The 72,089-nt window shown below is 40.8% G+C and overlaps 1 protein-coding gene across 1 annotated transcript; it reads right to left on the bottom strand.

Moving 5' to 3' along the window:
* Positions 1-30,292: 30,292 nt before the first annotated feature.
* On the bottom strand, positions 30,293-57,716 carry LOC147463856 (APO protein 2, chloroplastic-like). Its single transcript, XM_086491647.1, has 2 exons — positions 57,089-57,716; positions 30,293-31,489 (listed from the first exon to the last, which is right to left on the bottom strand). Exons 1-2 carry the CDS (start codon positions 57,520-57,522, stop codon positions 30,496-30,498), a joined length of 1,428 nt encoding a protein of 475 aa, XP_086347773.1. The 5' UTR covers positions 57,523-57,716; the 3' UTR covers positions 30,293-30,495.
* Positions 57,717-72,089: the final 14,373 nt, after the last annotated feature.

The raw sequence follows: 72,089 nt of genomic DNA, 5'->3' as shown, positions 1-72,089 counted from the left end.
AAGAACAACAACAACAACATCCTCTGTCAATGGAGGACTTTTTGGAAATGGAGACACGTATGTTTTGAGTTTCTTGTGCATGTTAGTGTTTCTTGTTACTGATTTGATACTCTTAATGTTAGATTTTGCTTTATATAGTATTGATTGAGTTTGTATTTTTTATCTCAAGCATTCAAGGTTTGAATGTAAATAGTAAATTACTTGAGTTTTTGAATGGTGGATCTTAGACTAAAACTATAACATTTAATACTCACAAAGACTTAATTACTTAAGAGCTTGAACTCAATAAGTTTTGGACCTTTTATCAATACCCCCTTGATATGATACATTAGATCGTAGCATGGTTAAATGGTGATGCTTCATAAATTGAACCTAGCTTAGACAGGTGTTGGAGCCTAAATTTAAACTAACCTTGCTAGAAGGGAGCTTATGTTTGGACTTTGAGAACTAGCATAAGTAATCAATTAGAGCATAGATTAGACATGTGGTGGTGGCCTTAGAGACCAAAATCTTAATGAGCTTGGAAAGGTATTTAAGTACTGCAATTTACTTAGTTTTAGTACTCATTAAAGGCATAGCTTGACAAAAGGTGGACCTTACATGGATCCTAATTTCAAGAGGTGTGGTAGACCTTCAAACCAAGCTCATATAGCTTGGACATGTGGTGGACCTTGCATGAAGACTAGTTTAGACAAGTGTGGTACACCTTGTAACCAACACCCATTTGTTATATTAGCTTGGACAAGTGGTGGACCTTGCTTTTATGTTTCAATGGAGCATATTTTGGACAGGTGGTAGACCTTGTTTCTCTCCATGCTTCAATGGAGAGAAACATTAGCTTGGACAAGTGGTGGACCTTGCTTTTATGTTTTAAAGGAGCATATTTCGGACAAGTGGTAGACATTGTTTCTCTCCATGGTTCAATGGAACCCACCTTAGACAAGTGAAGTACCTTGAAACCAAACCCCCATAATACAACCTACTAAATAGGTTGGAAAATTGGTGGTATATGAAACCATCCATGATAGAGCATAGTATAGGTGAAAACGTAGTGGTCCTTATATCAATTACCCATGCATAGCTTGGACAAGTGGTGGACCTTGATTCTCTCTATGTTTCAATGGATCCTATCTTGGACTATAGATATATCTTACTTATTTCCATGCTTCAATGGATTGTAGCTTGGATAAGGAGTGGACCTTCAAACAAAACTCCACAGCATAGCATATATTAACAATTCATGGGTTTTATAGAGATTGTCTTGCCTATTTTGGAGAGTTGGTACACCTTTATTCTCCATTCTTCAATGGATCTGAGGTTGGACAAGCGGAGCTGGAGAAGTGGTCAACCTTAAAATGAAACCTCCCATGCTACAACCCATCATAGATCGTATATGTAGTGGACCTTGAAACTCTTTTATGTCCCTAGCTTAGAGAAGCATTGCACTCTTGATTATCTCCATACATGAAGGCAAGGTTGGACAAGTGGTGGACCTTCAAACCAGAATCTCTATGCAATAATAGGCAAGTGGTGGAGCTTGTTTTCTCCATGTTCCAATGGAGCCTAGCTTAGACAAACAATGGAGCTTGCTTCTCTCCATGTTTCAATGGATCCTAGCTTAGAAAAGTGGTGGAGCTTTGCTTCTCTCCATGTTCCAATGGACCATAGCTTAGACAAGTGGTAGACCTTGAAAAAACCCCCCGTATACAACATATTATGGGGTTTTCATGTTTCAATGGCACCTAGCTTGGAAAAATGGTAGAGCTTGCTTCTCTTTATGTTTCAATGGATCCAATCTTAGCCAAGTGGTGGACCTTGAAACAAGAATCCCCCCCCCCCCATGTACAACGTATTATGGGTTTTGAAAGCACTGGGAGAAAATAATAGCTTTGATAAGTGGTGGACCTTGCTTCTCTCCATGCTTCAATGGAGCCGAGGTTGGACACATGTTGGAGAGAAGATGGTTGCCCATGAAATAAGACCATGCATGCTATAATCAATCATATGTTGTACACATGGTGGACCTTGCAATTGTTTTATATGCCTAACTTGGACAAGTGGAGGACCCTTGATTACCTCCAGATATCAACAACAAGCCAAGTTTGGACAAGTGTAGTACCACCAAACCAGAATCTATATGCTACAATAGAGTATAGGTAGGACACGCAGTGAACCTTGATATCAAACCATCCATGCTACTAGAGATGATAGGTTTCACATGTGGTGGAACCTTGTATCAATGTTCTATGTGTAGTTTTTGACTAGTGATAGACCTTGAAACTAATCCCTCTAGGCTACAAGAAAAAAGAGATGGATGAGGAGGCTAGACTACTTTTGTTGCATCAATGCATCCCATGTTACCACATATACTATAGGGTTCTTGGATAAGTGTTGGATCTTGTGTCAATGCTCCATGTCTAGCTTGGACAAGTGGTGGACCTTGGTTCTCTCTATGCTTCAAATGGGCAATAGATTGGAGACACAGTGGCCTTTTTTTTCCAATGATTTTATTTTTTGGAAACCTTGGAGGCACCATGTAAGAGGCACTCTAAGTCTTCCATACAATGGACCTATTGGACTATAAAATAATGATATCTTTCTTTGATATTGTCATTATTTTATGCATAATATTTTCTTCTTTTTGCAGACACAAAGGAGTTAAGTGATATAAAAACTAGATGTATTTCACACTATGATTGGCATGAAGATCCTTTTGGGACACCAACTTTTCCTATTCCCAAAGATGTAATTTTCCATATTAACGGTGTGGATTTTGAAGTGCGACTTTCATGTATTGAAGGAGCTGGTTATGGGCTATTTGTGCATACTACCCTGGAAAGTGGTTTGACTATTCTAAACTATGGAGGGCATAAGTATAGATTTCAAGACTGGAAAAAGATATGCAAAATTTTTCCAAGAGCTTATAAATATTCTCTTCTAGAGGATCCAAACATAGAAGAAGAGGAAGATCAATCATACATTATTGGTTGTGTAGAAGAAGGAAACGTGTCGGGCTATATAAATAGTTCTCACAGTACAAATGTCTGTCCCAACGTACGCTATACATTTGATCCAAATTTTCCACCTTGGCATAAATGCACCTCTTCACACATCAAGTCAGAAGAATATGGCCATGTATGCATTGAGACTATTTGTCAAGTTGAAGCAGGAGAAGAGTTGTTTGCTGACTATAACTTTACTTGACATTGTAAAGTATTGTACATGGATGGAAATCTCAAGTACATGCATCATTTTCATTTTTCATGGATGAAATCTCAAGTGAATATAACATTTGATTATTGTTTAGTTTATGCTCAACGAGAATCTAGAGTGCTCTTATGCTTTGTGTGTTGTCTAACATATTTGACTACCTTGGCCATAGAATCTTGATTCTACTCTAGATTTGTGATAAATCTTACCAAAATTTAATCAATGTCTAGGTTGGACAAGTGGTGGGGCTTCAAACATTACTGTCTTAAACAAGTGGAGTTATCTTACTTGAATAAGTGGTGGCCTTTGAATCCAAATCTAAGCCAAATCTCTAATTATTTTCTTGTAGTCTAGGTTGGACATTTGGTGGACCTTGTATCCATGTTTCCTCAACAAGGGTGGCTTTTAGTTTTCACTTTAAGTACTCATCTTTAATAAAGTGTAGGATGGAAAATGTTGAGTTAGTAGATTGTATTTTAGACAAGTGGTGTTTGGTGTACGAATGCTGAAAATGGTTGCAAGGATTCTAACAACGACTTTACCTTAAATAAATTTCTTACTAGGAGTTCTACATATAAATATGGTGAATAAAATTCTAGTGGTTTTGAGATACCATTTGTGTGTGTGTTTTCTTAGATTCACAAACTGGGATGGATAATGCTCCTATGGTTCAGTCAACAACTATAGAATCCATAGATTCTATGGTTTCTAAAGTGCCCAAGATGGATGATATTTCTATACTAGAGTCTAGTGTTGTGCAACTTGAGCAAGCTTCCAATAATGAGAACCAAGAAATCGATGCTTCAAAAATGCAACATACATCAAAAGAGACTGAAAAGTCCACTCACGAGCTATTGCCAATTGGTACTACGTCATGTAGCGTAGATGTTGAGAAATCCATGCTTACAATTATATTGGATTTAAATGGTCTATTGTTGAAACGTTCCCCTCAACCATCCTCACACCACAACTCAGTGCAAATGGATTCAAAAAGATATATTATACTCAGGCCAGGTTGCATCCAATTCTTGAAGACTATTTTACAGAGGTTTAATGTTGCAATTTGGTCGACAGCTACTAGGAATAATGTGTATCAAATCCTTGCAGCACTAAACAACTTAGCTGAGGATACATTGCCTTTCTTTGCAATTTGGTCGCAAGATGTTTGCTACACCGCTCAAACTCAAAAATTGTTTAGACCCGACAATCCAAACGTTGAGGCAATGTTCAAGCCTCTAGCCAAAATTGCCATGGGGTTTGAATGTGATCCACAAAGAACAGTGCTTATTGATGACTCTCCTTACAAGGGATGTATTTCACCAGCAAACAATTGCATTTTTCCACCACAATTTGATGCTGAGAAGATGGTTGACAATATGCTCTTGGAGGAGCTACTGCCATACTTGATTCAGCTTGATGAGAGAAGGGATGTGCGTGATTTAATTGCTTCTAATCGTTATGGACAACCTATAGTGACAAATGATAGTGAATACAAACAAATCATGGAGTATTGGAAGCAGAAAAATGATGTTTGGTCAGCTAAGGTGTTCTTTACAAGAAGAATACCACCTGCAAAAGGTGACAGGGATGAAACTATCATTGAAAATGCAAGTGACACAAGCCACCGCAATGAAATGAGAAGAGCCCAAATACAAGAGATCTTAGCAAAGGAGCGTACACCCATTGAAAGCATGAAGGCGTCACAATTGACCACTTTAGCTAGGCAATTGGGTTGTAACACAAAAGGAGTTTTGAAGGCAACCACAGCAAAGGCTTATATAAATAAGGTGAAAGCTGAGAACAATCTTCTAAGGCTGGATAGAAAGCAACCCTAAGGTACTAGTGACATGTCATATATTCTTGATACACATGCTTGAACACTCATGTGCATGGTATCTAACAAATCTTTCTTTTTATTCCTTCCTGCAGGATCTTACAAAGGATACTACTAGATGGAGCTCAATCAATAGAGATTTTGATATTTTTGCTCAAAATAATGAAGCAGTCACCTACATTTTTTGTTTATCAATTTCTTGAGAGACTTTCTTTTAGTTTGTAATCATCAAATGAAATGAAAAGTATCCTTCTTATAAGATTGTTGATCTTTTTCTCGTTCAAAACTTTCAATTGTGATTTATAGTTTTGTTAGCATGAGATTGTGCTTTTTTAGTTTGAAAAAAACTGTCAAAGATCCAAGTCTTTTTGGCTTTACTTAAGTTATTAATTGTGAAAGATCCAAGTCTTTTTGCTTTACTTAAGTTATTGATTGTCTATGTAATAGTCCTTAAAACAATATCGGATGGCTTTCTTGCTCCCATGTCTCACATTGGTCTTTAGGTAAGACAAGTGGTGACCTTGAAAGTATGGTCTCATATCTCGATCAAGTGAAGAGACATGAAGCTTAAATATCACTACTATGTATCTAGTGTTAAACTCCATCAAGACAAAGATACTAGAGTGCCAAATTGCAGTCTAGTTTAAGTGAAAATCCATTTGAGCTAAGGTAAAACTTATAGTGCCTCATTTTTCTAGGATTCTACCCCATCAAGGAAGTTAGAATCTAGCACAAACCAATTAAGACTCTTTTGGAGCCTAGATAGGACAATTCGTGGAACTTAAGAGACTTATTATTGAGTTAGAGTCTAGTTTAGATAAGCAAAAGATCTTCAAACCAGCACTTGACTTTCTTACTATTCAATATTCAAAGTCCCTTGAGGCTAACAAATTACATACCTACTTGTAACCTAACTAATGAGTAATTATATAGATCTAAGCAAGTATATATAATGAGTCTTCAAACTAATAAACCAAGGGAAGAGAGTAGCAAGGTCCACTACTTGTCCAAGCTCAGCTCTAGACAACATAGAAAGATGCTAGTTCTACTAATTGTCTAATTATAGGCATGGAGAAATGATAGAAGGTTGAACACTTGTCCAACCTATCATCTCTAGTAAGATGGGAGGTTTGGCCTTAAGATTCACCATGTAACCAACCTATACATCATTGTATTATGAAGAGTAGAAAAGCAAAGCTCCACCACTTGTCCAAGCTAGTTCTAAAATCCACATGGAGATAAGCAAGCTCCACCATTTGTCAAATCTCTCTTCCATTAAAACATGAAAAAACTCAGCTATGTTGTACAGGGGGACTTTTTTCCAAGGTCCACCACTTGTCCAAGCTAGGATCCATTAAAACATGGAAATAAACAAAGCTCCACCACTCGTCCAACCTTTAGAGTTGCAAAGTGTATGGGTTGTCTAAACTAGGTATGGGAAAATAATTGAAGGTCCACCACTTGAAACATGGAGCGAAGCAAGCTCCACCATGTCTCCAATATGCTAGACTCCATTGAAACACCCTAAACCCATGATATTTTGTACATAGGGGATGTACATTCAAGATCCACCACTTGTCCAACCTAGTATCCCTAGTAGCTTGATAGCTTTGGTCTCAAGATTCACCACTTGTCCACTCTATGTCATTGTATTAAAAAGGATTGGGTGTTAAGGTCCACCACTTGTCCAACCTATAAGGTTATATTTTAAATGGTTTTTTTTCTCACAACTTGAACTACCCATGATATGTTTTACATGGGAGTTTTGTTTCAATGTCCACCACTTGTCCAAGCTAACTCTATTGAAACATAGAGAGAACCAAAGATCCACCACTTGTCCAAGCTAAGCTATATTGAAACATGGAGAGAAGGATGCTCCACCATTTCTCCAAGATAGGCTTCATTGAAACATGGAGAGAAGAAAGCTCCACCATGTCTCCAAGCTAGGATCCATTTAAATGCCCTAAACCCATTTTATTTTGTACATGGGGGGTTTTATTTCAAGGCCCACCACTTGTCTAACCTATTATCCCTAGTAGCACGAGTGGTTTGGTCTCAAGATACACCACTTGTACACTCTATGTCATTATATTAGGAAGAACTATGTATTAAGGTCCACCACTTGTCCAACCTATAAGGTTATATCTTAAATGGTATCCTTTCTCACCACTTGAAATGCCCATGATATGTTTTACATGGGGGTTTCATTCCAAGGTCCACCACTTGTCCAAGCTAACTCTATTCAAACATAGAGAGAAGCAAAGGTTCACCACTTGTCAAAGCTAGGCTCCATTGAAGCATGGAGAGAAGTAACCTCCATCATTTTTCCAAGATAGGTGCCATTCAAACATGGAAAGAATCAAGATCTACCATGTCTCCAAGATTCTAGGCTCCATTGAAACACCCTAAAACCATGATATTTTGTACATGGGGTGTTTACATTCAAGGTCTACCACTTCTCTAACGTATTATACCTAGTAGCATGAGTGGTTTGGTCTTAAGATTCACCACTTATCCACTCTATGTCATTATATTAAGAATAACTGGGTGTTAAGGTCCACCACTTGTCCAACCTATAAGGGTATATCTTAAATGGTATCCTTCACCACTTGTCAAGGTCCATCACCACTTTTCCAACCTGTAAGGTTATATCTTGAATGATATTTTTCCTTATCACTTGTAATGTCCATGCTATGTTTTACAAAGGGGTTTTGTTCCAAGACCCACCACTTGTCCAAGCTAACTCTATTGAAACATAGAGAGAAGCAAAGGTCCACCACTTGTCCAAGGTAGGCTCCATTGAAACATGGAGAGAAGGATGATCCACCATTTCTCCAAGATAGGTTCCATTGAAACATTGAGAGAAGCAATCTCCACCATGTCTCCAAGCTAGGCTCCATTGAAATACCCTAAACCCATAATTTTGTACATGAGGGGTTTACATTCAAGGTCCACCACTTGTCCAACCTATTATCCCTAGTAGCACGAGTGGTTTGGTCTCAAGATTCACCACTTGTACACTCTATGTCATTATATTAAGAAGAACTATGTGTTAAGGTCCACCACTTGTCCAACCTATAAGGTTATATTTTAAATGGTATCCTTTCTCACCACTTGAAATGCCCATGATATGTTTTACATGGGGGTTTCATTCCAAGGTCCACCACTTGTCCAAGCTAACTCTATTAAAACATATAGAGAAAGAAAGGTCCACCACTTGTCCAAGCTAGGCTCATTGAAACATGGAGAGAAGGAACCTCCACTGTTTCTCCTAGATAGGCTCCATTGAAACATGGAGAGAAATAAGCTCCACCATGTCTCCAAGTTGCTAGGCTCCATTGAAATACCCAATACCCATAATATTTTGTACATGGGGGGTTTACATTCAAGGTTCACCACTTGTCCAACCTATTATCCCTAGTAGGTTTGGTCTCATGATTCACCACTTGTCCACTCTATGTCATTATATTAAGAGGAATTGGGTGTTAAGGTCCACCACTTGTCCAACCTATAATGTTATAGCTTGAATGGTATTTTTTCTCACCACTTGTAATGCCCATGACATGATTTACATGGGGGTTTTGTTCCAAGGTCCACCACTTGTCCAAGCTAAATCTATTGAAACATAGAGAGAAACAAAGGTCCACCACTTTTCCAAGCTAGGCTGCATTGAAACATGGACCTTAATACCAAATTATTTCTAGTAGCATGAGTGATATTTTGTACATGGGGGGTTTACATTCAAGGTCCACCACTTGTCGAACCTATTTCCCTAGTAGGTTTGGTCCCAAGTTCACCACTTATCCACTCTATGTCATTATATTAAGAATAATTGGGTGTTAAGGTCCACCACTTGTCCAACCTATAAGGTTATATATTAAATGGTATTTTTTCTCACCACTTGTAATGCCCATGATATGTTTTACATGGGGGTTTTGTTCCAAGGTCCACCACTTTTCCAAGATAACTCTATTCAAACATAGAGAGAAATAAAGGTCCACCACTTGTCCAAGCTAGGCTCCATTGAAACATGGAGAGAATGATGCTCCACCATTTATCCAAGATAGGCTGCATTGAAACATGGAGAGAAGCAAGCTTTACCATGTTTCCAAGCTAGGCTCCATTGAAACACTCTAGGGGGTTTTATTTCAAGGCCCACCACTTGTTTAACCTATTATCCCTAGTAGCATGAGTGGTTTGGTTTCAAGATTCACCACTTGTACACTCTATGTCATTATATTGTGTTAAGGTCCACCACTTGTCCAACCTATAAGGTTATATCTTAAATGGTATCCTTTCTCGCCACTTGAAATGCCCATGATATGTTTTACATGGGAGTTTCATTCCAAGATCCACCACTTGTCCAAGCTAACCATATTTAAACATAGAGAGAAACAAAGGTCCACGACTTGTCCAAGCTAGGCTCCATTGAAACATGGAGAGAAGGAACCTCCACCATTTCTCCTAGATAGGCTCCATTAAAACATGGACATAAGTAAGTTCCACCATGTCTCCTAGATGCTAGGCTCCATTGAAATACGCAAAACCCATGATATTTTGTACATGGGTGATTTACATTCAAGGTCAACCATTTGTCCACCCTATTATCCCTAGTAGGTTTGGTCTCACAATTCACCACTTTTCCACTCTATGTCATTATAATAAGAGGAATTGGGTGCTAAGGTCCACCACTTGTCCAGCCTATAAGGTTATACCTTGAATGGTATTTTTTCTCACCACTTGTAATGCCCATGACATGCTTTACATGGGGGTTTTGTTCCAAGGTTCACCACTTGTCCAAGCTAATTCTATTGAAACATAGAGAGAAACAAAGGTCCACCACTTTTCCAAGCTAGGCTCCATTGAAACATGGACCTTAATACCAAATTATTCCTAGTAGCATGAGTGATATTTTGTACATGGGGGGTTTGCATTCAAGGTTCACCACTTGTCCAACCTACTTTTCCTAGTAGGTTTGGTCGCAAGATTCACCACTTGTCCACTCTATGTCATTATATTAATAATAATTGGGTGTTAAGGTCCACCACTTGTCCAACCTATAAGGTTATATATTGAATGGTATTTTTTCTCACCACTTGTAATGTCCATGATATGTTTTACATGGGGATTTTGTTCCAAGGTCCACCACTTGTCCAAGCTGGCTCCATTGAAACATGGAGAGAATGATGCTCCACCATTTATCCAAGATAGACTCCATTGAAACATGGAGAGAAGTAAGCTCCACCATGTCTCGAAGATGCTAGAGTCGATTGAAATACCCAAAACCCCTGATACTTTGTACGTGGGGGGTTTACATTCAAGGTCCACCACTTGTCCAACCTATTATCCCTAGTAGCATGAGTGGTTTGGTCTCAGGATTCACCACTTGTCCACTCTATATCATTATATTAAGAAAAATTGGGTTTCCATATCTAAATGGATCTTTGCTTGGATAAGTGGTAGACCTTGAGACCTAAATACCCATTCTACACTAGAGCATTGGTTAAGCCTTATGCACTTCAAGCATACCTTTAACAACAAGTAGTAGTTAATAGTTGACTTAAGTCTAGTTGACCTCCATGGTATTGAGACTAAGAGAGAGTGTAGCATAAAAAAGAGTCAGGATTTTAATTTGACTTTCTTTCTATTAATGAGTAGATCATAGATGGATTTTGGTATCTAATAAAACCTTAGGGTAGACAATGTAAAACTCATGTCTATTGTTGTGTTTGCATTAAGTGTTCTTGTTCTTTCATTTCAGAACCATTACAGAAAAATGGATTGGCTATATGCTGGCATAAATTGAAGAAAACTATTGAATTACCCATCCAACCTCCTCCAAGACCTTGTCCAAGGAATGAATCACCTCCTTATCACCTACCACTTGCTTTCAAGGACATCAAAAGAGTACTTATCTTGGATCTAGAGGGGTTACTTCTCAAGACAATTGAAATGAAACATGGAGATTCTATGCCATCTTGGGCTCAACACATGCGACTTGTGGAGGATAAAGATGAAGTTTATCATGTGGTGCGACCAGACGCACAAAGTTTTTTGGATTTTTGTGCTGAATACTTTGAGCTATGGATATGGAGTTGCTATAACTTAACAAGGGTGCAACGCATCACACAAAAATGTTTTCCTGAGCAGTATACCAAGTTCAAGGTGTTTATGAGTAACAAAAATTGCCAAAATCCAAATATATGTTAGGATTTACAAGGGTTTATCACAAAAATTTGAGTGATATTTGGAAGATATTTGAGGATTTGGATGCAAACAATACCTTAATTTTTGATGACACTCCATATAGGGTGATGTGGAACATGCCAGGGACATATCTTATATTTCCAAAGATGTGGAGGCAAACTTCCGAGCAACTTCAAAACTTCTTGCAGAGAACCATAATTCCATGGTTGGTAGGATGGTTGTATGCAAGAGATAAGAGAGTCTATACATACAACACAATTGTAAATCAGTATAGTGATTCTGAGACAAATTATGTCCTTGGTGTGTACTTGTCAACACGAAAGAATTGAATAAATATGGCCATAAGATGCTTTTTTTATTCTAGTGTGTATCTTTCAACATTTGTATAATTTGATATAGTCTTTTTTATAAAAAAACAAAGGTGTGTCAATTTTATGAACACTTGAATGGAGTGCACCCTACTCTAAGGGGACTTCAATGTACTATTGGAGTGCATCCTATTGTAAGGGGACTCTGATGTATTGCTAGAGTGCACCCAAATTTTTGGAGACTCATTTTTTATTTGATTGGGGCCTATGTTGGGTCATATAGTAAAAGAAATTCATTTTTTGTCAATTCATATCGAGGTTGCATTTATTTGTAACTATGAGAGAATTGATGTTTGATGTCAAAATAAAACTTGTAAGTATGGATCAGAGAATTCATGGACTTTAAATATGTGAGAGGGATCTTTTTCTTGGGCACAAATGTTTGCTTCAAGAATTTTGTCATTACATACTTTATGTGAAAGAGTTTTAGAACCTAAAAGACTTTGAAAACAAAACTATGGAATCTAAGTGCATGTATTCTTGAATGGCTTGAAAGTTGATGTATACATGCATGTCGCCTTGATGAAGATTTAGATCTGACAAGATGCAAAGCTAGAATTCTTGGACGTTACCTTTGTCAATTTGGTAATAACATATTTAACTTTCTTTTATTATGGGTGGAAAATATATTATTATGTGCATTTGGAACCTAATTGCTTGACCTTCAAACCAAGATTCCTATGTTATTTTTTCATATACTTTTTTGTAATGAATTAAGATTGTGGATACAAGGTCCACCACTTGTTCAAGCTAGATCTAAGAAAGTATATATACTGAGTCTTCAAACTAGTAAACCAAGGGAAGAGAGAAGCAGGGTCCATCACTTGTCCAAGCTTATCTCTAGACAACATAGAGAGATGTTAGGTCTACTAATTGTCAATATAGTCATGGAGAAATGATAGAAGGTTGATCCACTTGTCCAACCTATCATCTCTAGTAAAATGGGAGGTTTGGCCTTAAGATTCACCATGTAACCAACATATACTTCATTGTATTATGAAGAGTAGAAAAGCAAAGCTCCACCACTTGTCTAAGGTAGTTCCAAAATCAACATGGAGAGAAGCAAGCTTCACCATTTGTCCAAGATAGGTTCCATTAAAACATGGAAAACCTCATATATGTTGTACATGGAAGCTTTTTTCCAAGGTCCACCACTTGTCCAAGCTAGGATCCATTAAAACATGGATAGAAACAAGGCTCCACAACTCGTCCAACCTTTATAGCTGCAAAGTGTACCGGTAGTCTAAACTAGGCATGGGAAAATAATAGAAGGTCCACCACTTATCCAATATATTATCTCTAATAGCATGGGAGGTTTGGTCTCAAGATTTAGGAATTGGCTAACCTGTATTTCATTGTATTATGATGAATTTGGTTTTAAAGTCAACTACTTATCCAAGCTATAAGTTTATATCTTGAATGGTATTCCTTCCCATCACTTAGAAAACCAATGATATGTTGTACATGGGGGGGTTTGTTACAAGGTCCACCACTTGTCCAAGCTATTTCATTGAAACATGGATGAAGACAAGCTCCACCATTTGTTAAATCTAGACTCCATTGAAATCTAGAAAATCCATTCTATGTTGTACATGGGGTTTTTGTTTTAAGGTCCAACACTTGTCCAAGCTAAGATCCATTGAAACATGGAGTAGAGAAACACTCCACCACTTGTCCAAGCTAGGAAACATTGATAGTAGTTGGTTTAGTTTGAAGATCCACCACGTGTCTAAGCTAACTCTATTGAAACATAGAGAGAAGCAAAGGTCCACCAACTGTTCAAGCTAGGCTCCATTGAAACATGGACAGAAGCAAGCTCCACCATTTCTCCAAGATAGCTCCATTGAAACATGGAGAGAATCAAAGGTCCACCATTTCTCCAAGCCAAGCTCCATTTGTCCAACCTATAAGGTTATATCTTAAATGGTAATCTTTCTAATCACTTGGAATACCCATGATATGTTTTACATGGGGGTTTTGTTCCAAGATCACCACTTGTCCAAGCTAACTCTATTGAAACATAGAGAGAAGCAAAGGTCCACCACTTGTCCAAGCTAGTCTCCATTGAAACAAGGAGAGAAGCAAGCTCCATCATTTCTCCAAGATAGGCTAGCATGGATAAGTGCACCTTGAAACCAACCTTCCTATGAGGCAATAGAGCATATGCTACATATTTTATGTATGCCCCATGCCTCAAATTAAGAAGTTATAGATTAGAAGTGGACCTTGCTTGAATGTCACATGCAATAAATTAAGGAAAAATAGCCAAGTGGATTGTATTCCTCAATGGATCCTTGCTTTCACAAGTTGTGAACCTTGAGTCACTTTTACATTAACTTGGACAAGTGGTGGACCTAGAAACCAAGCTCTCCATGTTGAGATAAGTTGTAGGTAGGACAGTAGAACATAGACAACGATAATGGATGCAATATACTCGTCTCCTAATAATCCAATTGATTGAAACCATGTATTTTAGTTGTTTTCATTGTGTATTGTATGTGCATAAAGTGGAATGAGACCTTAAGAAAACTCAAATTTTGACAAAATCTCTATATTTTGTACATGATATATTGAAAGTTGTCCAACCTGGGAATTGGGATTTTCCCACTTTACCTAATATGGTCTTTTGATCAACTCTCTCTTACAATGGCAAAGAAGTTCCCATGCAATCACCCCTAATACAACACATACATAGCCTAATCCAATGAGATTTCCACTCAAGAGGTTGAGCTTGGCTTCTCATGCTTATAGCATAGTGCTCATTCTTCTCCCCCCTTTTTTGTGCTAGCTACACCCTCCTTTATTTATAGCAATTTTGAAGCTAGGGTTACTCCTCTAACCATGGTTGCGTTAGATTTTCAGCAATTTTATCTAATTTCTTTTGGCTTGGAATTATCAAAGTTGGAGGGGAAATAGAGAGGAGAGAAATGGAGGTGAATAGGACTTTTCATAGTGGGTTATGTTAGTAGAGTAGTATTAATTTACAAATGGAATTGGATTATTTTACAATGGATACCAGTAGGATACAAATAAGTGAAGAAAAACTCTTAAGAGTTAAGAAAAGGTAGATTTCTTAAGGAAGTTTTGATGCTCCAAGTGTCTTGAGTAGGTCCAATTTTGACGCTGTTGACGGTCCAGTAGCTTTGACGGTACATTTTTATCTCCACTCTTGACCTTCCTTGAGAGACAAGGTAATTGAGCTGAGTGATCACCACCATGATGCTGTCGATTAAGAAGAAGAGGCTGAAATTTTGTGGTTTTTTTTGATAGATATGGGTAATTGGAGGAGGAAAAATGAGACTAGGTGGTCAATTTTGAATGGAATTGTGTGTGGGAGGTATGAGTTCACCATGGTTTCTCTTATTCTTCAAGGTTGAGAAGAATGTGAGTAGGGTGCAGAGAGGAGTGGGAGAGAGGTGGGATGATGAGTGGAGAAGTGTGTGTGAAAAGGAAAATGATAAAGTTGGAAGAGAGAGTGTGCTGCATAGCATGGGAAAACCTGGGGTCCACTAAAAAAATCATAGCTCACAGCTCTTAGCTGAAAAAAAATATGAAAAAATTTTGAGCAAAATTTCAGCCCACGAGCTATAACTTTTGTTTGTATCACTTTTCAAATTCAGGAGGGAAGTGAACTTTAAAAATTCAGCAAACCGACCGTTTTTTTTCCATTGGCACAAGGTCCTTGTGGGGTCCTTCTTGGATGATTCCTTTGAATACCTCCAAGAGTGAGCCCTCCATAGTGCATGTAATGCATGCCACCTACCCTTGACCTTATTTGGTAGTCAAAATTGAAGATATTGTTGAGATCATAATATAATTTGAATAAGTACAACTAAAAAATCAAATATTGAGGGTTCCTAAAAATATGTACATGTCAATATCAATAATTATAAGTGGAAAAAATATAAAGGGGTCAAAAGAATCTCTCTCATTATGAGCTACCATAAAAAGATAAATAAATTTTGGTGTTCTAATTTTTAGAAAAAAAACAAAATAAATTAAGGAAGGGAAAAATCACAATAGTGAAAAAATATACACATAAATAAAACTAGTTTTTTTTGGATTTTTGTTGGAAGGAGTTACACCAAATAATAAGAGAAGCTTACATGAAAATATTTCTATATGGAATAAAGAGAATGAAAAATGGTAAGAAAATTGTGGTAATGGTGAGGCAATGTACAGAGCATAAATAACACACACCTAGGTAGAAATATTAAATAAATACCAAAATAATTATGAAAAAATATTTTTATTTAGGCTCTATATACAAAGAAATATTTACATACGCATGGCCATAATATACCTATATTTTTTATATTTATATGTTTTTTGGCTCAACTAGCCTAATGACTAGCTAATTAGGGTTTTTTATTTCAGTAAAGAGATATGGGAAAGTCCCCTAACTCACACGCACCTATATACAGTGAAAGGGTAAGGGTAACCACAGTGTTTGAGTGAATTGATAGGGGAGATAACTCACTATGCAATAACAGAGAGCCAAAAAAACGGCTATCACTGCTTTGTCGGACCTCGCTTGTAGGCTCCATCAAAGAGTAGAGAGAGTATCTCCTTCTACCCTCGGTGGTACTGGAGGTAATCGGATTCTCCTTCCTTAGATTGCTTCTCCTTCCTTCAAAGACTTGGAGGTCATGAGTCCCCCCAAACTTTCCCTTGTCGTGCTTTCTACCTGTACCGTGTAGTCAAACTCTTGCAGAAGAACTAAGCCATTTAGAAATTCTAGCCGACACATCCATGTGTTGTACAACATAGGGAAATATTTCATCTGTGGTTAGAATCACAAATTGCTTAGGCAGAAAATATGACCTAAACTTTGTAGTTGCAAATCAAAGAGCTAGACTAAGTGTTTCCACATGAGTGAACCTTTCTCTCCTTGCTGTCATCATTCGACTAGAGAAGTAGATTGGCCTCATGAAAGATGTCGCCGTATCCTTTTGGATAGCACAGCCCCCAACGAGTCATCACCAACACTTGAGGTGAATCATAGAATTTTTCATCCCACTTAGGTGGTAAGATAGTTGGCAGAGTGGCTAAGGCCTCCTTTACCTTGTTGTAGTGATGAACTTACAGTTTCAAGAGAGATGTGTTATAAAAATAAAAATAAAAGACAATGAGGAGATTTTTAGAAAAAGTGATCCCTTTTTGTTGCTAAAGAGTGCCACCAAGGTCATGATTAATTTTCCTTATGAACTTATCTATATTTTGGTTATTTTTTGTTACTAATTATATGAGAACATCCTTACATTTTGTTCTTGTTGCACTATTTTCCCACATTATGAGTACCTTCACATAGCTTGGGCAACAAATTCTATAAATTAATCTAATTTGGGAAACATTATCCTAAGTGAATAAAGATTTCTAGGTCTAGACCATCCTTAAAATGTGCGTGTTGAGTTATTTTCCCACCCTAGATGAGTACTTAATCATAAAATAAGTATTCATCTAACTTTGGCAGCATTATCCTAAGGGAATAAATATTTCTAGGTATAGACCACCTTTACATTTTGTTGTTGTTGATCTATTTTCCCACATTAGTCAATCCTAAATTAATCCATCCTGGGGAAAAATCTTCATGCCACTAAAGGCTATCCATGTGGAGCTTCCTTGTTCTCCTATTATGTGTCATCTTTATCTAGCCTATTTGAACTTAAATGATACATCCAAAATGTGGCACATAGTAGTCTGCGAGAAAACTAAGAATGTTCCCTCCTCCTTACAAATCTCCCGATCATTTGATGAGCATCAATAACCAATATTTTCAACGAGATCTAAGTGAGATCTATCCTACAAAAATATTAGATTGAGTTTAAAATATTTATCAAAAGAACTAAGTATCCAAACATGGTTAGATATCTAGTTCCTCCCTATATAGGTAAATGCTAGATGAGATACTTGTTGACAAGAAAGATTCAATCTCATGCTAGCTTGCTATATGAGAATCGGATTAACACCTTTTTGGCATTTGAGGAATCTTTGAACTGGTCAAGAACGGTTTCAAAAGGAACAAAGTCATTAACACGCTTAAACTTGAAAAATTTATCATAATGAGATTGAATTTGATCCCTATATTCTCATCAACTTGATGAGGTAGCAGGCTCATACTCAGTGGGCCTATTGCCCCAATGAGTATGGTGTTTGGGTAAGGGTGGGGACACATGCAAACACACCCACACACACTCACTCATATTTAGAAACCTACTTGCATAGAAAGCACCCTCCTCCATATGGTTAATGTAAGGATACTAGCACTTTTTACTTGTTTGGCTAGGCTCAAAAATTTATGCAAAGGAAAATCCCTACTCCCTAACATGAATAATTCAAAAAGCTAATTTGGATGTATGTCTCATTACTCATATGAGCACATCACCATTTTTTAAACTGATAAGGCAAGTAGACTTTTCATAAATGGAGGGAGAACTTAATCCATTGAAACTAATAGTGTCCCATTAGGAAATTTTGGAGGTCATTTGGAGGGGCTTCTAAGAAAATGGAATTTTTTGGCATTCTCTCTCTAGAAAATAGGTGTGGTTAAAGAAAAGTTTTCATCAAACAACCGTTCAAAAAGTGTACTTCCAAATGGATTCTTTTGACAGAGCCATAACGATCATGATGATTGAGGGAATGTCTCTTTTTAGTTACATTTAATGCACCTTGTCATCTTGAAGCATTGAGCTGCAATGGCTTTCTTGTCTTCCTTGCACTAACACTAGTTTGGTACCAAAACAGGACACTTTAAGTGTCCTTTTTTAACAAATTTGAATTAAATGCTTCTTGCAATAGACGGTTTATTTAAGAAAACCCTCTTGATATGCTAAAATATGTTAGCTAGAGGGCCTTTTAAAAATATAACATTGCATTTTAGAGTCTATCATGATCAAGAACTATACTCATCAAGTTGACCCTCGTAAAACAGCGATTGACGCTTTGAAGAAATTGCCTTTATAAGCTCAAGAAAAAAATGGAGCGACCTTGTAGAAAATTTTAGGTGACTTCCACAATTTTTCTATAGATAATTGAAAGTTTCATGTGCAAAAAATTTGACTTTGGAGTATATAAAATAATGGAAAGTTCCATGTGTTTGATATGGTTATTTCAAGCATATCGTCGTATACATAGAAAAATATTTTTCTAATGTATTTGTGAGTCTTAGAAAATGATACATTGCTTGCCCTTTCCATTGAGCACTCAAGGTGGCAAGTAGAAGGGTTTTGGTATGCAACAACTATTGGATCATTTCAAATATTCAAAACTCCATAAGAGAAAACTTTCATATTTTCATTCTTGAGACATAAGCATTCAAAACCTCAAATAATATCAAACTTTCCATGTAGATCAATTAAATGTATCAAAGTACGTGGTACATACACAATTGGGGTGCCTAAAACCTTGGTTTCAATGTTATTATGGAGAATTCAAGATTTTCAAGAGTTTTTGCACGATAAAAAAATCAAGATAGAGTTCAAGCAACGAGATTTAATTGAGTTAGGGAGCCCAAAAAATACGTAGTGTCTTGGTTTAAACATCTAAAGTCATTTTTAGTCGTCAAATTGCACTAGAATAGTACCAATTTCATGAGGGGACCTTTGGAAGACCAAAATTATGCTCTTATTCAGCACGTGCTCAAGTATGAAATTATGTCTATAGCTTGCATGTGACTTGAAAACTTATCTTTGAAGTACATTCCATTGTTTTGTAACACTAAATGCTAACACTTGGCTTTTATAAACATCAAAGAGGCCATCTCTACAAAAAAAATATAATAATTTTATGATTTTTTGGTAAAACAGCTTGAAATTTTACTAAAATTTATGTCTTAGAACTTACCAGAATTCTCTCCATACAGATTTTATCTTGATATGGAGAAAAATCCGGTGTTTTCTTTTCCTCATAACCAATCTATTGTAGAATCAAGGTGTAAAAAACTTCTTTCTAGCTTGACAAATAAATTGCCAAAACTTGGTAGAAAAACAGGACACTTTAGTGTCTCAGGACACTAAAGTGTCCAATTACACAACTAGTGCCCTATCCTCCACATACTCAAACCTCCCCAGCAAACATTCTAAATATCATATACACATTGACTTGGATCCATAATATGTGCCTCTATGTAAGCGGAGTAAAACCAATACCCAAGTCACAGAAGCAGGAAAAGAGAGAGCAGAGGGAGCACAACATGTAGACATTTGGACGAATGGTTCCCTCTATCCTCTTAATCCTAAGACTAATGCCTCTCTCGCATTTACAAATCCTACTGGTCTATTGACCTTTGTTGGTGATGGAGAGAATGGGTTGCTTGGATATTGCAAAGCCTTAACTAGCCAAGCTGAAAATTGCATATGCATGCTTCATGCTCAAGCGAAAGAAAAATCTACGACTCCATGATTTGCATTGTAATGACCAGAAAACCATATTGCAGCACACATATGAATTACAGGTCCTACGAGAAAAGGTGCAGAGGTCACGGTTACACAAGAAAGATACAAGCTTGGGTGCTTGTGTGCGAAAGAAGAAATCTTGAAACCTTGAAGATTGGATCTGGTGGTTTGAAAAGAAAATACAAGCATTGAGGTGAGGAGCTCAATCTTTCTATGTATTGGTTTCTTTGTATGACTGATGTACGCTTTTTTTGTAGACATACTTATGTATGCTAATCAATGTATTGGTCTTTCATTATTTATGCTTTCTTTCTAGACATAGTAATCAATGTATTGCTTTGAGTTATGTATTGCTATCTTTGTAGGCAAGCTATCTATCCAGACAAAGAAAACGTTGATCCTACAACCAATTTAGAGAAGTATGTGAAGCCTTTAATAAGCAGCAGCCTTGCAAAAGATATAATCCATGACAAGAAGCTTAAGGTTTTGCAAAGGGATGTTGTAGACCGATTTATTTCTCAGAATGCAGTGCCTGCAACAGAGATACAAGGCACACTTGACTCGCTTGGTGTGAGCAAGAGAGGCTATTCAGCTATTCAAAGTCTGTGTCCTCCATATTTGTGAAGAAGGGAATAAAATCCAAGCTGCTACCGACATGATCAAGTGTTTGGACAGAGAGACTTCAGCTCAACAACGCACAAAATGACTTTTTTCGTTGTCTCTTTCACATTCAAAATACTTACAAAGGCCAAGGAACAGCTACAACTTATGATGAGCACAGCAATATCTTCATGGACCTTACTATGTTGCAGACCAAAATGGTAGAGTTCTACAATGTCACATTTGAAGAGACTGGCGATGTGCTACATTTTGTCTTGAAGCTAGATGAGTGTGAGATTCTAAAAGAGAAGAAGCTAGAGCGAATTACAATAACATTGATGAATAGAACAGTTTCAAAATGTCCTACCAACGACCCTTTATACTTTAGTGCTCAGTCAAAAGCGCACATATGGTGGTTGGGTGCTTTTGAGGTGATTCATTTTCTTACAACCCTTTTACTAAAATAATACATTTCATTTCACATCACATCAAGCTAAATCTTTCAGGTAAAGAAAGAGGACCGTGAAATTTTACTTTGGGTATTCAATCAAACCCTCATTCTTGACATAATTGATGGACAAATGGATCGAGGAAAGGTGTTGTCAGTGGATGGTGAGGAAAGACTTTCAAGTCCAATGGAATCTTGCAGGTGACCTCAAAAGACTAAAGTGTATGTATAATTGTGGAATGAGTGCAATGGCAAAATCTCCATGTTTGTTATGGAGTCTGTAAAAGTGATGGACCCGCAAATTTTATTTAGATATTGTGAAAGAATTGCATCTCTTCCACGGTACTCTCGGGTGTGACGACAGATGAAGCCATCCTTTTTAGCAATCCAAAACTACAGACATAATTTAAGTGTCAAATTCACAGAAAGACATGGGACGGGGGGCGGGACGGGGGGGATTACCATAAACTTTCATCTTGCATCCAAAGTTCCTCCTTCCATAGGTCCATCAAGAGAGTCGACCCCTGTACTAGGCGCTTGTACTATTCCTCTATTTCTTCCCCGGGGGATTCACCATGGAAAACCTTACCGCACCACGTAAGTGCAAGGGAGGGGGGTTTTTTTACAAGCTACATAAGCGTATAAGTTAGGGGCAGGCCCTGAATAATTCATCTCCCAAGATTAAAAATAAGGGAGGAGGGTATCATATTTATGGGGGGAATGATTACTTGTAACGATTGGTCACCGGTGTGCACTAGAACTCAGATGAATTTAGGGGAAGTTTTTTATCAGGTCACACATCAAATTTTGCATCAAGCCGGTCATAGATAAGGGTTGATTTGGAGCAGGTCAAGGGTTGATTTACACCAGATTTGGATGGGCAGAATTGGACGAGTAGCCAGAGTGCAGGTTGATTGGGCACATAGTTTGAAAGTCAAACTAAGACACATTGAGGGTACATCTAGCTATCAATATAAGTGCTTCCTTACTACATTGCCAATCACTTTGCTACACACTCTTTGACTAGTTTTACTCAATTAGATCATGTGAGACCTAAATTTTATATGTAAGATAGGGGTATGATAGTTTTCTTCATTGATTGTCGTATAATCGTATAAAGGGGGGTCATATCCCCTAATATGAGTCCTATATAGGGGTTTTATCAAAGTTGTCCGCTCGCAGGTGGCATCCCATTTCTTCATTGCTCGTTGAGGGCTTCAGACTATTCTTGATTGCTTGAAAAGTAGCCTCATTAGGCAGTATCTCCTTATACTTTTTTGCTTTTTGGAAACATAGTTTGAGGCACTTTAGTGGGTTGTTGGAGGTTTCCATTGCCTTGTCATCATTGCTGGCTTCGGAGACAAAGCCACACCTCTCCTGGTGGAATTTGGAGAGGGTGCCTAGTGCAAACTTCCCTCAGACAAAAAATAATTTGAATGTCATGGAGAAAAATGTATATCATATCGCCAAATCTAAATTTTGGCACACCAAGAAGCATCAACTTAGCTTGTTTCTCATTGAATCCAAACACATCCAAGGGTAGCTTGATTTTTTATGTTTTCATAGACATCATTTTTCATTGATCGACCTCCTTTGCTTCAGACTCAAAGTTAATGGCCTCCTCTATCTCTTTCACTTCATTGTAGTCCTTTTCTTTGTCTTCTTGTTCATCTAGAGGTAGAACTTGTTCCTCCATGACTTCATCAGGGTTTTTCATAAAACTAACATGTAGTGTATTGATAGAAGAAAAAGCCAAAGGGCTCCTGGATAAGCTTGCACTCCTTTTTGTGCATAGGGCACCATAGGATCTCTATGACAATGGAAACTGATTGCATTTTTGGTGTGAACCTCCTTTGGGATCACGATCTTTGAAGTGAACAACAACCTTGTCATCAAGACTGGCCCTGCCCTTTTGTACCTCCAGCTCAAAACTCTGTCTTTCATTCTTTAAGAAATTGGTGTGTTGAGCAAGAAGATCATCAAGATTAAAGTTGGCATTAAACATTTCAGATAATTGATGAAATTTCTCATCAGCTCTTGTAGAAATTGAAAAGTCAAATAGCCTTTCATCGATGATTACAGGTTCTTCCACAACAGCTATCTCTTTTTTCATCTTGTCTTTTGTGTTGCGCTTTGTAGGTGGCCCACAGATAGTGCTGGATGAAAAATCCACCTTCCTCTTTAGTGATTTGAGCAAAAGAACCTCGGGGGTTCCATTGTCCTCTTGACTTTTGTTATCCTCCTGACTTGCAGAAGGTTCTGAGTCCTCCTCTACAACATCTACATCTTAGTTCATGACAAGCTCCTTTGCTGCCATAGCAACAATCTCTGAAGATTCACTGAAGTCAATTTTTCTTTTCATTGAACCGGTTAACAACTCCAGTGAAGAGGTAGTTGCTTGCTGCTACGCAAACGAACACTCCGGATCTACTTTTGGTCTCTTTCTTTTGGGAGCTTTGATGCCTAGAAATAAGGGTAATTAAGAACCACACAAAAAAACAAAGGTGTATGGATATAGCTATATCTATATAATTCTATATAAATCCTCCTGCTTTAAATACACATACACAAAAACACACACTGAGATTAGCTCTCTTTGGCTCCTTTTATATATATGTATATATATTGTTCTACCTAGTTGTATTGGATCTCTCTCTCTCTCTCTCTCTCTCTCTCTCTCTCTCTCTCTCTCTCTCTCTCTCTCTCTCTCTCTCTCTCACACACACACACACACACACACACACACACACACACACATAGTGAGAAAAATGCTTTATTTTTTGTGATGTCACACAAGCAAGCAAATTAGGGTGTTTTTTGCAAATGGCACACGGGCATGCATGCACTCAACATGTCGCCCTCTATACGCGTCGTTGGCAGGAACATGAGAAAAAAAAAAAGCAAAGGTGTATGGATGTACCTATATCTATATAATACAGTGAGAGAAATCAAGAAAAGTAGGGTGTTTTCTACAAACTGCACACGGCCATGCGTGAACTCAACATGCCACCCTCTATGCGCGTCGTTGGCAAGAACATGAGACTACTTCCAAATAGACAGTTGAAAGGAAAACGCAACCAAACATGTGTGTGACAAGGAGTATCTTTTCTTGGAGTCTGCATTGTTGAATGGACTCTCTCTCTCTCTCTCTCTCTCTCTCTCTCTCTCTCTCTCTCTCTCTCTCTCTCTCTCTCTCTCTCTCTCTCTCTCTCTCTCTCTCTCTCTCTCTCTCGCCTAGCTACCACCCTTCCGCTCTCCCAGTCCCCCTTGGGCAAGGGGCAGCCATGTGGGGGGTGTTAGCCTCTACTCTACCCTACCTAAATTTAGAACTCGATGCTCCACCCAAAGAGACTCGCGCAACACTGTGCTCAACCGTGACAGACTCGCTCTGCATAAACCACCTCCGCAAATCCAAGCCTTGAGTCCGAGCACCCTGTGCAAATCCACTCACGCAGCAACAACTGAAAACCCTCGCCTCTGCAAATCCAATCTAAGGCCCAACAGCCTCTGTTGATAGCAGCCCACTAACGGCCTCTATTGAGAAGTTTCCACCCAAGAAAACCCTATACACAGAGTAAAAGCAATAATGGCCAAAACCAATGATGTCAAGAACAATATTGGTGCCCCCTCAACAACGAGAAGGACTCGATCATTCGTGGTTACTCCTAGGGTGGACCCGTTTGACCGCCTCCTCGAAGCCCAAGTCAAGGAGTTGAAGAACAAGAATGACAAACTCAAAGAGCACCTTGTTTCCCTCAAAGTGCACCTTGAATGGCTCAAATCTCAGAACCTAGCGGATATCGACCATATCTTGGCAAAGGACAAAGAAGTGGAGCACACAGTCACCCAAAATGTGACTTCATTAACCACCCAAATCCAATAAAAAGTTGCCACCATTCCCTACAAAGTGGAGGATTGTGCCTACAAGAGCATCGTCGCCCTCCTCCTAGTGGGAGGAGAATGACAATTTTCCCACTACCCTAACCAAGATCGGCAAGGCTATCCAACCAATCAAGCTCGACATTCTTACTATCGAATTCGTCGATCGGCATCCCCGCACCAACCAAGGGAGCCTTGTTTTCAAGACCAAAGAGTACGGGATGGCACACTTACAGCAGACATGTCTTCTCAAGGACACAACCATATGGATAAGTGAGTCTCTAACCCCCACCAACTCAAGATAAAGAAGCAAGAGTAGCAGAAGGTACGAGATGCACGGACCGCAGGTAAGTACATCCTCTATCGTGGTGGTAGAGCCATCATTGATGAGTTTCGAACACAAAAAATCACCCGGAATTCCCCTTCCCCCTTAGCCACCCCTACCCCATAAGCAACATTTGTTGCAATTTTGTAGTATCACCCCCCCTAACCTCTCCCCCCATCACATCTATATGTGCCATTACAGACATCATACCCTCTTAGATAGAGGAGCCTTTATTGTACACATTTTCTTGGTCCTATAGGTCATATCTGACCTCGGAGGACGATAATGGAATCTCTCTCTCTCTCTCTCTCTCTCTCTCTCTCTCTCTCTCTCTCTCTCTCTCTCTCTCTCTCTCTCTCTCTCTCTCTCTCTCTCTCTCTCTCTCTCTCTGAATCTCTGTAGCTCTATCTCTCTCTTTCTCACAATCTCTGTAGATACTAATGTATTGCAGGATCCATCTGCTCAAATAACAGATTCAATGGTCTATATATGCCTAAAGTAAGACAAGTTCACATCCTGTAACATACTTGGCTTCATGCTTTAGAATAGAGAATAACTTCCATTAATTGTTTTGTAGTTTGATCAAGAGCCAGTACATACTGCAGAGCTTCTTTGCACTACAGCGATTATGTCAAAGGTAGGCATTTTGTAAAGCATTACTATAACATGGTGATTGTTGCAATAGAAGTGTCTCTCAATTCCTTTTTGTTTTCATTTTTCTTTTGCAGATTGCATTTGAGAAGTACACAATACAGTATTTGCATCGATATTGTGTGACTCTCATCAAGCATTTGTTGCTTTCTATTTCACATCTTGTAAGTATGGATGCAGAAGACACCCAGTTGGATGACCATATTGTAGCAGGGACGGACTGAGGAAAGGAATAATCAAACAGAGGGACCGGTTAAGGGAAGTGTCGAGGAGCCATATCATGCACCGGGAGGGGTTCCAATTGAATCTCACTTTACAGATGCAGTTCTTCATATGGAAGAAGTTACTGCAGATCATGCACCGGGAGGGACTGAAGAAGAAATTCATATTGAAACTCCCAACCTTCAAGCAGATCCCTCCACCATTCCATTGGTGGATCATGTAGACCACGCAGATGGAGGGGCTGAGGAAGAAACTCACATCCCCCAAGAAGAGCCCTCCACTATTCCATCGGTAGAGCTTGAACAGTCATCTCTGCCTGAGCCTCAAATAGAGCAGACCACAGTAGAAGCTAATTCTTCTGCTATGGAACACTCTATAATAGAGTTACAAGAGTCTCGTACAACAGAAGCACAAGGGAGCGAGGAGAAAAAGATGGAGAATGTTGACAACCTCCACACCAGTCAAATGCAGTATGTCTTTGCTAGACATTGACATGATTGTTTCAGTAATAACCAATGTAAAAGAATGTGAAAGTCTTCCTACGATCTAACTACTTATTTGTTTTACTAAATGTTTGCGGAAACTAATTATTTTGGACATCAACGAATTGTTGCTTTTTTGAGATCCATATAATTCAAATGTAGAAGCTCTGAACCTGTGCAACTTTCGAATACTTGGTCGCATTTTGTGCAACTGAGCACTAAGGAATTTTTGCAATTTCTTCTAAGAAGGTTCCGCATAGCGATATGGTATTCTGTGCAACAAAGAAACCTCAACCCCCTCACTCCGTAGTTTGCAACGTAGTCAAAATGGAGCGCTTGTAATTTTATTTTTTGTATTGCCAAACCGTGTGTTGTCATTGATGGCCACTACCACCCCACAAAACTAGATGTATACCTTTATTACAAACCTTTTTCTCAAATCCATGTACCATTTGATGTTGACAACACTTGGTTGATAGATGACACAACACATAAGGGTTTACTTAATCCACCGGGCACAACTCTCTCCCCGCCCTTCTGCTTAGAGAACATTTTGATCATGTATTTGTAGAATTTGTAGAATAGCCCATTGACTGTTTCAAAATTTGTTCTTACAAATACTCTAAGAATGCTAACTATGTACATTCATAATAGATTTGTTGTAGAGGATCTTTTATGCCTTCTTGGTTGCATGAGAACCCATGAACCTTTGCATATCATATGCTCTTGCCATTGACTGTCTATAGTAATAGAGTTTGAGATGGATATAGAGCTGATGTTGTTGCGTTGCCTCCGTGGTAGACTAATGGTCAAGCTAGCTGGAGAGGGAGTACAACAACCCTTGAGGTTTTTAATTCGGAAATAAGAAGAAGAAGAAGAGCCATGGTTCTTTCTGAGTGGAAAAGAAAGCCTCATCTTGCTTGTAATGGAGGAAATATCAGTTTTGAACACTGTCTTTCAGTACCTTTTCGTGGCGGGACTATGATAGTTTTTCATAGCTATCTTTCAGTACATTCAAGGCTATTAGAATCGGTTTACAGTGGGTCCACATATGGATATTGCAAACCCCGTAAAAACAAGAAGTTACCTCACGTTTGATCAGTTTTTTTTAGTATTCCTTCATTTGTTTCAGACATTTATACATTACCTTGCCTGCTGCTCATTGGACGCGCTTCCTTTTCTCTCTCTTCATTATGGCCCTCTAAAAGACCTCCAAAATCTCCTAATTCCATAAGGTTGAGGATGGTAGCCTTTGCTTCAACTCCATCTTGGGAGGTAGTTGCACTATGAACAATCGATAAGGTCAATGTTGATGAAGTTTCGAGGGATCTTATTTTTAATAAATATAAATGGGTGTTTTAATTTTTCAAGGGAAGGTCTCTTGGAAAGGTCTTGAAGAAGACTCTTCAAGTAATAAAAATTTAGTACACGACGAGAGGAGTGTATGATATGGGAAAACATGTCAAAGCCCATGGGGATGTTAGCAATAAGCCTCTTCATGGTTTAGGACTCTTAAAACATGCGGAGCATGCACGAGGTAGGTTGTCTAGTGAAGGTAAGTCCTTCATGGTTTAGGACTCTTAAGGCATGCACAACATGCACCACAAGCTTGAGTGGTTGGTAGGTTGTCTGTCTAGTGAAGGTAAGTCCTTGCATAACCCTTGAAGGCTTTATAAATACTTTGTGATGGTTCATATTTTGATTGAGAGAAGTATTTTTGGTTGCACATATAACTATATCAAAAGTCTCTCTTCCTCTCCCTCTGCTTGTGATCTCCACCCTCTCTTCACCATCTCCCTCTTCGTCTCTGTTCACCAACGTGGTATTTAAGTGAGGTGTTGATTAGAAAAAATTTCTATAAAAATTGGCTTTCAGGAAAAAAAAATCCCGGCAAGGAACAAGAAGACGTTCTATAGATTCTTGGGTCTCACACGCAGAGTCCAATTTTACACCATTCGAGAGATATTTTAGATTTTCATTTCTCTTCTACAAGAGTCGAAGATACTGGACTCATTCATATCACAGCTTCGAGATTCTATGGAGTTGCATGAATTTTTTATCAAATAAAAAAAGATGGAGTTGTCTTGTACATCAAACTGTTGCTTGTGATGTTGGAAAATTATTTTATGACATGAAGATTACTTGTGCTTTTGCTACAAAGCTAAAGACGCAAAGGAGGATGAGTTTTACGATAGTGCATCTTTCGGATAACTTCACTCTCTATGGTGATGATATTTTGCTTCCTTATATATAGAAACTATTTTGTCGAATTATGTGGGATATATTCTTAAATCTTCTTCTAGATAATCATAGTTTTATGGGAAACACACTCCCATGACATGTTTAGTCAATGGTAAGACCACTCGCATTGGTTCTTGGATAATTGTCACGTCTTGTAGAGTGAGCCTGTGTTGTCCATCCATTCATTCTTGTTGGATAAGAATACACACACCCTAGGGGGTTCTAGTCTATGTGGCCAGATGGATCAGCTTTACTCCATTTTGTCATGTTTAATTACCAAGCTTTATCTAGTAGATAGGCTTGAAGGGGAGATTGTTAGCAATAAGCCTTTTAGTGGGTTAGGACTCTTAAAGAATGGAGAGCATGTACCACAAGCTTGAGTGGTTGGTAGTTTGTGTGGTAAAGGCCAATCCTTACATAAGCGTTGAAGGTTTTATATATACTTTGTAAGAGTTAATATTTTACTCGAGAGTATTTATGGTTGCAATTATAAATCTATCAGGAGACTCTCTTCCTCTCACTCTGCTAGTGATCTCCACCCTCTCTTCACCATCTCCATCCTCCTCTCTATTCAGCAATAGGGGATTCCCATTTGCTGGTTGATAGAGGATAAAGGTATTGTATGAATCGATCGCATTAAGCTAGGATTTGAGGTATATGATAGTACATTTATCATATGACAAGTGTTTTGTAGGGGTTTTTAGACCCATTGCTAGAGGAGCACCTGGGTGGGAATTTTTAAAGGAGAGGAAGCTATCTTGAGCATGGTTAAGGAGAAGGAACTCAATAATAGTTAGGCTGATTTCCAAGAACAAACATACCCAATGTTGAGACTAAACTAGATTATTTTTTTAGCACATTCAGACTTGTGTGTTCACAAGTGCCCCTCTCTCTCTCTCTCTCTCTCTCTCTCTCTCTCTCTCTCTCTCTCATCGACATCACACGAAGTAGGCAACAGGTAAACTGATTATACCAGAAAGCTTTTTCACTGGATATTAAGAAAGTAAACATGTATAAGCAAATGATTTATCTTCAGGATGTCACAACCAACATAGATAAATCTCTACGACCAAAATACTTGATAAAGTTTGCAGTAAAGACCTCCAAGCTCACTTAATTACAGGGGCTGGTCTTCTCACGCGAACACAATGGGGTAGATTCTAACTCTCCAATAAACTTTAAATTCGAAACTTGCATTGAAATGCTACTTGAGAGATTAAGCACACACTAGGACTGCTAGGAACCCTTTTTTTTCTGGCAATAAACAGACTCCAAGTACTTTGGTGCTTCTATAGGGTGTAGAGTTATTTACTCTTTAGAGGGTGGGCCTTCATTTGCCCCTTAAGCTCTCAGATTTACTCTCTAAATCCATTACTTCCACCACTTCAACAAGAAGCGTAGGAGTTATGAGCATACCAAACAATGACAAGCAAAGCAAGAAACACAAACCCTTGGAGACATAAGTTGCTCTACTGAGTACTACTGCAGCATCTTTGGAGTAAAGCGTCTATAACGGCTGACGCATGACGCTGTAAATGGCAGCAATTTGCGGCAGAGAAAGTCATAATACACGTTCAATTGAGAGCAAAATGTACAGTAGAATTCCTCCAATGTTTACCCTGCTCTGTTAGAAGCTTAGACAGCCTGATAAATCTCATCAACCTCTGGAACAACAACATCAAGGCGCATCATTGGCTTGAACTCGTCGGGGATTGCTGCTCCTGCTTGGACACAAAGCTCTACAACTGCAGGAGCTTGTCCGTAATACCTTTTTAATTGGTTGCGTAGATGTGGGGCCTCCATGTTCTTAACATGCCAGACGTATTTCGGTGGGATTAAATCCTCCAATGTAGCCTTTTGCCAGCCATGTTGCCCGGCTCGCCATTGATGCTTGAACGCACCACAGAGCTTGACCTTGTGACCTCGAGGCCCTATATGCACTTCTGGGCAGTACCCACAAACCCTCACAGGATAGCGCACCATGAGCATCTTTACCCCTTTCCTCATGGTCTCCCATGTATTCAAAGTTATTTGAGCTACATGAGCCACCTCTTCAGGATTCAAAGTAGTCATGTCAATGTTTGCTTCAAGTATCCTTCTCACAGCATCAGGTTCATCTCGTCTTTCAGAGCTCAGAAGTTCTTCCTGATTATCCTCATCCTCATCCTCATCCTCAGAAACCTCATCCTCTACTTCAGAGAGCTCATCCTCTGACAAATCAAGCTTGCTAATCTTGTTATCATCTTCATTGTTTAAAGCAGAGCTAATTTCTAAATTGTAAGGATCCACCTCACCATCAAAATCAAACAGAGATGCCTGTGTTTCTTCTACAATTCTTTTACCAATAGCCTTCACAGGTCGTGTCCTTCGCAGTACAGGATACTCGGGTAGTTCCACACCTGCCTGAATGCAGAGCTCCACAAGTGCAGGTAGCCGTGGTATGCCCTTTCTTTCCACGTGGTAGATTGTCTTCAACCTGTCATAAAGATGGTAAGCATCCAGACTAGAAAACACATCACTGGGTCTTCCCCTGCCCCAATCATGTCGTGCACGCCTTCGGCTGGCATCTGGGCCAGTACATGTAGCGATCTCATGACCTACTGGCCCAACATGCGTGTCAGTACAATACCTGCCCAGAGATGGTTTCCAAAATCAGCAGGAAATAACTAGAGATTTTTTGGAAAGGAGGCCACAATGAGTGAGAAAATGCACGGAACACACAAAGCTCACCTCCATCATTCACTAATAACCCTTAACATCTACCAAAACAAATGTTCCAGATAGAAGTTGAAAGAATACATAGACAAAAAGCATCCCTTCAAACAAAGCCTTGTCCATTGTCACCTCTATGATGTTTATACTAGGCGTGCAAAACCTTAAGGTAAAATGTCAAGGCAAATGAAAATGTTGCCTTCAATATTCTAACATGCACCTTAAAAAAAACAAGGACTCCCAACCTTTAGGATGCAGTGATCATTGATATTAAACATGCCAAACGAACAAGGATTCCCAATCTTTCGGATGCATTGATAATAAACAAACAGCTTGTTTCTTTCATTACATTACACATCAAAAAAGTAACATGGAAAAAGAAAAAAAAAACCCTTCAGTGGATAATAAAAACTTAATCAGTTCCAAATGCATTTAAGATATACATTTAGAAGGAAAATGCAGCCACTTGAAACAATGATGTGCTTAGATTATTGTTCACCCTCATCATAGGTGCACTATCACACCCTTACGACCATTGCTATAGGTACATATTCTCATCTGAATTCAGGATTCTCATAAACTGAAAATATTTTTAACAAAACGACCTGTCATTGGCTGCATCCCTCTGAAACTAGTATTGTTCCTATCAGATGCTCCTAGTAAATCCTGTTGCAAGGCACCTCTTGGCGATGATACAGGCTAGATCTAGATGCCGGGCACAATGGAAAGAGAATACACAAGATCTAGCAATCACGATCCTCATGTTCCTTTGCGTATGATGGCTCTTTCCCCAAATGAAGTGTAGACAGCTGTAGAGATGGAGAGCGAGATCTATCAGCTAGGCAGATCTGATAGAGAGATGGATCTGCTGTAGATTACGATAAATCTGAGCATAAAGTTAATAGATCTCATAGAGAAAATCCAAGAGAAAACATGAGAGAGAGAGAGAGATTGAGAGATTGAGAGAGAGAGAGAGAGAGAGAGAGAGAGAGAGAGAGAGAGAGAGAGAGAGAGAGAGAGCCCTTGTAGCATGCGAGCTGAGACGAGCCTGTGGATTCTGCTTGCCCAGACCCTAACCACCTGCCTGCAAAGAAGAGAACTTTAGCGTAATGCCCATGTTCTCAAACAATGCCTTCCAGAAAAGACTCGTCATACGTGAATAACACAATTGACTGAGGCATCCCGTGATACTTAAAGATATTGCTCATGAATATCTTGACCATGTGTTCTAGCTTTATCTTCTTCCTAGCAGGAATGAAATGGGCCTGCTTACTGAACCTACAAATAATAGTGCAAATCCCATCATTGCATGTTTGTGTTCTTGGAAGATCAAAGATAAAGTCCATCTCTATACTTTCCCATGGCCTATCAGGGATCGGCAATGGTTGCAACAATCCCGATTGCTTTTGCCTGTCAAATTTGACTTTTTGGCAAACTAAGCATGACCTTACAAATGTGTCAACATCTTGACGCAAAGCTGGCCAATAGAAGAATGCATCAACCCTTTCACTGTCGCATCAATTCCACGATGACCAACACAAGGTGGAGCATGACTTTCCATCAAAACCTTTGGTCGTAATTGAAACCGGCCCGTAGGGCAGTAGGCTTTGGCTTTCACCCGAAATTGTTTACTTAGACACACACACGATGCCGAGAGAATATGGCTCGAATGTAGTCTCCGTCGATACTGTGTAGCCCCTCTCCTCAATCGTGGCCGTCTCGATCTCCATAGCTCCAGTGCTCGGTCGATGAGAGTGCCGGTAGTGGTCGAATGAGTATGGGGGCCGAGCTCTGCAATGATGGCTGGTCCTTTGGCTGTCCCATATCTAGTGAAAAGAAATCTGGAATCTGTCTCTAGGATTGTCTCTCTCTCTATCTCTCCCCAGTAAAGTGTCTCTATATCTGTGTAACTCAAGTAGATATAGCCCAAGACATCTCTGATCCTCATAACTGATGACCCTAGAGAAAGGACCGGGGAGCACTTTAAAAAGGTAACTTGCAACGGGAATTAACACTTAAGCACACACACGGCTCGGAAGCTAGAATGCTCCGAGCGTACGCCGACAACCTGTAGGCCCCAAAATTGGCGCCCCTTTCGGTATTTCTTTATTCTTTAGGAGGGTAATTACAAAGAAGAGTCCTAGGAATCCTTTAACTGTATCCCGCTAGATACCACCTGTTCTGGCAAAATTTCGGCAACATAACAACCCCAAAACTTGCCCGAAACCAATTCCCCTGCGGGAACTCGCTTCTACTGGTATAAACCCTCTGATTCCTTCCCAAAAACAGTAATTCAACACGCTGTATTTAGTGGTTTTTCATCTGTTTTCAGCCCTAAACAGTCCCCCGAACTGTCGTCTCACAGTGGGACACAGTTCCCAATGCTTCTGGCATCATTGTGGCTGCAAAACAGTCCAAAAACAGCGCGTACACAGCGCTGAAAACGCACCTGTTAGGTGAGGTTATGACCCTCACCGGTTCCTGCTTTGGAGTAGCAATTAGCTACTCCTGTTCCTGCTCCTTAAAATCTCCCGATTGGTTGCCCAGTTGACTTCACGGCAAAGTTCCCTAATTTTTAGGAGATGCTTCCGTTGGGCTCCCACTGGTCTTCTAACCATCTATCCTCATTGGGACCGCATCCAAAAATGCAATGTGGCCCAACTATCTGGTATTTTCTTTTGGTGATCCCACCTTAACTTTATGTCTCTATTGAGTTCACTTCCTAGTATCCACCAACTTGCTAAGTGCGACAGGGGGACCTACATGATCTTGAACTGAGCCTAAGACATCCTCTTACTATACGAATTCCAATGCCGACCAACTTCCCGTCTGAGGGTGAAACTACCGTTCACATTGGTCATACAATGTCATTTGTAACTTCAAAAAGAGGGTCTCAAAAATAAAACAAAAATCATTGGAAAGAAACCAACAACTAAGGTTAGCAATTGCCACGTCCTCGTGACATACCCCCCTCTTGAAATCGCAAACGTCCTCAATTGCATACCGTAAATACACGCCACCGATGATCTTGTGTTGTTAGCACTCTTTTATCATCGCATGTATCCGAAAGAAAGGTCGTAACACATAGATACAAATGACTTAATGAGACCTTCATACTTTTGTCATTTCCATCTATTACACTGAATTCATATGTACATTTGATGTGCTAGCTCTATCACTACCCCTCCTTTGCACACATTGGGTTGGGGCATAGGTAGGCTATAACCCAAAGGCTTCAAGGTAAAGCTGCAATACATTTGGTGACTCTGACAGTTCATGCTCTTCCATCCACTTTGCATCCATAGGCGGATAGTTCTTGAACTTCACCAAGTAGCGTCGTGCAACTTGTCCTTTAACTTTTTTGTCCTTATGTGCCAAAACTTGCTCAGGTACCAAGATCTCATCAAGTTCCTCAACTTCTCGTTGATCCTCATCTGGCATATCTTCTGGCACATCACCCACGAAGGGTCTTAGAAGACTCACGTGAAACGCATTATGAATCTTCCTCGCATCAGGCAATTTCAGCCTGTAAGCCACATCGCTGATCTTGTCAAGCAATTGAAAAGGCCCATAGTAACGCATGATGAGCTTAGGAAACAGTCGTTCCTCACCCTTCATCTTCTTGAACCTTGCCTTTTCGAACCTTAACAGAACCCAATCCCCAGGTGATAACAGCAATTCACGACAGTGACGATCAGCAGCCTATTTCTACTTTGCCTGAGTCTTCTCCAAGGCAACTTTAATTGTAAGGTGCAGCGGAAGTGAGTGTTGAACTTTGCTCAAGATGAGTGCTCTGAATTGTGCTCAAGCTTCCTTTTACTTACGGAAGGGAGAGCCTTCCGTTCCTTTAGTGAGAGAGTGCAAATAATCACAAACAAAGTGGATAAACACTGTGAATGAAAGTACTGAGACTAAGAGATAGAGAGAGAAGAATACGACACCAGAAGGCCCCACTCCCTATGGCGAGAGCGGTCTACTATTGGTTGCACAAATCTCTACAATGCTTTGGACTTGCCGACGATGAGGACAACGACGAGACGGGCTGAAATTTGAAAACGCTAAGGGCTGAAATCTGCAAATCTTTATCTGCTGAATTCTGAGTCTATGTCGGTGACGACGACGATGCAATGACGACGCGCTAGAAATGCAGATGCTGAAATCTGCGTTTTCCGGCTGAAACTGTAAACTTCGGTGGATCTGACCGTGCGGCGAGGATCTGCTGCGGGAAGGTGAGATCTGCGAGGTTCGGGACTATTCTGCGGTGTGTCTATGCTGAAAACTGAAAACGCTGATGCTTCTGTGGTCCTGTCGCGACGAATCTGCAAAAACGCTAGGGTGCTCTGCAAACTCAAAAACGCTAGGGCTGATGTGTGTCCTGCTGCAAAAACACTACTTATCTGATGAGTCCTATTGTCACCATGTTTGCCTGCAAGTACAAAACGCTAGGGCTGATAAGCAATGGAAGGAAAAACGCTGGCTCTTCTTGTTGATGGCTGAAAACGCGGAGTCTGGGGTCTTGCTTGAGAAGGTGCACTGTTGGATGTCAGGTCCCTGCTGCCTCTTTTGCGAGAAAGTGCTAGCGCTAGGTTTCTTATGTACTTGCTTATCAAAATTGCCCTACCTAGTTCCCAACAAAAGTCACTTAAAAATAATAAGTGAAAAATGGCTAAAATAGGGGAAAATAGGTCTATGCACTGTAAAAATGCTCCCAATGGGTTCGGATGGAAATCTGATGATCATGTTGTGTGCAACCAGAGGATATGCATCTACTCTAAGTGTCTGGACATGCACGGTCTGCGAACAGACTCACAAAAGTGCCAAAACACTTCCTAATCTAGGCTAACTGAACCAAGTGTCTGAACATGCACGGTCTGCAAACAGACTCACATAAGTGCCAGAACACTTCCTAATCTAGGCTTGCCAGAACACTTCCTAATCTAGGCTAACTGAACTGAACTGAACCCTTGCCATGAAGTAGCTTGTCCACGTACACATAGGGTTAGATGTGCACGTGACATTGATTTTCTTATACATTTCATCCATGTTCTCAACATATCGATCTGCCTCAAAGATCTTGTCCTTTGTATGTAAAATGGGAGGAACTTTTTTGCCGCCTTCAACAATCTCAAAAGGTGCCTTGCCAGTGGACGAATGCACCGTATTATTGTACACATACTCAAGCATAGGCAAATACTGTTCCCACTTGCCCTTATTATTTGACACATAGCATTTCAACAGATCTAAGACAGTAGAATTAGCCTCTTATGACTGTCCATCAGTTTGTGGATGAAACGAAGACGAGAACTTGAGCGTAGTGCCCATGTTCTCAAAACAATCCTCTCCAGAACAAACTAGTCATGTGAGGATCACGATCACTGATAATCGATTGTGGCATACCATGGTACTTAAACACATTGTACATGAACAAGCGTGCCATCTGATCAGATTTTATCTTCTTCCTAATAGGGATAAAATGGGCCTGCTTGCTGAACCTACAGATAATGGTCCATATACCATCATTCCCTGTCGGCGTTCTTGGAAGATCAAAGATAAAGTGCATAGCAATGCTTTCCCATGGCTTATCCGGAATCGACAGTGGTTGTAACAACCCTTGTGCCTTTTGCCTGTCAAACTTGACCTTTTGGCAAATCAAGTATGCTCGCACAAAGGCATCCACATCTCTCCTCAAGGTAGGCCAATAAAAGAATGTCTCTACCACTTTCTCTCTCGCATCAATACCACGATGCCTTGCATACGGTGGGACATGACTCTCTTCCGTGACCTTATGTCGCAATGGCCTAGTGACACAAAGTCTGCCATGCATCATCATAAAACCATCTCTGAGGAGGTAGTGCTCATGATATTGCCCCTCTTGCAACTGTTCAAAGATCCTTGCAAAGTCTTCATCAGTAGCATGCCACAACATTCCTCTTGCCTTCCACATGCATAATCTGGAAGTGGAACAGAGAAAGAATGTTTGCCCATCGCATATGCTTTTCGGATAACTTTGACTGTGTCAAGAAATATCGCAAGGTCTGGTGGTCTATCTGGACAACAAAATCAGCACCCAAAAGGTAGTGCTTCCAACTAGAAAGCGCATGAATCACGGCCAAGAGCTCTTTCTCATAGAGTTGCATAGTCTTCTCTGGCCCTTCAAAATTCAGCTTTCATAAGCTACTACCCGTCCATCTTGCATTTGCACTGCTCCGATGCTACTGCCACATGCGTCACACTGGACCACAAATGACTTCCTAAGATCTGGCAAAACAATTACTGGATCTGAAGTCAACTTTTCCTTTAAGAGACTAAAAGCTGAAATCTCTTTTTGGGTCCATCTGAAAGTGACCTCTTTCTTTTGCAAAGCGTGAAGAGGTGATGCTATCTCTGCAAAATTCCTGATAAACCTTCTAAAGTAGGAACACAATCCCAAGAAGCTTCTGACATCGTGCACAGTCTTCAAGTCTGGCCATGTCTTAATAGCTTCAACCTTTGAGGGATCCATTCTGAGTCATGACACCATCCTTTGAGACTATGTGACCAAGAAAGTGGATCTCTTCTAAGAAGAATTCACTTTTCTTAGGATTGACAAGTAGCCTGTGACTGCGCAGCTCTTCGAACACAATGGTCAAGTGACGCCTATGCTCCTCTTCATTCTTCGAATAGACTATCATGTCATCGACGAACGTCCCAACAAACTGTTGATGCGAGCGGAAAATCCGGTCCATCATTCTGTTGAACGTGGCAGGAGCATTTGTTAGCCCAAACGGCATCACTAGAAACTCAAAAAGACCAAATGTCGTTCTAAACGCAATCTTGTGCACATCCTCTGGCCTTATACGAATCTGATGGTACCCACTCTTAAGGTCTATCCTGCTGAAAATTGCAGCACCCTCTAAACGATCAAGAATATCATCAATCCTAGGAATAGGAAACCTATTCTTGATGGTTCAACGCATGGTAATCAATACATGTGCGCCATGAGCCATTCTTTTTTTGCACTAGGAGCACTGGGGAGCAAAAGGGTGAAGAACTAGACTGAATCAGCCCCTTCTCTAATAACTCCTCAACCTGGCCCATAATCTCTTTCTGTTGCACCACACTAACCCTATAGGGACCCTGGCACCAAATCTATCCGATGGTCCTCAGGTCTCTCTGGCAGTAATAGCGACAATAATGAATAAGAAAAACAGTCATTGAACTCTTGCAAAAATGCTGACCTTTCTTTATCTAACACAGATAAATTTTAACTGACAATATCTGAGACATCACGTGCAAAAATCAAGTACACAGAAAGATGATTCTTTATTACAGAAGTGATAGCAGAAGCAGATACAATAAGGACAGACTCCCATTTGAGCTTTACATCCAAAACATGAGTTTTGCCCCTATGTTGAAGGGTGGTCGTCTTGCCGAAGGCATCCAGCACACCATGTACTCTGATCATACACGGAATTCCAAGTAGCTTATCGCACCCTTCCAATGGCATAATATAAAATTCTTTTGTGTCTACATATGACTCAATATGCAAACGCAGCTTTCCAATAATGGAAGTAACACACTCTGAGTGGCCAGGACATGCCAACCCTGCCTTTACTGTGTACCCCATCCCTTCAGCTTTGATGCCTAGCTTCATAGTTAACTCTAGTGAGATAAAGTTTGCTTTGGCACCTGGATCAAAAAAGATGAGTGTCGTCTGATCTCTAACTTTACCCCATGCTCTGCATAACTCACTGGCATTTGTACTCGGCCTATCACCCACCATATCTGGCACCAAACCTGCCGTGGGTTTAGGCTTCTTGCCTTTCTGATCTTCTTTATCATCTGAGTCAGTTGGTCTTTTCCTTTGTGGACAAATGGTAGCAAGGTGACCAAGCTACTCGTATATAAAGCATTTATTTTCAGCCATTAAGACCTTCTTTTCATCGAGCAACTTGCGCACAAAAGGCTTCCTTTTCTGTTTCTTTGCCTACGCTCCAGAAGTCCCGACTGAATCCTTGTCTTTGGTGGCCTTTTCTGACCCCTGTGACGCTTCAGGAGCCGTTTTCACAAAGGGCTTCTTCACTGAATTTTTCTTTTGCTGCCCTCCTTTCTCGTTGCTCGGAAACCCACTGTCCTCTCCTTTCAACAAGGCAAGACCAGTGTTAGCAACTTCCATGAGCTAGGTGAGGGTAGCCACTCTATTCTTGGTACAATAGTCCCAAAGCCCTTTAGGCAGCCCACAACAATACTTCTCTATCTGCTCTATCAATGGCACAAATCTATAGGAGGTTACTGAGAGTAACGCCTCCGATTGTACTCCAGCAAGCTCTTGCATGTAGCCAAAGTAAGCTGGTGCCAATCTGTCATGACGTCGGCTTCAAATTCATTTGACAGCCAAGCAGATGCAAACATTTTCTTGAAGTAGACCCAAGTGGCGGGTGCCTGTCCTTGCATTAACAATGTCGTCCACCATGTAAGCGCATTGTCCTTCAAGAAAGTGGGCGCTTTCCTGACCTTAGAGGCCTCTGTAAAATTCCCTCCTGCATAAGCTGTATCAAACTACTAGAGGAAAGTGAGAGCCTTTGCCTTATCCTCGAAGCCGCTGAAAGTGGTAAACTTTACGGCTGCACCACCTTCTTTGTAAGCTTTCGGCTTTTCCAGTGCCCCCAGATTGTCATAAGGAATAGTCTGTGTAAGGATTCTATGTGCTAATCCTTAATTAAGTACTTAAACTCATGATTAAGACTTAAGAAACTTGAACTGAACTCAAAAACAAGACTCAGAAGACTCTGTGTTTGATTGATTGAATGACTGCTTGAAACTGAGTACAATAGGCTCCTTATATAGGAGACGAAGAGACACAAATGAAAAGACACGTCTCATGGTGAAGAGACGCGACTTTAGATGTAAAGACACATTCTTTGGGTGAAGAGCTGCAACCATTGGAAGAAGAGTCACACACATAGAGCAAGGGAGTGTGACCAGTCGTGGAAGGAGTGTGGCTTTTGGCAAAGAGGCACGTCTCTTGGGCGAAGGGGTGTGACCATCCAAGCGCAGGGGTCCTCCTTCGCATGGCACTTTGCGTATCTATAACTATGTCAGACTTTGTAAATAATTAATTTATTTACAAGAAAATAATTATCTAATTAGTTGTGTGCACATCATAATAGATCTAGCAGTTCTGGGGCTTCAGGTGCGCCCAAGTTTGGGCAAGAGCACCTCAAGGAGACCCTAGCAGAAAATACCCTGAAGCCCTAGTGATTGGGAAATCGGATCTTCAATGAAGGAGTAGATAGTAGCCTCAGATTTCAGGCTCAGAAAATTACGCGCGCTAGTGCAAGCACAGGCCTTAGAACAACAGTAACCCTAAGGTCTGCATTATTTTTACGGCCTTAAGATAAGTCAGTTAAAGTATTTTTAATTGTTTATGCTAGACCAAATGGCCGGACAAGTGCGAATAGGTATTGCCAGAGCAGTGCCGGTACGGCATTGCGCTGGGCAACAGCTAACATTCTCATTGGTTGCATCTATGTGTGCAGTTGTGGTTCAATTTTCACATTTCATTAATAGATTGTGAACTTTTAAAAGTAAAGGTTGAAGGGTTTTTAAGTTATTAAGTGGCACATGCCACACTTACCAATGCAAACTAACCCTCTCACTCTCACTCACCCTCTCTCTCTTCCTAGCGTCCCCCTCTTCCTGCTGGCTTGATAACAGCACCCCCTCCCCCACTTCTCAGTGTTGGCAGTGCTCCTACCCCCCCTATTGTGAGTATACTCTACGCATTGGAGCCCTCCATGGAAGCTTGAGAGCAGCCCCTTGCGACATATGTGGTGGCCTCGTGCTCCCATTGTCTAGAACAAGGGTTCTCATAGCCATAGCCAGCTTTTGGTGAAGTTTCATCACGAGAAGTTGCAGAAGGAACTCTCTTCCTAGAGTGTGGTTGCTGTAAATTCTCTGTTTTCAGCCCCTATTCATCTCTTTTAGGGTGAATAGGGGTTGAAAACACACATAGAATCTAGTTCAGCAAAATACACATAGAATCTAGTTCTTCTCTACCTACACTACGCGTCCACAAAGTTTGGTGTGATTCCATCGCGAAAAAGGTCTCTATTTCGGCTTTGGAAGGTCCTCAGGTCACATTTTCAGGTTATGTGCAGAAAATTACAGCAAGCATGTGTGCGTGCATTTTTGCGTGTTTCTCCCTTGTTTTTGTTGCAGGAATGATTATGCATAAAGGGACACGGTTAGCGGAAGGTAGACTCTCATTTTCGAGAGCTTCCATTGAGTTTTGTGGAAGTTAGACTCTCGTTTCCGAGAGCTTCCCAAAATCTCATAGCAGAGGGAAAATCCTCTCAGTATTCAGAGGGTAGCTTTCGCACTCTCTCAGTCAGAAGCAAAAAAGAAAGAATAGAGGACGGGCTATTGCCTTGTTCCTGTGCTTGTAAAGATTCTCCCTTAGTAATAAAGATAATCTCTTTATGGGGGGGGACCAGCCCCTCTTCTGGTCCCCGATGAAGTGTCACGCTTTTCCTCTCTCTCTCTCTCGACTTCTCTTGAGTATTTGAAATACAATTAAAAGTCGGTTTACGCTTCCGCATTTTTGTGACAGTGGTATCAGAGCAAGGTCATCTCTCTCTTTCTTAAGGGATTAACGACTCTTGGCAGACTGCAGAAATGGGAGGACGCGAGATAAGAGTTCTCTCTCCTTCAACAGCGGGTGGCAGAGTTGCAAAAAGCTCTTTCCCATCCAGAAGTCCAAAAGATTCTCCATACTCTTAAGAAAGGGAAGGAGAAAGTGCCAATGGGGTCGGAAGAAATCCCGCAGAACCCAAAGACGCAAGAACCAAAGAAAGATCCTTTAATTGGAACCTCCCGCATGCACGAGAGGCAGAGGAAACCTCCAGAACGTCATGTGCGGTTTGATCCAAAGGTTCAAGAGCAGGATCCTCCTGATTCTCCTCAATGAAGAATCTGGATGACATAATCGCTCCTGAAGACATGTTTCTTGACGATCCGTCGCAACAGGAAGTGCATTCAAGGGAAAGGACTCCTATCCACAAGGAGTCTAAGCATAGAAAGAAGGAGCATCATAACAGGAAGCACCACAAGCAAAAAACGTTCATATCAGGTGACAAAGATGTAAAATTCGACACCTACAATGGACGGCGTGATAATGAAAGCTTTGGCTTTCATCCACCAATTTGAAGTTGCATTTCCAGAAGGGAACTTTAAAGAAAGATCCAAGCTTCGCCATGTCAGTGTGTACCTGAAAGGCACCGCCAGCAGTTGGTGGTTAACCCTGATCCTAGAAAAACGCAAGCCCCAAGATTGAACTGCTTTCAAGAAGGAGTTCTACGCACATTTCCTTCCTCCAGACTATGAGGAAGAGGTAAAGAAAGAATGGGATCGACTCTCACAGTCAGAGAACGAAACTGTTCCACGTTATGTGGATAGGTTTTGGGACGTTCTCTTGAAAGTCACTCCATTAAAGAAGATTGAAGATTCGGAGAAGATGCGCAAGTTTGAAGTAGGATTGCATGAAGCCTTGCAAAAGACTATGAAGCTTTACCCTCGAGGTAACTTGCAGATACTTATGAGATCAGCCCGCATAGCTGATGGAATACATGACAAGGATACTCCCAGGAAGATGGAGCAAAGCGCCTATCATGCCAAGCAGAAGGCTCTCCATGAGCAGCCTGCCTCTACTTCTTCTTCTCAAAAGAAGAAAAGAACCGCCTCCGATGCAGAAGCAAAGCCAAATCAGCCCAAGAAAGGGAAAAATCTCTCTCCTGCTGAATTGAGAACCTACATCAACGAAGGAAGATGCTTCAAGTGTTGACAAATTGGACATATGAAGGGTGATTGCCCTACTAAAAACCCGCAACCACACTCTTCTAATGCAGTCCAAGATGTACAGGGATTCATACAGCCAAGGATGGAAAAGAAAGAGCTCTTCTCAAAGCGTGGGGAAGTATCAACAACCAACGGGATCTTATTTTGTTTGATCCTGGCAGTACATACAATTTCATCTCTACAAAGCTAGCTGATGACCTGAATTTATAGCCCAACCGTTTTGGAGTTTCTATTCAAGCACAACTGCTTTCAAAGGACAGAACTCCAGCTCTACTCCAATCATAGGAAAGTTGAATTTAAAGGTCGACAACTACAAAGATCAAGTCTTTCTTATTAGCTTCACTTGAAGGGTGCTATGTCATCTTGGGAATGCCTTGGCACTACAAGATGCATCTCATTCCTGACTATGTTCAGAAAACTTTATCCTTTGATCATAAAGGAAAGAAATATCTTGTACTTGCGGATGCAAGTGATTGGCGTATCCCCCTCGCCAATAACATTGCAATCAAGAAAGTAATGAAAAAGTGTGCTTCAGCGTACTTGATTTTTGAGAGAGAGAGAGAGAGAGAGATGTGTCTGCTTCACAACTTTCTTCCTCTTTAGAGCAAAAAAGACTTAAGTTATTAGAAAGTTTTAAAAATTGTTTTGCGGACGAACTTCCAAATGAACTCCCACCTTCTCAGCCTGAGGATCATACAATTGATTTCATCCCAAGAAGTTCTCCTCCAAATCAGCCCCCTTATCGAGTTAGTCTAATGCAGCAAGAGGAAATCCTCAAACAGGTCAACGAACTTTTGGAGAAGGGCTTAATAAGGCCTAGTACTTCTCCATATTGTTCACCTGTCTTGCTAGTACAGAAAAAGGATCACATTCCGCATGTGCATAGACTATAGATCTCTCAACAAGATCACAATCAAGAATCAATTTCCAATCCCTCGGATTGATGACATTCTTGATAAGTTACAAGGAGCAAGTGTCTTTAGTCGTATAGACTTGAAGAGCGAGTATCATCAAATCTGCATAGCTCCTCAGGATGTGCATAAGTCTTCATTTAGAACAACATTCAGGTTGTATGAATTCTTAGTGATGCCTTTTGGACTCACTAATGCACCAGCCACATTCAACAAAATGATGGATAGAATCTTTCACTCATATAGAAGATTTACAGGAGCTTTCTTCGATGACGTCTTAATCTTCTCAGAGACAGAAGACGAACACTATAAGCATCTAGCATTAGTGTTTGAAGAATTGCGCAAACACAAATTATTTGTGAATACTAAGAAGAGTGAGTTCTTTTTAAAAGAAATTCACTACTTGGGCCATATAGTATCTCACAGCCAGGTGAGAATGGACCCTGATAAGATTCAAGCAGTTGTAGAATGGCCTACGCAAACAATAGTACATGACGTACGAAGTTTTCTCGGCCTTTGTTCGTATTATCGGCGTTTGATTCGAGCCTTTGCCGCTATAGCAGGTCCTCTCCATGATTTGACAAAGAAGCGGATTCCATTTCATTGGAGGCCTGGACAAAGACAAGCTTAAGTATCTACTTAGTCATGGACTTGTTCTCACCGTCCCTAATCTTCGCAAACCTTTCGAGGTATACTGCGATGCATCTAGAGATTGTGTAGGAGCAGTTTTGAACCAAGAGGGTCACGCCATAGCCTATGAAAGTTGGCGCCTTAAAGATGCAGAGTTGCATACTTCCATTTATGAGAAAGAGCTAATGGCAGTAATTCATTCTCTTTCCATTTGGAAACATTATCTGTTAGGAGCTGATTTTATTATCAAGATAGATCATCAAAGTCTTCGCTACTTTCTCACACCAAGGTTGTAAGGTACGTAGTATTCGGTAAGTGTTCGGTACGTACTGTACGTTGTACCGTATGGATTGGGCCATAAGGTACGTAAAATTCGTAGTATATTTTTTGAAAGATAAAAATACAAAAAATTTCAAATTTATATACAACCTATCTAGTTTAAAAACACTGCACAATACTTAAACATAGCCACAACTTTCAAAAAACACTTAAAATCACCCCACAAGTTAAGTAACCGCTAGATAACTCTGCAACACAATTAACACACACTTCCAAGTTGAATACAAAACTTACAATCTTTCGCGAGGTCAGGACTCTAGAGTGCCTCCTTGCAGACTCCAAACACAAAGAGAGGGAGGGAGGGAGGGAGAAAGAACCTTATCGGTGGTGGCAAATCCTTCCTTGGCCTCTGTGCAGAGACTCTGTTCTACTCTTTGATTCTCTGTTGTGATAATAACCAGTATAGGATAGGTGGACTTATTAAAGGCCTCGCCCACCTAATCCGACCACGGGGAATAGGTAGGCACTGTTGGTGATTTTTTTTTTTCCAGAGGTTTTTTTTTTTTTTTTTTTTTTTGGGGGGGGGGGGGGGGGGGGGGGTACGTACGGAACGGAACCATACCGTACGTATGTACGGAAACAACCTTGTCTCACACAGAGAAAGTTATCAGAAAAACAGATGAGATGGGCCAACTTTCTTTCAATATTCCATTTTCAGATTTTACACACTTCTGGAACAAAGAATGCAGTTGCAGATGCTCTCTCCAAGCGTCCAAAGATCAATGCACTGACAACAATTTATCATGAGGACCTAGAATCTCTCAATGAGATGTATCCTCAAGATCCAGACTTCGCTACAATTTGGGTAAATCTTCAAGTTGGTCACTCAAGGCCACCTTATTCCATTAGGGATAATACGCTATATCGTCAACAAGCAATATGCATAGTTTAGCCCTTACGACAGAAGGTGATGGATGAAGCACATACTTCTCCTTATGCCGGGCATCGGGGAATTGCTGCTACCACTAGTGCCCTCGAAAGATATTTCTTTTGGCCAACACTCCGGACGGACATTGAAAAATATGTACGCGAGTGTTTAGTCTGCCAAAAAGTGAAATATGACAAACATAAAGTTTATGGCAAGTTTCAGCCACTTCCTGTGCCTAACATGCCCTGGGAAAGCATTGCCATGGATTTTATTACGGATCTTCCTAAATCCAAGAATGAAAATGATGCAATCTGGACTATCGTGAATAGATTCAGTAAGCAAGCACATTTCCTTTCAGTTAAGAAGACGATCAAAGCTGATCACATGGCTAGAATATTTATAGCCTAGATTTTTAAACACCATGGATTGCCAAAGACTATTGTCAGTGATAGAGATCTCGCATGACTAGTCTATTTTGGCAAGCATTGTTCGAGAACTTGGGAACTAAGCTTGATTTTTCATCAGCTTATCATCCTCAAACAGATGGTCAAAGCGCAATCGCTAATGCCACTGTTTTGGACCTCCTCAAGTGTTATGTTTCGGAAAGACAATCCAAATGGGAACAGTACTTACCGTTAGTTCAGTTTGCGTATAATAATACCATACATTCCTCAACTGGTAAAGCTCCCTTCGATATTATTTATGGGAAGCCACTCTTACTTCCTTTTATGGTCACCAAAGAAAAGATCTTTGCCGCAGATGAATTTGTGCGCAATATTGATACTGCCTATCAACAAGTAAAGCAAGCAATCCTTTGTACTCACGAGCAATAGAAGAGAAAAGCAGACAAGCACAGAAGGAATCTCAATCTTGAAAAAGAACAACATGTCCTACTAAAGTTTGAGAAAGCTAGATTGAAAAAGCGGGTCGAAAAAGGAAAAGTTGTTAAACTTTCCCATAGATTTTACGACCCTTTCAAGATTACAAATAAAGTCAATGACGTGACTCTTAGATTGGATTTGCTGTAACAGACTTGGACACTCCAAGTCAAGAATCAACCGTGACAACACCAAATAACCACTTCAAAACAATTCACAGATCACAATAGATTTGCACTGGCCCGGCAGAGTTCCGTGCCTAAAGATATTGGCCCGAAAGACTGACGCCCCTTTCGGTATTTCTTTTTATATTAATCAGATCAAAGTACAAGAGAGTGGCTAGGGTTTCACTCTCAAACTCTACGTCCAGATGCTCTAAGAAGTGAGGCCCTCACCACGAATTTAAAGGTTACAAGGGATGCCCAAAAGCAGAGCCCCAAAAGCTTTTAAAAGAAAAAGCATCAATTCTCTCTCTCTCTTAGAGAGTCTTTTCTCTTTTTTTATTAAAAAAAAGCAAAATTTGCGTCGCTTATCATTTTTATTTTTATTTTTTTTAAAAAAAAAAATTTGTTCTTTCAGCCTCCGCGATTTCCGGAAATTAGGGTTTTTGGCAAAAATTAGGGTTTGTAGGAATTTTAGGGTTTCTGTTGTCTGCCACGTCATCACTTTGTAACATACCCCCTCTTGAAAGCATTGTAATCGACCGCGATTACGCCTGCAAAACCGACAAAAGCCATAAACCGTCTTAGCAGACACTAAATGTTAGTACCTACGTACTAGGAACACACATCTAGCACATGTACAAAATCGACAGTCACATCACACGACATCACAGGACATCACATGACATTCAACATTCATTCGGATCTTAGACCATGATTTATCGGCAATGTAGCTAGCAATCACATCTAGGTCCAATCGGGACCTCATCGATGTCCGATTGACTAACCCCTATTGCAACCATGTCTATTCGAGATCAATCAAACCAAAATGCTGCGGTCATTTCGGCTATCAATTCCTGCACTCACAAGAAGTCAAGAACAAATCAGTATCATTATCAGGAATTCCATTTCATAAAGTTATCCAGCAGAATACTGTCAGCTCTCAGTATCCCTGAAGCTCAAAGAGACACCAGTGACTTTAGTATCAAAATCAAGGCATCTGTTGACAAAGGAGTGGAGTAACTCCCCTCTTGTGCATTCCACTGCACCAGATCTCCGGCCAAGCTGAATTTCTGGGTTCCGTTTGGAGTAGACTATGCTAAACCAAAACATCGAGGTAAAGTTCACAATCCGAGGAGTATCTGCTAGGTCCTCCTCCTCCATCCACTTCGCATCAAATGCAGGAAAGTTCTTGAACTTAACCAAGAACCGCCTTCGGACTTTACCTTTCTTCGTATCGTTATGTGTCAAAATCTGTTCAGAAACAAGGATCTCCTCGTTTTCTTCCACTTCGGGTTGCTCATCAGGCTCCCCATCATCAGGCACATCACCCTTAACAGGTTTCAAGAGACTCACATGCAATGCATTGTGAATCCTCCAAGTATCTGGCAGTTTCAATCGGAAGGAGACATCGTTTATCTTTTCACTTATCTGGAAAGGTCCGTAGTATCGCATACTAAGCTTTGGAAAAAGCCTCTCCTTTCCCTTTTTCTTTCTTAGGTGTGCCTTCTCAAAAGTAAGAGCACCCAATCATCCTCCTTCAGTTTCAAGTCGCGACGATGGCGATCCGCTGCCTTTTTCTGTCATTCTTGAGACTCCTGCAAAGTCTCGCGAACCTTGGCAATAGCCGTATCCAAATCTCGCGAATATTCATCCGCTTCAAATTTCTAATCTTTCGTGCTCAGGAAGGATGGAACCTTCGCAGCACTTTCAACAATCTCACATGGCGTCTTCCCCGTCGAAGAGTGTATCGTGTTATTGTAGGCAAATTCCATCAAAGGTAAGTTCTTTTCCCATTGAGTCTTCTGATCTGAGATACAAGACTTCAATAAATCTAAAACCACTGAATTGGCAATCTCAGATTGCCCGTCAGTCTACAAGTGGAACGATGACGAGAACTGCAACCGCGTGCCAATGTTCTCCCAAATTGCCTTCTAAAACAAACTCATAAATCTGGGGTCTCTGTCGGAGACAGTCGTCTCAGACGTGCCATGTAATCGGAAAATCATCGTGATCATTCTGTGTAATTGGGAGATCAAAAATGAAATCCATTTCAATACTTTCCCAGGGGCGGGTGGGTATGGGTAAAAGGGTGTAACAATCCCTGTGTCTTATGCTTGTCAAACTTGACCTTCTGGCATACTGCGCACAACTCTTCCACGTCCTTTTTGAGTCTTGGCCAAAAAAAAAGTATCTCTCTACCCCCTTCATGATGATAGCAATGCCGCGGTGACTCGTAAAAGGTGGACAGTGGCATTCAGTAATAACCTTTTCCCTCAACGGTTGTGTAACGCACAACATAGTCTTTCTCATCAAGTAGCCTTCCCGAAGGGAGTATCGAGCTACTGTCTCCCCATCTCGTATCCGTGTGAAAAATATCTACAAAATCTGTATCTATGGCATACCGATCGACCATATCCTCGAAGCTCCTATGATGTATCGCGGAAATAGCCAAAACCAACGGTTTCCGAGACAAAGCATCTGCCACCACATTCTTCTGTCCCTGCACATGGACAATCTGGAAGTGGAACTGTGACAAGATGTTCGCCCACCACATCTGCTTTTCCGAAAGCTGCTTCTATGACAAGAAGTAGCGCAAACTCTGATGGTCTGTAAAGACAGTAAAATCAGCTCCGAGTAGGTAATGCCGCCACTGAGTAAGAGCATGGATAACCGCCAAAAGCTCTTTCTCATAGATCTGTGCTGTCATCTCCGGCCTAGAGAACAAACGGCTCTCGTAAGCTATGACATAGCCTTCTTGCATCAAAGACCGCACCCAGACTACGACCACAAGCATCACAATATACTTCAAATGACTTCTGCAAGTCCGACAAAGTCAAAATAGGTTCCATAGTCAATTTCTCTTTCAATGTCTGAAAGACAGTCACCTCTGTGGGTCCCCACGAGAAAGGTACTCCTTTCTGTGTCAAGATATGCAAAGGGGAAGCAACCTCTGCAAACTTTCGTATGAACCGCCTGTAGTACGAACACAGTCCCAAGAAGCTTCTAACTTCATGGACATTCCTCAAATTGGGCCAATCACGGATAGTCTCTATCTTGGCCGGGTCCATTTGCACTCCTGCTGTGCTGACACAATTTGTCCCAAAAAGTGTATCTCTGGTAGGAAATGCCTGAAAGACTTGAAGCAGATGATCTCTGTGTTCTGCCTCATTCTTGGAGAAAACAATGATGTCATCAAAGAAAGTACCAACAAATAACCCAAAGATTCATTTGCAGTGACTAAAGTCATGTTGCAAGAGTCTGTATCTGCTTTATCCTTTGCACCGCTGAAGGCAAGGACTGGAGTCTTCCAAGTTTGAAAAATTATCATTCACCGTAGCATGTGGTATCTGTTTAGAGACAAAGACTGTATTCTGCAAGGGAGGTGACGAGGCGAATTTTCTTGCCTGGATCACGGCCAAAGAAGGGGTTATGTGCTTGTTGGTTGTCACATAAGAACTGGAATCTTCTGAATCTTCAGCTTTCTCAGCGGGTATTAAGGCTTCCAATTGAGAAGGGGAAGGTCGAGGGAGCTGTTGCCTCTTAGACCTTTGAAGGATCCTCTTGCACAAGGAAAGGATCAATAAATCTGTAATTGTACCACCATCAGATAAGAAAGACTTAAATGTAGGGTGTCACAAGACAAGCACCACGTGCCAATAGAAAAGAACAGATTGAACAGACTTTTAGCACTTCAATAACAACTGAACTGAGAGAGAGAGAGAGACGACACGCGACACGGAGTGGCGGAATTCCACCCCAGAGAGTATTGGCCCTAAACCTTGGCGCCCCTTTTGGTATTTCTTTATATTGCATCAACTCAGTACAAGCCGGTACTCCAGACTCTACACCTTCTCCAAGAAGCATGCCAGAGAATGAGCCCTAACCTCATATTTAAAGGCCCTAGGCCCCAAAGCAGTTTCAATAAAAAGCCTTTAAAACTCAAAAGCTTCTGGTCCAAAAGCAAAGCCAAAAAGCTGTCAGCGCAATTTACGGAAATCCGTATAGCCTGCCACGTCATCAGCCAACGTAAAACGCAAAAATCCGTACAGCCTGCCACGTCATCATGTCAGCGCAATTTTCGAAAATCTGCCACGTCATCAGTTTTTGCTTGTGTGCGGGTCCTGCTTTATTTTAATCACTTTATGTCACTTGGGGCCCCATCGAACGGGGTCCCCACAAGTTGGTAGGACTTCTTCTGTTACTTGTTCTTCTTAGGCTTTAGGCCCCTCGGTCGGCATCTGCAAGTTGGCTCCATTCTTTAGGCTTTGACACGTCAGCAATTTGTGACATCTCCCCTTCTTGAAAGAGAGTAATCATCCGTGATTACAACATATCTGCAAAACAACTCAAGTTAGCTCAAAAAAAAATTCGGAGGGACATTCCGAGGGACAATCATTTTGCTCTTTTTATTAAGGATTAGCTTCTCCTTTCTACTCTTTTGATCAAGGAGTTAGCTTCTCCTTTTAGCTGTTTTGATCAAGGAGTTTGCTTCTCCTTTCGTCCAGATCGAAACTCTTGATATTCCGGCGTAGTAAAATTAGCCATCACATCCAGACCGTACTGATCTTCCATGGGTGTCTTGATGCACTAAAATTACATACACAGGCAATCTCATCCAATTAGGAATATTCAGTGGTTGGCACATCACAATGCAACACCGATGCTTACATATGCATGTTACAAGACATAGAAACATAAAGCCGCCGATGAACACTCCCCCCGCAAAATAACCATCCCGGTCCGGGCCATGAGCTGTTCAACGACTCCCTCATCACTCCTCCCGCAAATAACCTAAAAAGGTCCGGGCCATGATGAGATATAGAGGCCTTTTACAACCAAACGCCCCTCACACCGCAGCCTGCGTCGTTTGGAGGTGCTGAGAGTAACCACTGCTCAAACTTCTTAATACTCCTCCCGCATAACCATCCAGGTCCGGGCCATGAGTAACAATAATAATACACCCCCCGTAAATAACCACAAGGGTCCGGGCCATGAGTAAAAAACAGCAGTTTCCAATCATTCAATACTCCCCTCGCAAATAACCACAAGGATCCGGGCCATGAGTATGAACAAGCATTCTAAAACATCATTTCTCACTACTCCAGCCGGGAGTAAAATCACCAATTATTGAAACCAGTATTATAACCAGAGTCAAACAATTCAAATCGGCACCAAGACACGTTCAAAACAAATACCATCCATTTCAAACAAAGTTTCAAACAACACTTTCTCAAACAAAGTTCAAAAGTATCTAACTATAAAACAACTAGAGAGTTCATTCAGGGTTTTGTTCGGACAACCGAACTTTCAGGACGATTGGCTTGCCCTTCTGCATCACGGTGATGGTTCGGTTCCGAACCTGGAGAGTCGCATCATTCTTGTCATTCCAAGGCATGCCTGATAGAACGTCACAATTGCCCAACTTCATGATGTGGAAATCAGCTTTTCCATGATAATCTTGAATAGTCACTGGAAGAGCACCAATGAGCGGTACGACTTTCTGAGTTTGCCCCGTGGCTAGCTTAGCTTCAATTTCTCCACCCTCTGCATCATAATCAAAGTGCATTTGCTTTAAGAATCCTGGATGGATGAAGTTCTCTGTAGCTCCGGAGTCAAAGAAAATAAGGGCTTTGAAGCCATTGACTTTGCCATATGCTCGACACAATTCATTTGTACTTTAAAGGCGTATGCCATAGATGTCAAGTACTAATCCAATAGCCGGTTTAGCTCGTTTGGTTGGAGATGGTCTTGGGTTTCTGTCGACCGTGGACGCAAGAGTCGGCTCCGCGGGTCTGTCAGTGCGTTGGGGACAACCAAAATAGTTATGTCCTGTTTGAAAGCATCCAAAACATCGGCCTTCTTGTAGTAAGGTGTCTCATTGTTGAGGTGTCAAACGAGGCCTTTGTGGTTGACTTTCACGAGACTCTCGAGAAGTTGTTCTTTGTTGGCGAGAGTTGTGGTTAGTGGCCGGAGATTCTTTGTGGTAAACTCTAGCTTTCCCTTCATCAGTTTATAGCCGACTGCAGCATGGTCCATAAGTTCTTGCATGGTGGAGACTTGCTTGGATAGACAATATTCCTGCAATGGTGATGGTAGTCCAATGGTGTATCGCTCGCATTGGGCCTCCAAGGGAACAGATCTAAAGAAGGACACCGAAAGATACACATCGAGAAACCTTTGGTTATATTCGTCCATGGTTTCAATGGCAAGCATTTTCAAGTTGCCCCACTCTGCCAAAATCCGGACTTCAAACATAGAAGTCATGTAACTATGTGCAAAAACTATCTTGAAAGCTTGCCAATCCTTGGAGCATGTGGTTGTGTCGCGATTGAACTCCACCATTGCATAGCATTATCTTTAAAAAATCCCGCTGCTCGAGAAATCTTGGATTCTTCTGTATAGTTCCCTAAAGCATAGATGTTGTCGAATTGTTGTAGAAACTGCAATGCTTTCTTGCGATCTTTCACCCTGGAAAAAGTGAAAAATTTGACTTGGTCATGCCACCATCTTTGAAATCTTTGGGTTGGTTAGGCGCATATCCCGGGTATGGATAATAAGGGTATCCATATGGGCTCCAACCATTGTAGCTTGGTGGCGGTGGTGGTGGTGGAGGTGGGGGCAATGGCGGTGGCAAAGGCGGTTGTATTGGATCAGGGTCAGATGGCTGCACCATATTCTTGAAACTCCCCCGATCGGAACAGACGGCTGAGAAGGTTGCCAGTTGGAAGCTCTCGTACTTTCTGGTGCTGAAGGAGGAGGTACCACCTGGGGCATCAGAGGGGATAACATGTAGTTCAAAAATTGTTAAAAATTTGCAGCATCGGAAGATTCTGCTGAGGATGCCGCGAAAGAATGTCGTGGAGTTCGTTGAGCAAAAACTGCAAATATTCTGTTGAATCCATGAATTCCAAGTCTTAGGTTCTTTATGGCTTATGCCCTGTAAGACACAGCGATGAAGACGGGAGCGCGCCTGATGCGCGATGAAGTAAGGGTGGGAGTGGCTAATAAGTCCGGGTTGGAGGGTGAAGATACCTCGAATAAAGCTCTGTCTGCTATTTTGTGGGACCGGTATGCTTTCAGAATAGCACACGCCTGATGCTCTGATACCACTGTCACAAGACGGCACCACATACCAATAGAAAAGAACAGATTGAACGGACTTCTAGCACTTCAATAACAACTGAACTGACTTTTAACACTTCAATAACCACTGAACTGAGAGAGAGAGAGAGAGAGAGAGACGACACGCGACACGGAGTGGCGGAATTCCACCCCAGAGAGTATTGGCCCCAAACCTTGGCGCCCCTTTCAGTATTTCTTTATATTGCATCAACTCAGTACAAGCCGGTACTCCAGACTCTACACCTTCTCCAGGAAGCATGCCAGAGAATGAGCCCTAACCTCATATTTAAAGGCCCTAGGTCCCAAAAGCAGTTTCAATAAAAAGCCTTTTAAACTCAAAAGCTTCTGGTCCAAAAGCAAAGCCAAAAAGCTGTCAATGCAATTTATGAAAATCCGTACAACCTGCCACGTCATCAACCAGCGCAAAACGTAGAAATCCGTACAGCCTGCCACGTCATTATGTCAACGCAATTTTCGGAAATCTGCCACGTCATCAGTTTTTGCTTGTGTGCGGGTCCTACTTTATTTTAATCACTTTATGTCACTTGGGGCCCCATCGAACGGGGTCCCCATAAGTTGGTAGGACTTCTTCTTCTGTTACTTGTTCTTCTTAGGGTTTAGGCCCCTCGGCCGGCATCTGCAAGTTGGCTCCATTCTTTAGGCTTTGACAGGTCAACAATTTGTGACATAGGGCATGGCTCGCGAGGGGGAACTTGTCCAGCGTCGCGGCGTTCACGACCGAGTACTCGACTAGGGTCGGATATCTGTGCCACTAAGTAAGCCCATCTTGATATCGCTGGTGATCCTTTGGAAGCTTCATATTGCTGCTTTTGTTGCTGATGATTCGAATAAGAAGTTGGTTGCTGAGAACTGTAACTTTTCCAAGAATATTCATGATAGAGATTTTTGTTGCTCGCATGAAGGTACTTTGTGTCTAGTTTTCTCGAAAAAACCATGCTTTGGGTGAGAAAATTTTGACTGCGAAACCTCCGATTCGGTCGGTTCAGAGGTTTGCATCTGCAACTGATCCAAGCGAGTGTTAATCAATGCGAGGCTTGTTGAAATTGCTGCCACCTCCTTTTTGAAAACTGTTATCGGATCTTCGGTAATATATTGTCGTCGCCATCTTGTCTCCGTCGCCGATTATGTATCAATAGCTACTGGGAGAAGAGAGTGTGCTGGACCATTGTTGGGTTGTGCTCGTTTGCAAAGCAAGCACCAAGGGATAGCAAAAACATGTTGTGGGCTAAGGGTGGGTAATTGCCAATATCCGGGGTAATGGGACTTTCAAATCTGTTGAACTCACGCTGGGTTTTGTTTTCCAGATTTGTTGCGACTCAAAAAGCTGTACGCTGGCTGACGTTTTTGCAGATTGGAGTCTTATTAGTCACGCTGCTGCTCGCTGGTCAATTCAAATCCAGGGATGAGGTTGATTTTTAATAAAAGTGTCCAATGGTTAAAATTTTGAGGTGCACTTATAATAAGCGGCCAGGCTCAATGGGAAAAGAGTGAAATCAAGTGAATTAATCAAGGGGCCTCCAGCATGATTAAAAAACCCACGATCAGTGAACAAGCATTCCAACCAACGTGGGGAAAAAAACTCACGAACAACCACCCGAATCAGCAAAGGGGGGGGAGGGGCTGCGATCGAATAAAGAGGTGCACTTCTTCACCAAGGGGTGTCGAAGAGGGTGAAAAGCTGTGAAGAAGGCGAGGGCGGAACGCACGCTGCCATGATAAATCGGGATAGAAGCAGCACCCACGCAAGCACAATCTTCGGGTAAGAGGTGCACAACATCTTTCTTCTGAAAGTGTTTGTTTCGGGAGCGGGGAGGGTTACATACGCCAGTTATACTCCATTAGGAAGGACCACCTTTCTTTTGCTTCCATGTAACTCCGAGAAGGGGCTAAAGTGTAGCGGCAAGGGTGAGAGGCTCACAACCTTCAGATCCCGGAAAAAAATTTGCTCTGATACCACTAAAAGGATTCTAGGTGCTAATCCTTAATTAAGTACTTAAACTCATGATTAAAACTTAAGAAACTTGAACTGAACTCAAAAACAAGACTCGGAAGACTCTGTGTTTGATTGATTGAATGACTGCTTGAAACTGAGTACAATAGGCTCCTTATATAGGAGACGAAGAGACCCAAATAAAAAGACACGTCTCATGGTGTCACGTGACACATCCAACCCTATGTGTCCGTGGACAAGCTATAGCATGACCAGGGTTCAGTCAGTCAAGTCAGTCTAGAATAGGAAGTGATCTGGCACTTTTGTGAGTCTGTTCGCAGACCGTGCATGACCAGTCACTTAGATTAGATGCATATCCTCCGGTTGCACACAGCATGATCATCAACATTCCCATCAGAATCCATCAAGGGAACTTTCCAGTGCATTAAACCTATTTTCCCTATTTTTGACATTTTTCAGGGCGACTTGTGGTTGCGTTTTCATCCCAGAGACTCAAACACCACATTTTGTGCCTATTCTGTGCTTAGGCAAAAGCATTTTATAGAGCTAAATAATAAATAAGAAAGAGAAAATATCTTTCCAAGTGGAAACATCTATACAAATAAACATCTTTCCTTCTTATTAGAACAATTTTCTGAGAAGTAACAAGTAAGAACAATCCTGAGAATATCAAAGCTCAAAGAGGTGGTCACATAAAAAATAACACAATCCTTATGTTCCACAATCTTCAGTGTATCAATATGCACAAGACTTGAGAGACAAAGGGGAGAGATGGGGCTAGCATGAAGAGATCTTACTTGCAAGTCTTGACAGGGACTACTTGCATAAGCTTGGGAATCAAGCGGTTCACTGACTTGTGTGCCTCAAAGACTTGATGCGCAATCGGAATAAGCTTGGGGACAAGGAGGCCATTGTCAGGAGTACGGAGACTACGAAGCTTGGGTGGACCACGCTTGAGCTTGCGGAGAAATCCACCTGGCTTGGGTGGAGTGATCCAGGGCTTCTTCTTGTTCTTAGGCGGAGGACGGGGCAAGTCCATGTTTTGGGTAACCCTTTTGGGCCGACCATCTGCATTTGCCCACTCCATTGTTACCTTTCTCAAATTGGTCCCCCTCTGGCTTTTTCCTCTTCTTCCTGCTGCTGCGCAGCTCAACTTGGTAGTGATGCTGCATGGCAGCTTCGCATACGAGGCAGCTGATGACAGAGCACTCCATTGAGCTCGCAAATCCATCGTTGCCCGATTAAGCTAAGGCCGCGTTCAGACGAGCACTGCGGAGGAAGTTCTTCACTAAAGACGCTTTTCAACACCATGTTCACACAGAGCGGCGGCAGCAAGACATCTTGGTATGGGCTGCAAGTGATAGAGCGAGGCGAGCAGACACTTCGACAGCTATGCTACGCGACTGTTTGGAGTGTGCGGGAAAGATTACCCGGTTGCATAAGGTAGTGACGAGGCCTGCAAATTGAAGGTGAGGAATAGGATTTAAAAGCAACTGGTTAGCATACCGTAAGCAAATGAGATTCACTTACAAACCCCATTTAGGGCAGATCCGCACGGGGGGTGGAACCCCAGCCCGTTGTCAAAGGCTCAACTCTGCCAAGATCGGTAGAGTTGGAAAACAAAAGCTAGCTACCCCCGCCTCATCTCGACAAAGAAGTCCTTCACGTTGGCAGCAGTTAGTGTACGTGACAAAAAAGATGACGAGTGGCAAGGGTTCTTCACCCGCCGTGAGGACGCGCCCTGAACAATTGTAGCAAGTGATGGATTGGAACCAAGGGAAACTAAAACAGCTCTTAAGAATAATAAGGTGGATTCCTAACAACCAAGTAGAGTGTGCAATTTTACATATACCAGTAACCAAGTGCAACTAATACTGCTCCTAAGAATAATAAGGTGGAAATTGGTTCCTAACAACTAAGTAGAGTGTGCAATTTTACATATACCACTGACCACAGACATATTTCAAACTTCAAACAGCTAGAAAGCCTCTCAAATACCTTCCAACTAAATATCATGGGGTAGAGTTGGCTCTAAAATCTTGCAACACAAGTCAAAAACTTATCACCCTTTGAAGAGGGACATGTAAAAGATCATGGAAAATGTGAAGTGATGGAAGGTGAAAGTTCAAAACTGCTTGCTAGATTCATTGGAATTCTTGGAATTGTTGACAGTCTATTCTTGTAAAGGATTCATTTTGAACCTTTGGAAGGTTAGACTATTTATTAACGATGACCACATGATGGGTGTGGTGGAGATCGGGTAACGAGACAGGCCAATGTAGATCTACAGGTCTTTTGGCAGAGGAGAGTGGTTGCTTGTCTTTTCCTTCCCTTTCACTCTTGTTGAACTACATCTCTTACAGTCTATAAAAGCATTGTTGAGGCCCCCGATGCACAACCCCATGGAATACGCACTTCTTGTCGTGGGGAGATCGGTTGAAGCTAAGGCTCGTGTCACACCAAGGCACGAGAATGATGGCCATGCCGAGATGGAGGCCTCTCATTTGTGTAGGAAAAAGGGAGGGTGCATTACCCACATTACCCCTCGCATTGATGGACCTTCTACTATGGCAATGCCCCATGTAGCTGCAAGGAGAGTTGGCTTCTACGTCAAGGAGATCCAATTGTGCAAGCAGATGCAAGAAGAAGGGACAATATTGAGATGCACAAGGCAACGGATTATGTCCATAGGTCCAAGACCTACTGCATCTCATCCTCAGATTATTATGAGCGGCCCTGCTACAGCTGCAGCTCATCACGATGCACCTCATGAGCCAGCAACTGCAATTGCAGTAAGTGGAAGCTGACCCAAGAGGCTGCTACAAGATTTAGTGGAATCAAGGTTCAAGCTCTTGTGCCTATAACTCAAAGTGTGTCATATTTTGTGACCACAGTCTGGGCAGTGCCACTACCCATCTTGCACTCATCAAGTACAAATATATACTCATTCGCCCTCACTTATATCGCCCTCCCATTGCAATCGTCGGTATTAGCGTTTCTCCTAACATTCTCCCTCGACTGCATGTGACTTCTCTACCCCTCTTGGAACTCTTTTCTAATCCCTTCCTCTAGCCTTTTCATTCTTGCAAGTCCACTATTGATGATGCATAGATATGTATTTATGTTCAACTATCACGTCTGCGGAGGTGTAGCCATTGTCCTACAGCACAAGGCTTAGTTTTTGCTAGTATCCAGCATACAGATTTCTCACCAATGAAATGCTTTCAAGCACGTGTTTACTCAACACACAATAAATAAGGGGGGCAACAATTGTGAGACAAGTGAGCCCAGCTCGTCATCGTCGACCTAGGTTGGGGTGTTGCTATTGCAGTTGGGTGAGAAGTCCTAGTCACTTGTCAGTGGGAGAAATTTCATCTCATTCTCATATTTGGTTAGCATATGTGAGGAGGCAAAGATTCAAAGAGCAATGCTGACGAGTGAAATCCACATGACTAGTTGGCCAAATCAAGGTCACAAATGCATGCCAATGCAGACTCCCTGAAATATGTGACATGAGAAACACTAATAATGATTGCCATGGAAGGAAGTTATAGTGACGTGGACAAGGCGAGCTTGCCTTGCCCTGCATAAAAGTTCTACATGGTCAGCAATGTGTGTTGGCTGTGGTGGAGTGAGCCTTGTCCAACATCACCTCGACAAGGTGTCGCATTACAAGTAGCTCCCAAACAAAAGAGCTCCCACCTACGTCCAAGCTGCAATTCATAATGGTGTGACTTACCTCCCAACTCCCTCGTGCATCAGCTCATCGATACCTAAAGGAAGGCACACATCCTACTCTCGGTTGCAATTGCAATCAATCCAGGGGGTAGAGAGAGAGAGAGAGAGAGAGAGAGAGAGAGAGAGAGAGAGCATATTGATTCATGAGTCTCCTGAGTTCTTTTCATGATTCATTAGATGTGAATATATTTGTGTGTCTTTGCAACGAGTTCATACTCTCTTCCAAAAAATAAAAAAATTGTGCCTTTAAAAAAAATACCTTGCCCTTTTTCATTAGCAAAAAGGGGAGGAGGCATCACTAAGGCCTTCCCCTTTGGGGCAAGCAAAAAGTTAACTTGTGACCAATTTATTTTTGATCAAGAATTATAGGGAATTTGCACATATGTGATGGCACCTGCGAACTTGTGACATGATTCTAAAATTGTGTTTTATTAGTGGGGGAGAAGCGTGACAGGTGGTTAGCCATGAAGGCAAACAACGCAGGTGTTGCAAGAGAAGAGCTAGCATGTCGCCATCAAGAGCAAGCCTTGATGGTGATGCACATGGCGGAACAAGGCAAGACAGATGGACAACTCTATTTTTTTATATCTAAAAGTGTTGCAGTGCAAACATGAACGCTCTAGGGTGGGATAGCATCATAGGAATGAGTTTCAATGTGCAAGAGTTCGAGATCAATTCACATGGATGGTGGTTTTGCCTTGCCAGAGGCGCTGCGAGTAGATTGAGGAATGGCATCTTTGAAGAAAACAAGTAGGTGCCCAAGATTCTGATTAATTGAATTCTTGCAAGATGCCGAGTTGCAAGCGGAGCAGGTGGAGTGAGATTGGAGCAGGAGCAAGGGCATTTAGTGGCGAAGCCAATAGGACCAAGAGCAGTAGACGGAAAATCCAAGGTGCAGGAGGGAGATGGTGCCCGGGGCGGTCACTTTTTAGAATGTGTATGCTATCACATGAGTTAACCAGAGAGGATTATTAAAAGATCAAAATGTATACATACAGAGGGGGGTGGGGGTTTTTTGAATAGGCACGTAGTGTAAATATAGTATGTATATTGAGGTATTATTAATAACCTCTTGAACGCACGTGATATAGGAAGCTTTTGATAAGTGACCGCCCCGGGAGATGGTGATGCCCAGTATGTGCTAACAATTTTAGTTAGTTATGACAATCCCAGGAGATCCCCTCACGCCAGCAAACGAAAAGGGCAAGGTTGTGTGAAAACAAGGGGAAGGCAACCATGCGAGACAAAGGGCTAGCATGAACATGTGGCCACCAATTGAGCAGGGCAAAGGAGTCATCAAGGCGGATAAAAGGCGCGCGCAGGCAAGAGAAGCCATGGAAATATGTTTTTAAAAATAAGGTGTTCAAGGGTGTGCGACGTGGGCGTTCGCTAGCATGGCTTAGCCCAACATAGAGAACATAGGTTGTGCCGGGCTGAATTCTTTACATAAACACACATTAAAAAAACTTTAACCATGCACATAATTCAAAGAGAATAATCAATTAAGATTGACAACTCAATGAGTACCGGATTTGCTTGGAGTCGGCGGTCCCCCCTCCAAAAGGACCTGTATTATAATCCTCTCAAAAGAGAGCTTTGTTACAATACATTTTTTTGCTCTTGCGGAGTCTCGCTTGAATCAATAAGATGGTGTATTAAAGATTTCATGGTATAACCCTCCTTTCCAAACCCTAAACACATGAACGGGGAGAAAGGAATTGCAGGGAAAGAGGAAGATGAAGATGGAGAGAAGTATTTTTCAAGCAAGAGAATTGATATTCCATGCGCACTTGCTCATGGAAAGCTCTTTGCATAGCTTAGTAATAGAGTAATATAGATGGATAAGAGAAACTTTCATTGGCTTGGATTTGCATCCATAGCCAAGAGCTTGAGCATAGTGTCCGTCTCTATAGCTCCAATTAGAGAGAGAGAGAGAGAGAGAGAGAGAGAGAGAGAGAGAGAGAGAGCTTTGCCAATCTTGGGCACTTGAGAGAGTGTGTGAGGGGAGCAAGAGCTTCAAAAATGTAACAAGCCCTCTCTTACATAGCTACAAGTGTGTAACTAGACTTGAATTAGAATGCTTCACACTTGACCAATGAGATGAGAACACCTCCCAATGCAACTCAAGCATGCCCAACACTTGTCCCCTCTTGCCTTGCATGCTAGAACTCGCCCCCCCTTTCTTGGGACTCATCTTGGCAAGTGGAAACACCACACACACTCACACACACTTGTTAAGTTCACTCAAAGCAAGTGTAGGCTACTTTGGACATGTGGCTTAGTTCAACTTAGTAAACCAAGACTAGGTCAACTTATTGAACGAGGAAGGGCTGATCTAACAGTAGTCTCTAGCTTTTTCCTTTAATTTAATAAAAACCATAAGGTTCTATTTAATTAGCTCAGGCGCACGACCTTTGCACAAACCTTGGAGGCTTAAATTAGGTTAAAATTTTACAAAAATAAAATTCACCCTTTGGACTTTAAAATTTTCACCCCATGTGCAAAACCTTAGCACAATGCTTTGAAGGTGCCACCAAGTTTCTCCCAAAACCTGCTAAATTTAAACATTTTGGGGCAAGTTAGAATTTCACCCTAAGGCTTCCTAGACTTCACACTTAGAGTCTAAAGAGTTATTCTAATGACGAGCTTAGCTCAATCACTTTCTATTTTTAAACTCCCATAATTGCTCTCGATCATCTCCTTTGTCATGTACCTTTGATCAAGGCTGCTCGGGATACATTTATCCTTCCTTGACCTCTACCTATGATTGAGATAATTAATTAGAAATTACCCTTGCTCTTTTATGGACTTTCTCCTTTTGGTCCCAAGCCTTGACCAGTGGGTCCATTAGCACTTAATCAATCTCACTTGTTCTCTTTGTATTTTCCATGGTAAGTGGTTGGAAAAGAAGGTTAGAAATTAATATTCACGACACCTCCATTACCATTACCACCACTAACATTTAACCCATTAGGAGGTCCACTACTTCCTCAGTCACCACCAAGGGCTCAATTACCACCGCCAAACCTCAAAGTAGGGGCATCAAAATTCAATGCGAATTAAAATCTTAGGATGTTGAGAGTCATGTGGGACAATTTGAAACCAAGTGGCCTCCAAGTGGGTATGATGTGTTCTACAATGATGCTATAAAAAAGGAGCACTTTGCAGCCACACTACAGGGAAAAGCAGCCACACTACAAGGAAAACATGGTTCATGCAGTATGGCATAACAACCTTTCTAGATTATGGCAATCTAAAAATGATATTTTTGGCAAGATTTAGGGCAAAAAAGACACCTAAAGATGTATTGAAGAAGATCGAGAAATTTAAATAGAAGGATCTATTGGTGAAAGATTATGCCCAACAATTTAGGAACCTAAATGAATAGGTTGCAAGCAAACCAAAGGCCATCCTCAGAGCAATTGGGTGAATAAAAATGACATCAAATCGCATAAGCACCAGTAACCATCATATCATCGAGTCATTGCATTAAAAAAAATGACATCACATTGCATCAAACAGTAAAAATGATATCACATTGCATCATCATAGTAAACATCTCATCAACTAAAAGTGAAAAAAGCAAACAATAGCCAACAATGTACTAAAATTGAACTTACTAAATCATCTGATTGATAATGCCCAATAAGCAATGGCCTTAAACAATTGCATCAACTCAATCACATAAGTCAATAAACATCAAACACCAAAAATAATTATTGATCCCAAGTTGGCAAGATTTATTGCTACAATTGCCAAAAGATCCCCCCTACATATGGATGATTATCATAGATCACAAATTCTCCAAAAGCAAAAGTTGTAGAAGCTCAAGGTTTGCCAAGTAGTAGCAGAGCAACTTAAGAGAACTAAGCTAGCTTCTGACTTATACATGGTCGAATCTATACAAATTGATGGCGAAAAAAAATACATGGTGCCAATGCAAATAACTGCCAATGAATAAAGATTTTGCCAGTCATTTACAACAAGCCACAACCAATATATCATGTGTTATAAACTATTTGAAGGAGACAACCTACCTGCACAATATACCCGCATGCCATGCATGCTATATATAGAGATTGGATCTTCTCCAAAGAGGAATGACTGGCACTTCACATAGTGATAGTAGCAAAAATTTTAGCCTCTATATGGTATCCTATCAAAGCCCAAAAGAATACCATAAAACATTAGATTCATTAGTGTTACCCTCTTGAACTAAATTTTTTGAAGATAACCTGATACCTTATCTTTGCTTCACAAAGTCATTGAAAATCTTGCGATCCTTCTCATCCAATGTGTACTTATCTTGAGTAGAATTATATGTCAGCTTTTCCAAGGCAATAATAGTTTCTATTTCAACCATCTAAAGATCCGTTGAGTCATAGCAATACATCCTAGTCCCTTTGGTTTTGCTATACCAACCAAGTTGCACCTCCAAACCTTCCAAAAATCCAAAAGATCAATCCCCATTTTGTACTTTAGAAGCCCACCCCAAGTTTTTGTCTCATCCTTTGAACCCTTCCCATATACCACCATCCAATGCTATTTTTCTTTGGACTAGTAACAGGGATGCATTTGGACCTTGTTTTAGGAGCATCCACTATTGCGTCTTGGAGGAAATAAGTTGCACAATATGAACCTATGCCAAATAGATTTGCATTTTTCATAATTTTTGCCTTGACCTCTTTATCAAAGTAAACCCCTTGTCAAATCCTCGTGAGCCTGTCCTTCAACAAAGTAGGATTCCCATTCAATTAACTTACAAGGGTGGATTTGAACACATGTTTTCCATTCACCTCAACAATTGGTGAAACACTTTTTGGTCTTCTGTCATCCAAGATGGCATCAACCTCATGGTGAATCTCACTTACTGCTATTTTATTATCATCCTCATTAATGTCATTGGGAATTGAAAGTTCAACATTGTCCACATAAATATCGTCATCTCTCATTTGTGCATCAAGATTACTCCATGAAGAACCGTGCTTGAGGCATGGAGAAAAACACCACCTCATAGAGGAGGCATCTTTTGGCTCCATGTTCAATGATGTGCATGTACTCTGTGCTTGCTTCAAACCTTATTTCAAAGTGGAGATTATCTTTTAGTCATCCTCAATGGTTGTGTAATCTTTAAGATCATCTTTTAAAGTTCCTTCTTTCTTATTTAGATCATTCCAAATACATTCCTACTTTTTATGTGCTCAAGAGAACACCAATCCACATCACTACATGCAAAAGTTGCAAGCTTGTTGAGATTACATGTACAATTTAAAAAATTTGATAAATTAAATGCTCTTTACATCCAATCATACCTCCAATCTTACTAAAATATATTTCTGATGCATCGGATCCATTAGATATAATGGGCATTCCAAGTCCAAGTAGAAATCTCAAAACATCTTCACAAGCAAGACCACAAAATGGCATGAAATTTGTATATCCAAGTAAGATTGACAACTCACAAAGTTCGTCTTCAAATTGTATGCCTTGTATGGATCCATAGCCTCCAAAGCTTGAAGAAGAATGCAACCTTTCCTGCCAATACAAGTTGATCCCCAAGGCTATGGTATGGTGATTAAAAAATGTCAATATAGTATGCCACGATCTCCAAGTAAACCTTTGTTCCACAAGCACTTCTCTCCTTTGATGCACTCAAGAGCCACCCTTTGTGAGCTCTTCTATACATTTTTGGACTTGCCTGCTAGCAATACTTTGAGCTGAAGCCCAATTTTGCCGATCATCCCTTGCTATATCACTATCTCTAAGCCCATGAATATGAATAAAAAAGATATCATAGACTAAGAAAAATGATTCAGGGTGATCCAAACATCTCAATAGCCAAAACTTGGCTAACGTTATCCAAGGCATTTATAAGCTTCTTCCCATTGTGTATGAAATCTTGGTCATGAATCCTAGAGATTGATGAGCCATTTCTTTTAGTGGATGCATTCCATCCACACCAAATCGATTGAATAACGAACACAATTTGTACTCCCATAGCCTTCAAGCATCAACTTTCTTCTTAGACTATCTCCATCAGAGGCATGTCCAACTATAGGACCAATTTGGTTGAAAAGGTGGATGCCCCATAGTCTTTCTACTTCATTCCACTACTCTCTAACAAATGTGGAGTCAAAATTATTACAAGTACTATCTTCTCATGCAGTGGATGACAAATAAGCACTCTACCATAGTGAAAAATCACATTGCTTTGAAACACATCCACAATCCTTTCATACCCACGACTTGCATTTTGGACACTAACTATGTAAGAGGAAACACATTGGTGTTTCTCTCCCTTTGGGCCGCAAAATCCAACAAGAGTATCATTCTTTGTGTCCCATCTACATGCACAACATATGTATCAATAGATTCTTAGAAACATGTGAATATCCAAATCAATACCCCTATAGTAATAATTTTATACACCAAGGAAAAACATAAATGTATATACCTAATGTTGCGCTTGATAACAGTCTCATCCTCTGTAATGGAATTGATATTTTATTGTTTAGTGCAGTTGACAGGTGGAAAAGGCTAAGGGTTATACGAAAGGATCTCAAAAGGATATTATATTTTATGTATAATTTATTATTCAAGTTCTCTTTTATGAGCTTTGGCCATTTATGACCGGCCGGCCAGTTTGTACTCACTTTGACCATTCAAGAAATCTATAAATGAAATATGTGCAAGAGGGAAATGGTCACTCTTACACGGGGGGAGATTGCACCCAATGCTTGTGTCTTCTTCTCTCCTTTCCTCTCTTTTCTCTCGCCGCACTGGCGTAGCACTCCACTCTAGGAGGTGCGCCTACACGTGCTCTTCTACTCTCTCTTGCTTCTTGTCTCTCTTCTCTTGCGTATAGCTCGGATTATGTGCAATACGATTAGCAGGTATACATTTTTGTCGATTATGGCTTGCAGTATATTGTTTTTAATGTCTTGCAGGGCTCTCCTCACATCCGTTTGTAGCAGTGGTATCAGAGAGTGGTAATATTCTTGAAAGCTGTGGAAGCCACAAGATGGATATTTAACGCTAAAGATGAGACTGAGTATTAAGCATAACTGATGAGGAATGACTCTTGCCTATCAAGTTCAGTCTAAACTTCAATTGACATTTTGATGGCTTTCGGCATAACCACTATCAAAGCTAAGTGTTAAACTCTGTTTACTTTGTAATAATATAAAAATACGAGATAAAATGAGAGATAAAAGTGTTATAACTTGTATATGCTAGTATCACATGTATATGAGGTTGATTGCTTGTATGATGGTACGAATGGGATCATGAGTACTAGATCTCAAGAAAATAGGCTAGGAGTAGGAGAAGATTTAACATCTAGCTATTGAGAGGAAGAAGGAGTAGTAGTACAAAATTTTAAGCAAGGCACAACGTGTAGACAACACCAAAATCAACAACAAAGGTCTAAGACGTAGAAATAAGTTCTTTTTTTAGTTTTTTTTTGTAGAAAAAAAGATGATGAGGATTTGCTTCCCAACCTAGAAATAATCCACCAAATGATTAGATAAAGTAAATTAAGATGCTCAATAAATTATGGTGGGATCCTAATAAACACAAAGCCTGAAACAAAAATGAGTATTAGGGGTCATGTAGGTGTCGAAGGACAGCTGTTGTGTCCCACAAGCTATTATCAGATTGGTGAAGTTGCACGTAGTTACATAGGTGGTAAGGACGACAAGAGAGCGAATTATAGAGGGGACATACGACAGACAAGGCCATGCCCGACAAGTGGGGCAGGCGAGAAGCTCGCTCGGGTGACATCATTGCACTGCCATGATGGAGCTGTTTGACATGGGGCCTTGTGGTTCATGAAAAGAGAAGGGAAATGTGTTAAAGTTGAGGATAGCAAACGGGAGCAATAGCAATAGCAACGTTAGGAGAACACGGACCATCCGACAGTTGTCGCAGTAGCTGTTGTTTTTTGGGGACACCAACAGCCAGGACAATAAACAAAAACTACTCAGAAGTGCGTGTGTTTGCATGGCAGCACAACACTACCACCTCCACCTCGGCATGTTGATGGCGAACCTTGTGTGCCGAAAAAAAACACTGGTTTTTGGGTCCACCTTCCACCACCCAATGTGTCCACCTTTTCAAACCGCACAATTTTTTTTTTAATTTATTTATTTATTTATTTTATTCTCCCCAAGATGCCTTGCAAATCACTTTATATTGGCGTCGACCAACTGACAGGCCCTGATAAACTCGCTAACCACGGCCTTGTTAACACATGCACACTCTCTGCATGGTATAAGCTCCATTGCTTGCCTCCATTCATCACAGATTTGCGAACACCCACCTTCAGTCAGTCGCACACACACTCTCTCTCTCTTGTAGAACATGCGGCCGCCTTGTTTGTCAAAAGCCTCCACACACATACCTAGCGAGTCTCGCTTCTCTTGGAAGTTGGCGGTGACTACCATGCAGCCCCCCCTGAACTACTACATTTTACTCCCTTCCAGTGGTGCACATGACCATGCAACCAACACCCCACTCACCATGTTGCCATCAATGGGATGCTGTGATGAAACTTTCTCTCTCTCGACTTCAGCTTGTACATCGGCTACCTAATCTTCTCTCTTTAACTTTCTCTCTCTCCCCTTCTTGTCATTTCCTAGCCACACAACCTCTGCAGGTGCTCCTCAGTTCCACTCCTCATACACCAACAACATTTTCTCTCTCTCTCTCTCTCTCTCTCTCTCTCTCTCTCTCTAGCTCGTGAGCTATAGCAGCCCATCAACTCTCTCTCCCTCTTTCTCTGTGCATCCTATGCACATTTTCTCTCTTTAGTTGGCAGCCACACTAGCGGCTACACACACTCCTCTCTGACGATCCCTGGAAACTCTGCAGCTTCTCTCCATCTCTTCCATGCTATGACAAACCCCATCACTCTCTCTCTTTCTCTCTCTCCCCCTTTTCTACTGCCTATGCCGCCCCCCACAACTATGGTGGCCCCCGCCCCTTCCCCCCGACTACTTACTAAGGCGGACTTTGACGAAGCTCTTCAAAAACTGTTGCGACAGTTCTCAGATAACGCCAATTGCCGGGCATCCTCGGTCTTTGACGTTAAGAATGTTGCTTTCAACCGGGACTTTGGTCTTTCCCTTTACCTCATTTTATTTTGTATTCAGACATTGGATTCGATTCCCACCGATTGTATCGATTTGGCCTCATAAGCAAATTTGGCCTTTTGAAGACGAGTACTATAACATTTCATTTCGCTCTCACTTTTCCCCTCCCAGTACCACTACTTACCTGGCAAACATTGATGAAGTTCTTTGGCAACCATTGCAATACTTTCTCAGATAAACGCCCAATGCTGAGCATCGACGAGAATTGACGACGACAATGATGATTTTAGTCTGACATTCTTAGATTTTTCAATTTAGTCTTTCACCTTACTTCAATTTCTTTTAATACCTAGACCTAGGCATTGAATTAGATCATTAAGGATTGTATCAGTTTGGTCTCATAGGCTTTTTTTGAAGACAAGTGATGTAACATTTCTTTTCATTTCTCTCTTTCCCTTCCCCCCCTTCCACTATGTCTCCCTACTGAGGCAGACATTCACGAAGCTTTCAGTGATCGTTGCGATACTTTCTTGCACAACACCAGGCATCTACGTGCATAGAGGATGATGATGACGATTTTTATGTGACGTTTTTAGAATTTTTAGTTTTAGTTTTTTTAATTTACTCTTTCACTTTACTTTCTTTTATTTTGTGCCCAGATCTTGTATTAGATCCACAGAGATTGTATGTTACAGTGCAGACATATAATACAATGTTCGTAGTAAATATCGTTATTATTACAGATAGAAGATATATCAATAAATAAAGCTATTATTAAATATCATAATACACAATGCTAATCATGAATGAGTATATATACATATATATAAGAAAATTATCAAAATAAGATACTAGAATTAATGTGGATATAGAGTTTTAAAAATTATATACCGTACAAAGTAAATTTACATTATATCGTAATACAACAAGAGAATACTACATAACAAAAATTCATTATTTATACTATGTGTTTTATAGATGAAAAGAGTATTAGTATATCATAATTACATTATATAAAGATGATATATCAACATATTAATTAATGTAATAAATGATAAAAGATTACATCCTTATAAGTAGATAAATCTAGCAACCTCCTACTTAGATGACTCGATGTTATGTTTTCAAACTTAATCACATTATGAGAGTTGTTAATCCCCGTACGTTTATTTAGTTTACAATATTGAATCCAATTGTTTATCTTGAATTGCATTTTATTACTGACTTTCTTTAACATGTTTAGTTACTAATGACTCACACATAGCTGGATAGAACATCGGGTGCATTCCTAGTACCCTTATACAGACTAACCTAGCCTTTTACAGTATTGTCTGGCTCTCTCTCCTACCACACTGTGACACACCTCCTAATCATATTTCGACAAGAACATATAAGTTCACAAACTTTGCTTACATGGCATGCTTTTCAACTTGACTTCTAAGTGTATTCCAAGAGTATTTGAATTTTCTTGCCTGAGTAATTGCAAAAATATATCTAATAAGAGTATTTAAAACTTCTATCGCACAATCCCTCAGTCTAATATTCTTGTTCAATAAATGGTCAATTAATTTTCTTTCTTGTGAGTATCTTTCTTTCTAGATGCCTCTCAGAGACACCTCATATAGTTTTGCACCATAAAAGTATACCCTTTGACATTTACAAAGATAGGACTCCTCTACTTATTTACATTATTTTTTGAGCTATGAAATCTAACATCTCTAATATTGTGGCTTATACTTGCATTGTATCACATTTTTATTGAGATCATTTCACATTCAGCTGTAAAGCTACTCCTACAAACAACATTTTGTAACTGCCTTGCTACACACATGCACTTCAATTTGGTGCCAAACAAGTGGTAAATATTTTCTCTTTTATGTCTTGTCTTGTCCATTGGTCACAAGCACACGGATTCGCCGGTTTAGGCGAATCGTAGATTTACTGATATAGGCAACACCAGTTGTCCGTGCAAATTCGCCAATGTAGGCAGCACACCGACAAAATGCAGATTCACAAAATTAAATGCAGATCCGCCGATTTAGGCAACATCAACGCAGATATGCCGATTTAGGTAGCATGTCTTATTGGTGTAGATTCGTCGATTTAAGCAACATTGATCACAAAATCATGCTGCAGTGGCTGGCCACCACTGTAACTGGTATGATTTTGTTACCTGGGTATACAAAATAAAGGATATTTGGATTTGGATTTGAAATGGGTACATGCTGGCAGATGTTTGGATTTGGATTTGGATTTGGAATGGATATATGATGATTTTCTATCGCGACAGTATTGAACTTGAGAATGGATTATTGAATGATGAGTGTGACCAATGATATCCTGATTCATCAGGGTAGGACATATAGTGCTTATTCTAGTGGTATGGGACACTAGAATAGGTAGTATGTGGATGACGGCAGGCATAAGAAATGTTGTTTCGTTTCATAAATTTTTCATTTTACAACGTGCTATTTCTGACAAAGAATACTAGTCACTATTTTTGACAAGTATGGTTTGCAGATTTTTATCTTCGCAACTGAGGACAGTTGCTTTCTAACGGAGGGATATGTAATAGATTTGATATTTTATTATTTAGTGCAGTTGACAGGTGGAAAAGGCTAAGGGTTATGCAAAAGGATCTCAAGAGGATATTATATTTTATGTATAATTTATTATTCAAGTGCTCTTTTATGAGCTTTGGCCATTTATGACCGGCCAGCCAGTTTGTACTCACTTTGACCATTCAAGAAATCTATAAATGAAATACGTGCAAGAGGGGAATGGTCACTCTTGCACGAGGGGAGATTGCACCCAACGCCTGTGTTATTTTCCTCTCCTCTTCTCTCTTCTCTCGTGCCATGCCAGCGTACCACTCCACTCTAGGAGGTGCACCTGCACGTTCTCGCTTACTCTGTCTCGCTCTCTACCTCTCTCATTTCAGATTTGCTAAGGTGTTTATGCGTACACG

The sequence above is a fragment of the Adiantum capillus-veneris genome, chromosome 2 (assembly GCF_014529385.1).
Source record: "Adiantum capillus-veneris isolate H3 chromosome 2, ASM1452938v2, whole genome shotgun sequence".
Lineage (NCBI taxonomy): Eukaryota > Viridiplantae > Streptophyta > Polypodiopsida > Polypodiales > Pteridaceae > Adiantum > Adiantum capillus-veneris.
Note: the sequence above shows the minus strand (reverse complement) of the source record. Positions and strands in the feature narration are given on the sequence as shown.

Bases quoted from the DNA above. Each gene is read 5' to 3' on its own strand.
- LOC147463856 (XM_086491647.1), bottom strand. From the start codon at position 57,522: ATGGATTTGCGAGCTCAATGGAGTGCTCTGTCATCAGCTGCCTCGTAT. The intron at 31,490-57,088 runs GTAAGATCTCTT...ATCTCTGGGCAG, and splicing joins GTCCCTGTCAAGACTTGCAA to GTATTGTACTGACACGCATG.